Consider the following 72,089-nt stretch of genomic DNA (forward strand, 5'->3'; position numbering starts at 1 on the left):
AAGGAGAACCATTTCTATTTAACCATGCATATGTATGTATACAATACATGCATATGCATAGAAAGCATAAATAAATCCATCAAAGCGTTAAGCATTGTCCCACTACGGTGGATATATGGAGTGCTTTATAGACCGCCCTCCTTGACTATCAACTCTTTCTAATTTCACAACAGTAAATATATACACCTCTGCAATATAAAATTTCAAAAAATGCTAACTCCAATTAAGTTGCATATATTCCTTCAGTCTTCCCTATATTTGTATGGTGCTTCAGAGTGCTCAAATATCACTTCATTAAAATCATTTATTTATTTATTTTTCACAAATATAGAGATGTCAAGGTCTTGCTCTGTTGACCAGGCTGGTCTTGAACTCCTAGATCCTCCTGGATACTAACACTTTCACCTCCAGTAGTACAAGCGTGAGCCATCACGCCCGGCAGGCTTCATTTCAGAACTCTTTCCCCAGCACTCCATATATTATGAATAATTCCTTTCTTCTTCTTTGGATAGCATTTTAGTCATATCTCTATTACCTTACTTGTCACATGATAACCAGTGGCTCACCCATCCATCTCCCTTGATTGCTCATGAGCTCCTTGAGAAGAGTCTGATTTTCAGCACCTTGAACAGTGTGCGACACATACATGCTTCATACGCAGAGAAGGAAATGATTTCACTACAGTGTAATTATTCCCAGAATTCAATACCTGTATTTCTGAATTGTTCTAGATATTCTGCCAACAACCTGAGAATGTTATGTTTTTTTCCCTAAAACTTCCATCCATTACTGTGTGTCTATGGTCATAGTTAACTCAATTGTGACATCCCCTCTGGCCAAGCCCATTAATAGTTTTTTTTTTTAGGTGATTTTTAATTTTAATTTTTGATTTTGATTGTTTCTTTTTTGTGTTTTAAATCTAGCAGTGTTTGGTAAACTTCAACATCTCTATATCCCTGTATCTTTGCCCCAGCTGGTCTCTGCTTGGAATAATGTCTCAAGGTTTTAGTCACCTGGAAAAAATTTCTACTCACCCTTAAAGAATCAGCATAAATAGGCTGGGCATGGTGGCTCATGCCTGTAATCCAAGCACTTTGGGAGGCCAAAGTGGGCGGATCACCTGAGGTCAGTAGTTCCAAGACTAGCCTGCCCAACATGGTGAGACCCCGTCTCTACTAAAAATACAAAAAATAGCTGGGCATGGTGGCAGAGGCCTGTCATCTCAGCTACTTGGGAGGCTGAGGCAGGATAATTGCTTGAACCTGGGAGGCAGAGGTTGCAGTGAGCTGAGATCGTGCCATTGCACTCCATCTTGGGTGACAGACTGAGACATCATCTCAAAAATAAAAGCTTAAATAATACCTTCTCTGAGAAGCCTTTTTATTTTCCTATTCTTTCAGGAAGTGTTGAAAATTCCTCAACTTTTGAAACATTTATGCCTCTATTACTATATATCAGGCAGTGAACTGAGTGCCTAGGATAGAAAGATGAAACCGTAGATCCTGCCCTTATGGAGCTCATGGTCTAGTACGGAAAACAGCTGTATGAACAAATAACCACACTATAGGTCTTCAGAGCTCAAGTCCTATCCTAAATACTGTGAAATTAATGTTCTGTGAGGTTTTGAAAGTACTAGGGCCAGAGACAATATGGCTGCTTGGATGACTTTCCATCCAAGTTAACATTCGGCCCTCATCACAAAAGGAATACATGTGTGCCTCTTCCTTGCAACCCACCAGTGCCTAACACATCATATCACCACTTTTGAAATTAGGAAACAGGCTCAGAAGTCCAAGAGCTTGACCAAAGTAACTCAGCTGGTAGGTAGCAGAGCCAGGTCAGTATGATTCTTCTTCAATATCCTGCCAGCTACATGGGCAAGTGGCCTCAAAATCAACAAAAGTAGAGGTGGACATGCATCAATGGAGAGAGGCTCAAAAGGAGGATTTTATACACAAGAATAGAACAGAAATGTTCTGGAAGTATATCTGTGGATGTGAAGCAGGAGGGGGCACATCAGGTTTCACCCTGGCCAAGTGAATCTATAATTCCAACCTAGGCCTCGTCCCCTGAGCTCCAGACTTAGCTACCTGTCTTTCTTACTCTAATATAAAATCCACAGGGCAGGACCTTAATCTCTAGCTTGTTCACACAGATTAAAGCAGAGTCTGTCTTATAGTAAGTACTTAATAAATACATGAATGAATAAATAAACTATCAAAGAAGCTAAAGAAACATTCCACACTCTTGGGGGAAGGGATTACCATGAAACAGACCCTAGCAGTCACTTACAAATACAGTTGACCCTCATTATTTGTGTATCCCATATTTGCAAATTAGCTTACTTGCTAAAATGTCTTTGTACTCCCCAAATTAATACTTGTGGCACTTTCAAGGTGGCTCCTGGATAGACACACAGTAGTGAAAACTCTGTCACTCTTTGCACACGTCCCAAGCTAAGGTCAAATAAAGTGACCTTGGTCTGCTTGTTTCAACTCTCATACAAAGATGACCTGAGGACAGAGACAGAAGAGGACACTGCAGGGTAGTGCAAGAAGCTGTGGCTCTGGGGCCAGTTGGACGGGGTCTGAATCTTAACACTGGCACCTGTTAGTGGAGCGGCCTCAGACAAATCACTTACAATTCTGTACTTCCTTTATTCTTTTGGAAATAAAGAAAATTCAATCTACCAGGATGAGTTGTTTTTAGGAATTAAGATGATAACCTGCATGACATATGTATTTATGTACATATTTACACTGGAAACAAGGGTTTGCTATTTGGTTAATTCAGTGTTCCGGGCAACTTTATAGAATATTACTACTGCAAATAATAAGAGTTGGCTGTAATTATTTATAAAGAAATAACAGAGATGTAGACAAAACAATTATTTGGATGAGCTAGAGGCAGGCTTCAAGAAGCTTCTGAAGAAACAGAACTTCAGCAGGCACTTAAGGTGTAGAAAAGGCTTGCAAGGAGATAGAACAGCACCTACAGAGAGAGGTCCAGGTAGGGTCAGGAAACGGCATTTCAGGAAGTCTAGAGCAGTAGAAGATGAGGCCAGAACATGGTGCCACAGTGCTTCTCTGCGCCCTGTATACACCCTGTACTGCAGAACCTCACTCTCTGCATTTAATTCTTGGTTTCCTGTTCTCTCTTCCATTAAACTGTGAGCCCCTCAAGATCAAGGTCTCTAAGAAGAAACCATAGCTACAGTCCTCTAAATTTGAAAACGAGTTATTAAACACAGATACACCCAAGAAGACCGTACAAGAATAATGTTGGATTTCAATTGCAGTCATAGAAATTCACAACTGGTATACATTTGCAATCTGTCCAGGATTTTTCTCTGATGACTGCTGTAACTCTGTCATAAACCCTTTTCATTGTTTTAGACACCGACACATTTGTTAGAATGTTTGGGAAAGACATTCTAAAAGAGCAAGAAAGATCTTGATCTTTTTTGTGTAACTGATTGATTGGTTGACTGACTGAGATGGGATCTCATTATGTAGCCCAGGCTGGTCTAAAACTGCTAGATTCAAGCGATCCTCCTGCCTCAGCCTCCCAAGTGGCTGAGATTACAGGCACATGCCACCATGCTGGGCTCTAGTGTGATGTATTTATAAGGCTTAAACATATGGTTCATTATACAAGGCTGCCACCTCAGAGTAAAGATTTTTTTAAATTCACCCTAATAGACTTATTTCTCTATATGCAAGATACAATTTTACCATAGTAAAACACAAGGAAACATATTGATATACATATATGTTACAAAGAGGATAAAAAAAGCAATATAATTTTCTCCACAAAAGCTTGCAAAATCCTGGCCAAAACACAGTAAACAGGATGTTAAACTCACAGCTTACATTTCTCCACTGAGACCTACGAAAAACAATGCCAGTTTTTGTACAGTCACAAAACTAAGCACTGTGAGAATTTACAAGATTTGGTTAACTTGTATATTCTCCCCACCCTGACAGACAAGTCCCAAAGGAGCCTAGCAGTTTTACCCCAACATTTCAATCTCCTGCAACCTCCAAAATAAAACCCTCACAGTCCAATATCTGAATTTATATTTTCAAACGTCCAAAATCTTAATCAAAGAGCAGTGCATTAGCTTTGCCGCCATAGAATTCTTGGTATAATTTTACTTAGGCACATCACAGATGGTACTATTACCTAAAAACATATGGGTAGAACCAACATTACTAGAAACCAAATCGAACATATTATGCAGGTGAAAGGGAATAGGGAGTGTTGTTTTTAAACAGATTCAACGCTGTGATTCTCCACTCATAGGTTAGGTGTGATCAAATCACATAGTGCTGTCCAGCTAAGTATGTCCTATATTGTATGACAAAGTAGGGTAACCAATTATTTATTGAGGATGTGGTGGGTACACAGAGGCATGCCAGAAGCTGTAAAAGACTTCATTCTTGCCCTCAAGAAACTTCCAAGTTTGTAGATAGCCTGATAGAAGGTAGTCGAAAGCAAATACTTCAAGCACTATCCATCACAATTGCCTTAGATATTTACTCTACCCTTCTACAAGCCTGAATATTTCGAGGCCCCCTTTCCTATCTCCCATGGACTGTATGGCTCAACATTCTTTACAGCCACAGGCTTTCCTGGACTTCACGTTATTATTGAATCAACATGTCTCACTATCTGCCTCCTTCGCCAATTAAAATTCCACTTTCCATCCAACCACCACTTTGGCTTTGAAGCCACTGCCTGATACTGACACTTTGTCGATGTAGAATGACTATTCTTATACGTCTCTGTCTACTGATTAGGATCCTACTTTTAGTAGAAACAGTGCCATTGACTTCCAATCAACTAGTTTCAATAATATCCGAAATACTGGGTAATATTTGACAATACTCCCAAAACAAATAATGAGTGATGTTCTCTCAAATACACGTATAATCAAATGTGAAATTGAGAAGATGGGGGCACCTTAGACTCAGAGATTGTATTCAGGCCTTTGTAGATGCATTTATTTGACATAATTATGCATTTAAAACATAAGTTAAATTGTCATCAGCCTGAAATTTATAGAGGCTTTTGTTGGTGAGAAACCTATTTTATATATAATCGTTTACCCATAGAAATGTTTTTGATTAATGTTATCTGTTAAAGACTTCAGTTCACAATATTTCCCCTGTTAATAGTATATATGTTTTTGGAGCTGATCTGGAGAATTCGAGGACCACGTTCTAATTGCTATCTGATGCTATTCTGGGAGGACAATTCATTGGCTTTGGGTTGCTGGGGGTTGGAACTTGAAGGCACGTCTGAGTCTAGAGATCTTGCCACTGACTTTTGGAAAGTCTGTTGATTCTACCTTTGGAACTGCCTTTACATGCCTTATGGAAGGCCGGGCATGGTGGCTCACACCTGTAATCCCAGCAGCTTGGGGTTATTGATGAATAAATCAATTTGGGAAATGCTTGGTAAATTCAACAGGACCTCGCAGAGCAATGAATTTATATGGCCACGATTTTTTTTTTTTTCCAAAGAGCATTCGGAAGACTTTCTAGTACACCAGTTTGGGAACTGTTGGTGGAGGAATCAGGGTAATTAGGATTTGGACTATTCCAGGTACAGGTTGTCACCATATTCAAGGAATTTTTCTCAGTCTTTGTATATATCCGAATTAACTATAGCAAATTAACAAGCAGAAATATAAGAATTGGGCCTTGGAGGGAGGGAGAGGGCGAGAGAGGGGTAGATAGAAGTTTCCTATTTTAACTATGGTTCAATTCTAAGCATTCTATAATTTCATTGGATTTTTTAAACTAGGAATTACCAGGGTGTTTAACTTCCAAATTCATGTAGCTTTTGGTTAATGTCTTCATTATTAACTTCTAACCTTAATTGCTTCATATTTAAATTATAAGTTTTATGGTGTGGATGGTATGAATTGTTTTTCAATCTTCTGACTTGCTTAATGGGTTAATATATAATTAATGTTTCTCCCACAGTCCACATATGCTTGAGAAGAATATAGAATATCTGATTATTGGGTACAGAGGTCTATATTTGTCGATTGTATCATGTCCATTCACGGGTTATTCAAATCTATATATGGGCATTCTGTGTAACTTACTTATGGTAAGCCGGGTATGTTGAAATCTCCAAACACAATGGCAGACTTGTCAATTTCTCCCTGTGGTTTTATCAGTTTTTCCTCTGTATTTTGAGTCTATTTTGATAGGTAAATAAAATATGAAAATTGCTACATCCTAATTAGTCATTTGGCATCAAGTTGTTACTAATGCTTTGTGTTCCAAAATCCTATCTTGTTGAAACTGAAGCTCCATCACTTGTTTTTGGTTAATGTATACTGGCATATCTTTATCACTCTCTCTCCTTTATACAAACTTTCAATCTTTTCACATCCTCATATTTTCAATAAGATGGATTAAAACAGCTGGATATTGTTTTATTAGTTCCATCTGTCTAACTGGTAACTTTAGTCCATTTACATTTGTTGTGACTGATTAATGTGGACTTCCTTCTGTCACCTTTAGAACTTCTATTTCTCTCACTTTCCAATATAATTTTAATATCTCCTCCCGGGATTCCACTAAGACATATTTTAGAACTCATTCTGATCTCCCTCTCTCCTCCAACCCCACCAACTTCTGCCCTATCACTTATCCTCATGTCTGTCTGTGTAACATAAGGACTTACTTTTTGGAGATAATGGTCTAACCAATTAATCATTTCTTCTGGTGTCTAATCCACCCACTCAGTTTCTTATTTCAACAATTCCATTGTATATTTCCTTATTCCATTTTATTCTGAGACAAAGTCTCACTCTGTCACCCAGGCTGGACTGCAGGGGCACGCACCTGCTGCCTTGGCCTCCTGGGCTCAAGTGATCCTCCTACCCCAGCCTCCTGAGTAGCTGGGACTATAGGCAGGTAGGTGCCCCATACACAGCTTTTTCCTTTTTATTTATTTATTTATTTTTGTTTTGGTGGTGGTGGGGTATTTTTTGGAGAAATGAGTTCTCACCATGCTGCCCAGGCTTGTCTGCAACTCCTGGGCTCATGCCATGCTCCTGCCTCAGCCTTGCAAAAAGTGCTGGGATTACAGGTGTGAACCACCATACCCAGCTATATATTTTATTTCTGTAAGTTCTATTTCATCCATTTTCCTTTCAGGTCTTCCTCATCATTCCTGGTGGTCTTACTGCTCACTCAATTTTATGAGTCCATCTTTTTTTATATAATAAATTTATTTCACATATAACTATTTTTTCACAATTCTAATATTTGAAGTCTGTATTCTGTATCTGATAATTCCAAAACCTACAGTCTTTGGGAAACATATTATGCATTGTTTCTGATAATTCTCAAATATATTGGGTTAACTACTTGAATGCCATGATTTCACTGAATTCATAGTTGCCTGCCTTTAGTCTTTGGGAATCCTACAGGCTTAAGTTAGAGATGCTTTCCTATAAAAAGTAACTGTGTCTGCTTCTGATGAGAGCTGTGGAGACAACTAACATGAGACTACTTTACCACCGTACGTAATCCTGACATTCTCTTGGATTCTCTTGGAGAATGTCAGGATTACACAAGGTTCTCAAATTTGGCTCCCCAACCTTGCTCATTTATACACAGAAGACTAGACTGCTTAGTATAGGTGGTGACTCACTTCCTCCTACCCTGGAAAAAACAAAACAGATCTCTCATCTGAATGTGATCACAGACTAGGGAATTCTGAAGGTGAATAACTGGAGGCTGTAGGCAGCAGGGAAAGACAGGTGTCTTTCCTGACCATAGAAATAGGTCAGAAGCTGCCCTAAAGGCTGTGTGCTCCAGGATTTCACTATTTAGCTCAACTACCAGTCCCTCCCTAAGAGTGAACGGAAGCTTCTTAGAGCACCATGTTGCCTTTAAACCACAAATTCTTGCTAAAAGTCACGGTCATGGTAAAAAACCTATGGCTTTGGAAGGCTTTCTTGGTCATGTCCTAGAATTAAGGTTAAGCCTGCGTTTCATGGTAACTGAACAGGAAACCAGCCCGACCAACATCCTTCTCCCCCGTGGCTTGCTCTCAGCTCCTCTTGGTCGGGCCTTGGGCAGCCAGACGGTCTGGTTTTAATCCTTGCTCTGCCACCTGTAACCCTGGACAAGTTACCTACCTTCAGTTACCTCATCTACAAGATGCAGATATTAGTAATACCCTCTTTTTAAGTTATTAAGAGGATTGAAAGAGTTAATAAAAAGCAAAAAATAAAAAGACTTGGTAAGCATAGGCACAGAGGGAGGAAAAAGCAATAATAAAGAAATGATACTTCCATATTTTCTATAGATCATCTTTGTAACAAGAAGAAAACAAAGCAAATAAAATGAAACAAATTCTCTGAAAAAGAATTAACACAGGCAGAAGGCTCACAAAGTAATACAAAATATATCTTATGGTTTATGTAAAATTCTTAATAAAATACCTTCTTTGCTCCAAGCTGCACTCTGGCTTTGCCTTTGAGTCAGGTGGCATTTCTTTGTACGATGACTGGTTCTGTCGAGTAGGCACTGCTTCAGCCCTACAAAAAGAAGAAAACATCTCTAGAAAACCTGATTCCCACTTGGGAAGGCCTAACAAAATGGCATATGCCTCAACAGCAGCACATCAGTGTTAAAAAGTCTGGAGTCAAGGGGAAAAAGTAAAATTGGACCATTTCCAGAATCTCACCAAAAACAACAAACTGACGTTCCAAGTGGCCTACATGAGCAAATTAGAACCTTAAATAAAGGTCACTCTTAATGCCTATCCTAGCATAGATTCAGCACCAAGTACAATCTCATTTTACTGGTTTACCTTTTTCATTCTTGAAAGTAGGAGCTATGACAAAAAAAAAACCACTAAAATTTCTTTAAGAGAACCTTCTACTTACAACCTAACTTACGTAATCAAAACACTCTGTTGAGGGTGAAACTTGAGTATTATAAGAAAATAATCACCTGTTTTGTGAGAAGTTCAATACATAATGCTCCTCCACCCAATACATACCTTAAAAAGAAAAAAGGAAACATACAAAATTATCTCGAGAATTATTCTTGCTTAAACAATTTCCACATGCCATTACTAAGAAAGAATGCACACAGTAAACATGAGAAGAGAACATGCAAGCATGAACATACTTGTTAGGGATATAGGACTATGGGTAACTTAAAAACTCTGTTGGCATTACTCTCATGTAATTGCTCTGAAATTCTAGTCAATTGTTTGAAATGGCTCTTAGAACAGAATACTTTGAATTTTTATGATATCAAAAACTAAGAACTTAGCCCTAAGTATTCCAAAGAATAGGGGCAGAAGAATGCATTTCCTTAAAGTACTACCTCAGAATTCAATTCAGTAATTCCGATATTGCCTGTAACATCAGAAAACAACTTCCTTAAAAGCATAGCAAGTTGGATTTACCAAGTTGCCTGTAACATCAGAAAACAACTTCCTTAAAAGCATAGCAAGTTGGATTTACCAAGTTGCTGACCAGGTCGCATTCCCTCCTGCCCTCAATTCCATCTTTGTGTTATACTTTATCTCCAGTTCCATTTTGCTTAGTATTCATTGTGCTCAAGTTGTCACTGTGGACATCAGAGCCTATAAATATATATTGTTGCGGCTCCTTCCTCTACATCTTTCCAAGTCATACCTGCTATTCTCCAAAGTCTGTGAATCCCGATACTAACAACTTGGAAATTCAGTTTAAGGTCCTCTGCAGAAGGTCAGTTAGCTCAAGGCAATCACATTTTTCTCAGGACTCATAAGAAATACTCCAACCCCAGAAAAAGGCCCTTCTTTCTGGTATCAGGAGCCGTGGGCCACAAACACAAATCCGACAGAATTTCAGCCATTTACCTCCCACATCGTCCCTTCCCTAACGTTCTAGATAAAGCAGGAAAAAAATCATGAAAACACCACCTGCAGTCATGAATCCTCCAGTTTCCTGGCCAAGATTTCATATTCCCTTCAAGATACCTCCCAAAGAGGACGTGACAAGGGAGGGGCACACAGAGTGCTACAGGTACCGAGAAGCTTTTATTTCTTTTATATATATATATATATATATATATTTTTTGAGACGGAGTTTCTCTTGTCACCAAAGCTGGAGTGCAATGGCACAATCTTGGCCCACTGCAACCCCTGCCTCCTGGGTTCAAGTGACTCTCCCACCCCAGCCTCCCATGAAGTGGGGGTTACATTACAGGCGCCCGCCACCATGCCCGGCTAATATTCTTGTATTTTTAGTAGAGACGGGGTTTCACCATATTGGCCAGGCTGCTCTCGAACTCCTGACCTCAGGTGATCTGCCTGCCTTGGCTTCCCAAATTGCTAGGATTACAGGCGTGAGCCACCACGCCCAGCCAAAGGTTCTATTTCTTAAGTTTGATGTTGGGCATATGGACGTATGATTTAATGTTTTAAAAAAGAAAGATACCTTCCTAGTTTTTTTGTATTTTCTTTTTTTGTTTTAGGCCTGCGTGCTTTATTCGTTACCCCATATGAATCGTAAAGAAGTAGCCATTAGCAAATTCAGGCAATACATACCAGATTCATACTTCAGGAAGACAACCCAATTGACAACCACAACAATTCCTATGATAACAAAAGTGAGAGAAAATACTGACATTACGGTCATATCAAGAAAGTCATATCAAGAAAGTTCAATCATAAGATATATCCACAAGCAAAAATATACACAAAAAGCTAAGTACGAAGCTTTTAGAAAACTACTACCATTCTTAGAGTAAGTACAAGAAAGTATTCTTTTATGTCTGTTTTTTTCATCCAAATACCGCATATAGCCATAGATTTTAAACCATTACATCTTATCTAGATTTTAAACCATTACATCTTATCTAGATTCCATATTAGATTAACATTTCTTCTAGATTCCATCGTTATTCCTTTGTAACCTTTATTTTTAGTATCTTAAAAATACTTTATTAAATATAACACATACATTCAGAAAATTACATAAAATATACCTTAAGGTATAGCTTAACAAGTTATTGTAAATTATTTGCCCATGTAACCACCAACCTGATCCTGAAATATATTCCAGCCAGTATCCAAGAAGCTCAGAGATGTCCCTTTCAGGTCACACATCCCTACCTCCCACCTGGATGGACTCCTTACCCTAACCTCTAAGTGATCACCTCTTTGTTCTTGATAGTTTTACTGCCCAAGTATGAATCCAGAAATAAGTGTTTCTCCATTTTCTTTTCATTTCTGTCCCCCTAAGAAGCCTTTTTAGAAGTTTTCTTCCTAATTCTACCCCATGCCCCATGGAATTTTAACACCACAGATATATTTATGTCGGTTTATGTTATACGGCCCTTTGGAGGGCAGCAGACCAGTATAATAAGCAAGATTTTCTTTCACTCTAAGGACCAATTTTCACTCCACTGTAGGCGATATTGCCTCCACTAAGAATGTATGCCCTAACCAACATTAGTTTTCCCTGTTGTTGAACTCTATATAGAGGAAATTGTACAAAATAGGTTTTGGGGGGTCTGGCCTCTGTTGCTTAACATAGTGTTCAAGGTTCGCCCGTCTTTCCCACATAGCTGTAAGCCATTTTATGAATACCACAATTCTTCATTTTCTTGGAATGAACACTTGGGTTATTTTCCGTTTGGGGCTATTAGAAATGATGCTGCTCTAAACATTCCTGTGCCTCTTGGTGTCTATGTAACTCATTTCTTGTGGAGTATATATCCACAAGATTCCTGAACCATAGTGTATGAGTATCTTCCACTTTACCAAATTGTTTTCCATAACACTTGTACAAATATACACCCCCATTAGAAAAACAGAGAGTCCCGTAACAATTTCCTTACCTTAAAAGATAAGTTAAGCAAAATATCTCCTACGCCTTCTTTTTCTTTGAAGATCTGAAGATCACAGTGCAAAGGACTATCAGGGTCAACCCTAAGAATCACAAATAAAACCAGTTCAAACAAAAAGATAATTTTTTTTTTCAACTAACTCAAAAATGAACCAATCTGAAAGCTAAAATAGAGCACCTAGGGTAAGTTCAAGAAAGAGAAGATCTTAAGCTGCTCTATATCCCCAGGAAAAAAAGAGGTCACTATAGCTTCCAGCTCCTTTAGAATGAATGTCCAAAAGAGACCATGATAGCCTACATCTCATCTAATAAGGGGGTTTGGAGTTTGCAGTCATTCTAAAGGAAAAGTCACATGTATATAATTTTCTCAAACCATAAAAACCCTAGAAGAAAACCTAGGCAATACCATTCAGGACACAGGCATGGGCAAGGACTTCATGTCTAAAACTCCAAAAGCAATGGCAACAAAAGCCAAAATTGACAAATGGGATCTAATTAAACTAAAGAGCTTCTGCACAGCAAAGGAAACTACCATCAGAGTGAACAGGCAACCTACAAAATGGGAGAAAATTTTCGCAACCTACTCATCTGACAAAGGGCTAATATCCAGAATCTACAATGAACTCCAACAAATTTACAAGAAAAAAACAAACAACCCCATCAAAAAGTGGGCAAAGGACATGAACAGACACTTCTCAAAAGAAGACATTTATGCAGCCAAAAAACACATGAAAAAATGCTCACCATCACTGGCCATCAGAGAAATGCAAATCAAAACCACAATGAGATACCATCTCACACCAGTTAGAATGGCAATCATTAAAAAGTCAGGAAACAACAGGTGCTGGAGAGGATGTGGAGAAATAGGAACACTTTTACACTGTTGGTGGGACTGTAAACTAGTTCAACCCTTGTGGAAGTCAAAGTGGCGATTCCTCAGGGATCTAGAACTAGAAATTCCATTTGACCCAGCCATCCCATTACTGGGTATATACCCAAAGGACTATAAATCATGCTGCTATAAAGACACATGCACACGTATGTTTATTGCAGCATTATTCACAATAGCAAAGACTTGGAACCAACCCAAATGTCCAACAATGATAGACTGGATTAAGAAAATGTGGCACATATACACCATGGAATACTATGCAGCCATAAAAAATGATGAGTTCACGTCTTTTGTAGGGACATGGATGAAATTGGAAATCATCATTCTCAGTAAACTATCGCAAGAACAAAAAACCAAACACCGCATATTCTCACTCATAGGTGGGAATTGAACAATGAGAACACATGGACACAGGAAGGGGAACATCACACTTTGGGGACTGTTGTGGGGTGGGGGGAGGGGGGAGGGATAGCTTTGGGAGATATACCTAATGCTAGATGACGAGTTGGTGGGTGCAGCGCACCAGCATGGCACATGTATACATATGTAACTTACCTGCACGTTGCACACATGTACCATAGAGCCTAAAGTATAATAATAATAATAATAATAATAATAATAATAAAAATAAAAAACAAAAAAAATAAAAATAAAAAAAAAAAAAAATAAAGACAGGAGGAAAAAAAAAAAAAAAAAAAAAAAGAATTCAAAAGTTTAATACGCTTTCCTAAACTTGTATTATTAGCCAAGCGGTTCAAGGAGAACAATTTGCCATGGATGGAACTATGAAAAGTTAAATCACTAAAAAATCAGTATTTTTCCATAACTGTCCTATATATAGATTTCTAATATGACTCCCACCCCCAACTCCCCCTTTGTCTTTTGTTTTTTGTTTTAAGAGACAGGGTGTCTCGCTCTCTCACCCAGGGTGGAATATAATGGTGCAATCACAGCTCATGTGCAGCCTTGACCTCTTCAAGCTCAAAAGATCTTCCTGCCTCAGCCTCCCACCATCTATAGTAGCTCACACTACAGGTGTACTACACCGACATATTTTAAAAGTAATAACATAACTACATCTACAATAAGAGTTAATTATGTTGCTTTCAAACCTGGGGGAAAAGTCATAAAAATCAGCTTGGCAATCATTCTCTGTATAATGAAATGTATTACTCTTACTTACTTTCCAACCAATGTTATTCAAGCTTGAGCTTTTTGCTACAAGATAAAAATCATGCAAGAGTTCACTCTATCAAGAAAATGACAAAAAAAATTCGATGGACATATAAAAACATTTTCAACACTCAACATTTCAAGAAGTTAAAAAAAAAAGTCCAATTGAATGAAGCATTATGAAATTTCAGAAAAATATAAAACTAGACACAAGTCTGGTTCATTTCCTATTTCTTATCATCTGAAAAACTCTAGCCAACATGTTCAGACCACCATGGACTCCATGATAGCACAGAATTCAGTATGAGTCTATTTCAAACCTCAGCAATTTGTGAAAATACTAGAAGACACTCAAGGTGACACTAACTAAAAGAGACTTCCATTCATAAGACTACAAGCAAGAATATTACGCAGATGGTCTAGTTCACACACTGACACACTGAGAAACACGTGTACCTACATGCAACTGGTTTCAGTTTTTCAGTGTGGGGACTTCTCTAAAGATGAAAACACATCCATATCCTATCCTAACACTAAGTAGAAATGGAACTACTTTTTAGTCAGGTGAAACTAAAGGTTTTAAAGACTGCACTATACTTTGAAAAAAGAAAAAAAAATCAAGTTTACAAAGATCTTACTTCCTAGATATGTAACCATGACCTCATTTCCTATCCATAAAATATGAGAAGTTTCTCCTATCTCTAAAATATGAAGAGTACCTATTTCATACAGTGGCTATGAAGACTAAATGAGAGGATATATAAAGTATAAAGTACTTAGCATAGTATCGGTCATGCAAAAGTGTTCAATAATTTATACTTGTTTTGAAGATAAACTGGAATCGATCACAAGACATGGAAAATACAGTAACATTATTTCAAATGCTACAAACTCAGTTTTTTAAATAATCAAGATATGAGAAATTGACTAAATTTCTTTCCTCTAGGAAAAATTACTAATTAAATTAATATATAACTAAGACTGAAGGAGGGAGAGTAATCTATCTGGTTTCAACACTTGGCATCTACTTGCCTAACAATTCATTCCCTGTTTTGGAGAACCTGTGCCCAAGACAAAGTAACTGGTCCTCGGCTTTCGTGGAGTTGGTAAATAGCTCTAATACAAGGCACGAAGTAGTAAGTGTTCAGACAATCATCTGATGTTTCCCTACTCTGTCTGAGCATTTCATGTATATACACACATCATTCTCATTGATGTTTCACAGCAGTCATCCAAAAGGTATGTACTGTCTATCCATATTTGAGAGTTGAGCAAAGTGAAACCAAAAAAGGTGTGTTTGTCACCAAACTCAGTGTTCTTTCACATCCGGCTGCTTCACATAAAAGAGATGTTAAGTCAAAAGAGAAGAATTAGTTTTGATATGGTCAGAGCAGGATGGACCAAAGTCAGCTTCATGAAGGAGAAATAATTTGAGTTGTGTTTTGTAAGAGAGAATGAATGTGAATATACAGATGCCACAGAAGGAAGGTAAGCAGAGAAAACAGCATAAACAGGCTGGAAAGGGGCATATACAGGGATCAGCAGGTGGTTCCAGGATGTGAAGAGCAGATGAACAGGGTAAAAAGTGGCTATTCATAGATGAGAAAGATAACCCTGGGCAAGAGAACATATGTCCGTGGCTAGGGACGGTGGCTCATGCCTGTAATCCCAGCACTTTGGCAGGCTGAGGTAGGAGGATCGCATGAACTCAGGTGTTCCAGATCAGCATGGTCAACATAGTGAGACCCCATCTCTACTAAAAATCTAAAAAATTAGCCTGGTGTGGTGGCTCATGCCCATAGTCCAAGACACTTGGGAGGCTGAGGTAGGAGGATCGCTGGAGCCTGGGAGATCAAGGCTCCAGTGAGCTACAATTGTGCCACCACACTTTAGCCCAGGCGACAGAGCAAGACCCTGTCTCAAAACCAATAAACATGTGACTGAATCTACCCCTAAGGCAGGGATGGAGGAGGAGAGCAGCTGAGATCAGCATGTTGATGAATTGCCTGGTATTAACTATAATTACTTAAACAAAAATCCAGGCTCTGGCTATTTATACACACTTACACAATTAAATGGTTTTGCCTTTCAGTCTTCCTAATTTTCTCTAATATCGCCAAATTTTCTTTTTCAATTCCTTCATCCTCCAACTTTTTCCCACTAATCGGCTCTGCTTTCATCTCGTAGTGATGTAAGTCTTCTATATCCTGCAAAAAGAAGAAAAATGTTAGCTTATTCAACCTATTTTTCTTCAGCAGTTTCTTCTGCCAGAAGTTAAATTATTCTTGACTCAATGGGGGACAAGAAACAGAATATATCTATCCTACGGGGAGAGAGAAAATGCCCCCACCTTCCATTCAAGAGGCTCCCACCTTTTATATCCTAGATTTTATTTAAAAGCTAGACTCTGGGTAAAGCAGATTTAAAAGCTTTACAAAGTCATAACTATTATGAAATAATCCATCATTTATTTTCTTCTTTAATTTTTATTTCCTTTTTTAAAATAGAGTCTCACTCTGTCACCCAGGTGGGCGTATACAGGGGTGATCTCTGCTCACTACAAACTCTGCCTCCCAGGTTCAAGTGATTCTCGTGCCTCAGTCTCCTGAGTAGCTGGGATTTCAGACATACATCACCATGCCCAGCTAATCTGTTTACATTTTTAGTAGAGAGAGGGTTTCACCATGTTGGCCAGGCTGGTCTCAAACTTCTGATCTCAAGTGATCCACCCACCTCTGTCTCTGGAAGTGCTGGGATTACTGGCATGAGCCTCCACGCCCAGCCAAGCCATCTTTTAAATCTCCTCTTAAGAGGAACCTTTGAGACAGTTTAGCAGCGGGTGTCAAGAACCTTAACTGTTCATAGTTTGTTCCAGAAATTCGACTTCTAGAATGGTATTCCAAGAAACTAGTCTAAGATGTAAACACAAATTTAGGCATAAGGATACCTATCTCAACCTTGCAACCAAAAAAACAAACACAAAATCTGCATGTGCAAAAATAGCAAAACAGTTAACTCAATTCCACGAAATATTAACAGGCCACTGAAATACCAACACAGCATAATTTCTCCTGTATCAAAAAACTTTGAAATGAAAAACGGAATACACAAAGGAATAGAAGAATTTCAATTATGCTGAAATATGCATAGGAAAAGACCAGAAGAACTTATATTGAAATGTTAATTTCAATTAATTTTAGTTGTTATCTCTGGAGACATTTGGTGCTTTCCCCTAATTTCAGTTTATGGTTTTATGTAGTAAGCATCTATTGATGTTAATAACTAAAACGTGAGTTAGAAAAAGAATTTGATTTCAGGTGCTCGGGAGGCGGAAATAGAAGGCTCGTTTGGGCCCAGGAATTTGAGGCTGCAGTAAGCTATGATCATGCCACTGCACTCCAGCCTGGGTGACAGAAACCCTATCTCAAAAAACAATAATAATTTAAAAAGAATTTGAATAGTATCCCCCAGAACAACATCTTTATTCACATCATTCTGCTCCCTCCCTTCCCATACTATCTTGTTCTTACACACATACAAATATAAGCAGATTTTTAAAAATCCTAACTTTTTTCAATTACCTTGTTTTTCTACTTTAAATGCCAAAATCTCTAAAGGAGTAGTTTATATTCATCTTGATTTTTTTTTTCCAAGCCGGCTAATTCACTGATTTCTAGACCAGGTTACTGACTACCTTCACTCAAACTCTGCCCATGACTCCACACTTCATGGAGCTCCCTTCTCCCTGTGTGCACCTTTCAGCCCTGATATTCCATCCTATGCTTGTTTTCCTCACAATGCTCACAAATGCCTTTGGCCTGTATTTCCTCCTATATGTTCAACCTCAGTCATGTTCCCATCCACAAAACTTCTCCACCTAAGTATTAATCAGCACATCACAAACAGAATTCAACACAACTTTCTAAAGCAATATCCTGAGCACACTGTTCCCTGCTTAAGGCTTTCCTATCAATAATCACACCAAATAGAAACACACGCCTGTCTTGAATTCAAGACTTCTAACCATCTGCCTTTTCTGGCCAATCTTGCTTTCCATGACTTCAGCACATCAACTTTCCTTCTCAAAACAAAAGCATCCAATGCACCGCAACACACCATGTCCAAGGTTGCTCTGGGCCTGTTCCCACCTTATTTTAGGAGCCCAGAATATCTGCTTTTCACCTGTCCTAATCTGACATCTCCAAAGTCCAGTCTCTTACCTTTCTAGATTTCCCTCAACGTTGCGGTCCCTTGTTTATTATCTTAGAGGGGAAAATGAAAGGGTTCATGATCTTTAGTACAATGGCTGCCTGACCCATGGAAAACGTTTAATGTTTTCATGCAGTTTATTCCACCTCAGCTAAACTGCATAAAAGCATTAAAACAAACTCTCATTCTAATTGGACAATTCTAAGAAGTATTTTACTCCCAGACTCATAAAACAAGCCTACAGCCAGGCACAGTGGCACACGCCTGTAATCCCAGCACTTTGGGAGGCCGAGGTGGTGGATCACTTGAGGCCAGGAGTTCAAGACCAGCCTGGGCAACAGAGCAAGACTCAAAATCTACAAAAAATAAAAAAAAAGCATTAGCTGGACGTGGGGCACCTGCCTGTAGTCCCAGCTGCTCAGGAGGATTGCTTGAACCTGGGAGTTGAAGGTTGCAGTGAGCCGTGACCACGCTACTGCACTCCAGCCTGGGTCACAGTGAGACCCTATCTCAAACAAACAAACAAACAAAAACAAGCCTACGACACTACTTCTTTAGTTTTGAAGCACTCGAAAGTATATTTTAGATTAATAATTTCCAAACCAAGAAAATGAAAGCCTAAAGTAATTATAAGACCCCAAACAGAAAAAATCTTGTCAAACAATCAAGACCATAACATTCACATACCTTCTATTTGGTCAATGCAGAGACACAGATCTTTGTTCTGAAATTTGCATTTAAATGCAAAGCTTCAGAGCCTGAAAACATCTAAAATTATACCCAGGACTGACAACTGGCCTAGGCTCAATGTCTTTGGAATGTGCTCTACTAAATTTGCTACCGTTTGAATGTGTTCCCTCCAAAATTCAGGTGTTTCTAATGTGATGATATTAAGAGGTAGGACCTTTAAGAGGTGACTAGGCCAAGAGGGCTCCTTCCTCCTTAATGGGATTAAGGCCCTGATGAATGAGGCTTCACACATTGGACTAGCTTGCTCTCCTGCCCTTCTGCCTTCTACCATGTGAGGATGCAACAAGAAGGCCCTCAGACACCAAATGTTGGTATTTTCATCTTGGATTTCCCAGTCTCCAGAACTGTTGGAAAATAAATGTTTGTTCTTTATAAATTACCCAGTCTCTGGTATTCTGTTATAGCAGCATAAAACAGACTAAGAGAAAATTCCTGATGATTTTTCAATGAGACAGTTTCACTACTTCTGGTGAGTAGTCCCTAACATGTTCTCAAATTCTCTTTTTATGCAAACATAACATTTTTTAAACTTAGTCGTTCCTATTCCTAAAAAGAACCAAATGCAGGTTAAGGACTGATCAGTATCACACAGAAATACAACTTTGGTGCTAAAATTAAGGGCTTTTGTTATTCAGGAAATCAAATCCAAAGAATTCAGATAAAGCAATTTGCTCAAAGGTGTATCATCAGTTAAAGGTAAAGCCAGACTTCAGAAATTATATTCCATTCCAAATACAATGTGCTTTCAATTATTCCACATTAATAGTAGTTTACAAAGCAGATTTATGGAATTACTCAAATAAAAAATGACATTTATGAAATGTCATTCTTACATCAAATACCTACTTCAGCCATCTCCTCTTCTTCCTCTTCCTCTGAAGTCACTTCTTCTGTTGTCCCATTCTGAAACAGAGAAAGAATCTGCCAGGTCTACACAGGCTGAATACAGGGCGAGTCCATTAGAAGACCCATGCCATAGCTTTAGGGACAAACCCTCAAACATCTGTCAATGCAGTGCCACTACCAGAGAGCTTATTAAAATTAAATGTTCATTTTTAAATCCAAGTTTGATTTGACAAACAACAGTTATCAGCTTTTAAAAATGGAACAGAAAATAAAAGATTTAGGAATAAAGAAAAGCAGTCAAATATAAATGTAAAATACAAAAAATATAAGTCAAATATAAAGCAAAAGTGAAAAAATATTAAAACAATCTAATTTGTTTTTTAAAATTTAAAATAAGAAAATATTTTACTTTCATGGCTATGTGTGTAAAATCAATGGCTTATTTTGTTTAAAATATCACAAACTATCCATTCCTTAAAATAACTACCTGTTTAACTTTGAAAAGCCTGAACCATTACATAAATTCAATTGCCTTACATTTTAAAAGATCAGATGTGTGATTTATAGACACTTCACAAAACTAACAATTATGAAATGATTACCACCTTACTAAAAGGCAAATTTTAGTTTTCAAATCATGTTATTTACTACAAAATACCTCTCTACAAGACAGAATTTACCAACAGACACAATTTACAATGATCAAGTTTAGAAATGAATTTAATGGGGTTTGAGGAAGTGCCTTCATACCCAGTTTGGGCAAAGTTCCAAAGATAAGCTTCCTGGACTGGGCACAGTATATAAATGCATCTTTAACCATGAAGGCCAGTTCAGGTTAGAACCCAGAATATGTAGAAGATCAAGAAACTAGGATCCAGAGATCAAGTAAGACCAACAAAGGTCTCAGCAGTTTCTAAGCATCTGTTTTTAGATACTCTGATGGAATAATTCTTAAGAAAAACAAACGCATGATCACAGAGGGTGTTAGAACTCTTCTGGATTAGTGAGCAGGAGAAAGCCATGTAGATAAACATACCCATGCAGAATTAACTTATATTTCCTTTAAATCTGCATCTCTTTAGACATTCTTTGTCTTCTAAAAACTAAATGGAAAAAGGAAGCAAGCAGCAGCTTCCAAAACATAATTCACCCCTTCTTCATTTCCCTAAATTGTTATATTCCAAATCAAACTATTTTGGGTATCTAAAGAATATATACTTAGCCTAAAAGTCCCAAAGACTTTGGCTGCATCAGTGATTGAAAGAACATTTTTGAAATGCTCACTGGCCAGGCGTGGTGGCTCACGCCTGTAATCCCAGCACTTTCGGAGGCCGACATGGGCGGATCATGAGGTCAGGAGATCGAGACCATCCTGGCTAACATGGTAAAACCTTGTCTCTGCTAAAAAATGCAAAAAATTAGCCGGGTGTGGCGTCGGGCACCTGTAGTCCCAGCTACTTGGGAGGTTGAGGCAGGAGAACGGCGTGAACCTGGGAGACGGAGCTTGCAGTGAGCTGAGATCGTGCCACTGCACTCCAGCCTTGGGGACAGAGTGAGACTCCATTGCAAAAAAAAAAAAAAAAAAAAAAAAAAAAGAAATGATCATTTCAAAGCCTACCCTGAGAATCTGGGTTTTTGTTGTTTTGTTGTTTTTTGAGACGGAGTCTCGCTCTGTTGCCAGGCTGGAATGCGGTGACAGGATCTTGGCTCACTGTAATCTCCGCCTCCTGGGTTCAAGCGATTCTCCTACCTCAGCCTCCCGAGTAGCTGGGACTACAGGCATGTGCCACCACACCCAGCTAATTTTTGTATTTTTAGTAGAGACAGAGTTTCACCATGTTGGCCAGGATGGTCTTCATCTCTTGACCTCATGATCTGCCCACCTTGGCTTCCCAAAGTGCTGGGGGGAATCTGTTTTTAAAAAGCTCTCTGAGGTGATTCTGACATGCATCCATGTCTGTAACCATCAGTCCAGTTACTATCTTTCATTTTACAAGTGAGAAAGCTGAGCCCCCACCCCTCAAAAAGGGTAATTTAATCAAAACAAAAAGTGAGTTAGGGTTGTAAAATCCTAAGATGAATTTCATTTCAGGATGTGGCCTGGTCCTCTTTCCAAAACCCCACCAAAATGACAGTATTTTGTTAAAAAGAGTAAGTCTGCCGCAGCAGCAGAAAAATAACAGATACAAGGAGATTACCCTTAGTGAACCAAAACCACAGGGACATGCCGGAAGACAGAAAGCTGACGGAATCAGACTGCTGGGCTTGACAAAGCCAAAAACCCAATCCAAATAATGGAGGGACCACTTTTTTCCAGAAGAATCTAACATTCTTTATTGTACTTGTCCCAACTACAGTTGGTAAGGATCACCCTCGGATATAAGAAACCTATCTTGATGGCCTCTTACTATGAGTGTGAAAATCAGAGAGAAAAGACAGAATGTTTTTAATATAACTCAACGCAGCAGCAAAATCTTATAACAGACTCCATCTCTGCCTTTTAACTCAGGAGCTAGAAAGCTCTCCTGCCAGCACCTCCCCATCCTTGTGCCACAGGAGGAGCACGGGTCTGCAAACCAGGAGAGGGAGGTCACGGCAAAAAAGAGTGACAATTCTGAAGACACTTGTGATGGTTAATGCTGAGTGTCAAATTGATTGGATTGAAGGATTCAAAGTACTGATGCCAGCTCTGTGAGGTGTTGCCAAAGGAGATTAACATTTGAGTCAGTGGGCTTAGAGAGGCAGACCCACCCTTAATCTGAGTGGGCACCATCTAATCAGCTGCCAGTGAGGCTAGGATATAAAGCAGGCAAAAAAACGTGAAAAGACTAGACTGGCTCGGCTTCCCAGCCTGCATCTTTCTCCCATGCTGGATGCTTCCTGCCCTCGAACACCGGGCTTCAAGTTCTTCAGCTTTGAGACTAGGACTGGCTTCCTTGCTTTTCAGATTGCAGATGGCCTACTGTGGGACCTTGTGATTGTGTGAGCTTAATACTCCTTAATAAATACATATATGTGTGTGTGTATATATATACTTTAGTTCTGTCCCTTTAGAGAACTCTAATACAACACTCATATCAACAACTGATACTGATCAATGGTATACCTCATGTATAAATGAACAGATAACCATGCACCACAGAGAGTTGAAGAAAACTAGCAATCTGAGAGGAAGGTGCCAAGTCAAATAAGCACAAATGACCAGAAGCACTACTAATGAAGGAAATAATCAGAATTTAAAAACCTAATTGGAATCTTTAAGAGTAATTGAGAAGACTCTGTATCCACAAAATAAAAAACAGATTACTATGTAAAAGACAATTCTAGGAATGAAAATAAGATACCCTCCCCCCGCAAAAAACAAAACAAAACAAAACAAAACAAACAAACAAAAAAAACCACCTGTAGAAGGGCCAGAGCACAATACACTTCTCAACAAAGCATTTATGATTAGGAAAATCAAACTGTGACATTCCCTTAGAACAGAGAGAAAAAGGAAATGGAAGGGAAAAAAAAGAGAATAGTTAAGGGACATGGAAGATACAGAGATCTAACATTCATCCAGAAGATGGAGGAGAATAGAAAGAAACAAAAGAGACAAATGCTGCTGAGCCAAAGAAAAACTTGAGAATATTAAGTGGCTCTGAATGCCCCAAAGGAATACTGAAAGCTAGACACAGTGGCTCATGCCTATAATACCAACACCCTCAGGAGGCCAAGGCAGGAGAATCACTCGAGCCCAGGAGTTCAAGGCTAGCTTGGGCAACATGGTAAAAACCCATGTCTACAAAAAAAATTTTTAAAATTAGCCGTGCATGGTGGTGTGCACCTGCAGTTCCAACTACTCAGGAGACTGAGGTGGGAGGACTGCTTGTGCCCAGGAGGTAGACGCTGCAGTCAGCCATGATCACACCACTGCACTCCAGCCTGGGCAACAGAGCAAGACCCTATCTCAAAAAACAAAGAAATACTGAAAAGTAAAACCCCCACACTTTACAATTACAGAGAAAATCATACTAACTACCAGAAAGAAGTAAGAATCAGATAGGCATCAGATTTTCATTTGTAACAATAAATATCAGAAGGTAAAAGTGTAAAGAACTGGGAAGAGACTCAACTATAAACTTAAAATTCTATATCTAGCTCCATCAAGACAGGAAGCATCTCTGTGTATGTTCGCCTCCGGATTCTCCACACCAAAGTGGATATCATTCAGGGATATACTTGAGGGGCAGGGAGCAGGAGACATAATACAAGAAATAGCAATGAACAAAGACAACAGTAACACCAATAGTGAAGTCTAAACGATTGCTCATAGATCACAGGGCATATTCTCTGACTATATTGATGCACTAAAAATAACTCAAAAACCATGTGAAAATGCTTTTTAAAAAGTTTTTTTTTCCCCAGATAATTCTTGGGTAAAAGAAGAAATTGATCCTCATGCCCCAGTCATCCAACTCCTAAGTACGTGCCCCAGGGAAATGCTGGCACAAGGGTACCATGAAATACAGACAAGAATAATCATAGCAGCATTCACTGTTTCTAACAACACTGGCAACAACACAGATGTCTGCATATAGTCAAAGGGATAAATGGTATGGTGTATTCAACAATGGAGTAAATACAGCAATGCAAAAGAACTATAGCTACACCAATAAGAACAAATTTCACACACAATGTTGAACACAACAAAGGTATGAAAAATACATAAAATATAATTTTCAAAAGCTCAAAAAATAGGCAACACTAAACTGTATTGTTCAAGGATGCACACATGAGTGATAACACTAGAGAAAAGTAAGGAAAGATGAGTGTACAGAGAACAGTGATTTGGAAGCAGCCAGCAGATGGTTTCTGTAGTGCTAGCAATGTGCCTTCTTTTCACCTGGGTGCTATTTGGTCAATGCAGAGACACAGATCTTTGTTCCGAAATTTGAACTTAAATGCAAAGCTTCAGAGCCTGAAAACATCTAAAATTATACCCAGGACTGACAACTGGCCTAGGCACAATCTCTTTGGAATTTGCTCCACTAAGTTTGCTACCGTTTGAATGTGTTCCCTCCAAAATTCAGGTGTTTCTAATGTGAATAGGATGCAAAAAGTGAAAACTTTATGCATCTTTACAACAGCCTAGAAGTATGGATGAAGCAATAATTTTTTTTTTTTTTTTTTTTTTTTAAGAATCTACAGCTACTAAAACTAACTGAACAAGTGGGAAATCTGGAGACCAACACATAGAAGAAAAACGGCAGTCAAAGACTCACTCTCCAAATTGGACATTTATTTAAACCAGGGTTTCTCAGCCTCAGCAATATGTATATACTGGGCCAGACAATTTGTGGAGGGTTCTCCTGTGTGTTGTAGGATGTTTAGTAACATCCCCTCTACCCAAGAAATGCCAATAGCACCTCCCATCATGACCAGTTGTGACAACCAAAAATGTCTCCAGATTATTTCCAAACATCCCATGGGGGCAAAAATCTCCTTCAGCTGAAAATTACTGTGTAAACTAGAGCTACATCCCAGATCTTAGAAAACGATGTAAGCTTCCCAAGTCAGCCCTGCATACCACTGGTACGGAAATGAAATAAGAGCCTAGAAGGAAACAAACAAAACTATAATCTTATTTAATATAAAACTAAAAATGCAAATAAAATACTACCATATCCATTCTAACAGTGTTTATTATAGGAATACAAGGATGATTCAAAATTAGGAAAATTTCATCAGGTAATTCACAAATTATATTTCTACATAGAATTGAAGGCACAATCATGAAAAACAAAGCAGCTCTATATGCATTAAGTCCATGATCTATTCAGTGATAAACACAGGTTGCAGATATCTTACAGAAGGAAAACTGAACACCAAACACGTATTTCTCCCATCTGCTCTTTGTCCTGAGGCTCCATGGGAATTACAGTGAAGAATAAACATTGTATAAACACACACAATTACAAAAAAAAAGGAATGGGGTTACCAACAGAAGAGAATTCACCTCCAATAGACAATGACAGTAAATGGGAAATGGTTAATTAATGAAGCAAAGCAAACAGTGGAGGTTAGGGGGATACCGATGACAAGGAGGCTAATTTGTCCCATAGTACCCTGGAGAGGCACTAGACTCAGACACCAGGTACCTCGGAGAGTGGGACTGATAGGCAAGACTGAAAACAGATTAACCAAAAGCCTACATACAGAACTCATTTTCCAGGCCCTGAAACACATTGTTCTCCCACATCTCCTTAAGCAGAACCCCAGCAAACATGCATCTACCTCAGGCAAGAGAACATAGATTTCACTTCCAGAGGAATGGAGTAGTTCCTGCCATCATTTATGATTGCACAAGGAGATAAGATAGAGGAGTGGGGATAACAATTGGGAATCAGTATAAATTCCCCCTAAAAAACCTTTCCCCTAAAAGCTATCAGTTGACAAGTCTTGGCCACAAAGAACTCCCAATCCTTTTTTTTTTTTTTTTTTGAGACAGTGTCTCACTCTTTCGCCCAGACTAGAAGGCAGTGCATGCATGATCACAGCTCACTGCAGCCTCAACCTCCTGGGCTCAAGCAATCCTCCCACCTCAGCCTTCTGAGCAGCTGGGACTACAGGCGGGCATCACCACGTCCGGCTAATTTTTTATTTTTTGTAGAGATGGGGGTCTCACTATGTTGCCCAGGCTAGTCTTGAGCTCCTGGGCTCAAGTGATCCTCCCACCTCGGCCTCCCAAAGCGCTGAGATTATAGATGTGAGCTACCACACCCAGCCTCCCATTGTCTTTTAGTCCTTCTCTCAAACATGAATGAACAAAAGGGGGAATTTTAAAAGACTACAGATGATGAGCAATGTAGAATAGATATTTGGGGAAAGGCTTTTGAAAGAAAAATAAGACCAAAATAAACTAAGAAAAAATTATTAAAGAAAAAAGACATGCTAAGGAGAGGACAAAAGAGTATCAAAATAGCTCCTTAAAGACACTTGTGAATATATTACATCTATAAAACAAAAAATAGAATATGAATAAGGAATAATCAGAGAAGAAAAAGTTCTCAGAACTCAGGCTTCATCTTTGGAGTTGGTCCCCAATGAGCCACAACTCCTGTCATTCACGTCCTCAGAAGGGACCATTCCACAGTGAATCTAGGTTGGCTCTGAGACTTACTTTAACCTATAGAATGTGGTAGAAATGAAACTGCACCTGTTCTAGGTCTAAGCCTTAAGAACAACTGACAGCTTGCACTTTTGTGCTTCTGGAAGCCAAAAAGAAGAACTGACTATCCTCTTGGAGAAAGAGAAGCTACATGAAGAGGCCCAAGAGTATGAGATGCTATGTAGAAAGGCCACATGAAGAAACACCAAGGCAGCAGACCTGTGGGTGAAGAAGCCATCTCAGACATTCCACTGCAGCTGAGCATCCAGACGACCAGTCCCTGACACTGTCTAACCATGCGGTGAGAGCTGTCGAATGAGACCAGCAGAAAAACTGTCCAGCTAGCCCATTAACCCATACAATAGTGAGAGACAGACAAATTTGTGGTTTTATGCCAAACCCTTGTGGAAGTCAGTGTGGTGATTCCTCAGGGATCTAGAACTAGAAATACCATTTGACCCAGCCATCCCATTACTGGGTATATACCCAAAGGACTATAAATCATGCTGCTATAAAGACACATGCACACGTATGTTTATTGCGGCACTATTCACAATAGCAAAGACTTGGAACCAACCCAAATGTCCAACGATAGATTGGATTAAGAAAATGTGGCACATATACACCATGGAATACTATGCAACCATAAAAAATGATGAGTTCATGTCCTTTGTAAGGACATGGATGAAATTGGAAATCATCATTCTCAGTAAACTATCGCAAGAACAAAAAACCAAACACCGCATATTCTCACTCATAGGTGGGAATTGAACAACGAGAACACATGGACACAGGAAGGGGAACATCACACTCTGGGGACTGTTGTGGGGTGGGGGGAGGGATAGCTTTAGGAGATATACCTAATGCTAAATGATGAGTTAATGGGTGCAGCACACCAGCATGGCACATGTATACATACGTAACTAACCTGCACATTGCGCACATGTACCCTAAAACTTAAAGGATAATAATAATAAAATTAAAAAAAAAGTTTTGGGATAATTGGTTAAGCAACAATAAATAACCAAAACAAAACTTAAAGTTATGACTAGCCAAATAAAATTTCCCAAAAGCTTGTACACACATGCTCACAGCAGCAGTATTCACATTAATCAAAAGGTAGAAACAACTCAAATGTCCCTCAGTGGATGAATGGATAAATAAAACTTAATATAGCCCTCCAGCTGCAGTGAGCCGAGATCCTGCCACTGCACTCCAGCCTGGGCGACAAGAGTGAAACTCCGTCTCAAAAAATAAAAATAATAAAAAAAATAGCCATTCAGTGGAATATCATTCAGCCTCAAAGATGAACGAAGTACTGACACATGCTACAACAGGGATGAACCCTGAAAACATTATGTTGGTGAAATAAGCCAGACACTAAAGGGTACATACTGTCTGATCCCATCTTTATGGAATATCCGGAATAGGCAAATCCAAAGTGAGGGAAAACTGATTTTTCATTGTGGGGGCTGGGGGGAGAGGGAAGAATGGGGAGTGACTGCTTAATAAGTACAGGGTCTCCTCTGGGGGCAGTGAAAATGTTCTGGAACTAAATATCAGAGGTGGCTGCACAACATTCTACTAAATGGTACTGAATTGTACACTTTAAAATGGTAAACTTTATGTTACAAGTGCCTTACTACAATTTAACAATAATGGGAGAAGCAAGAGTAAGGAGAGCCCTCTAAGGGTCTCAAACATACTGCCCTATGAGAATCCCTTCACCTAAGCTCTACGGAGGTCACCTGCCAGCTTGTACTGAGCTAACCCTCCAGTGACTCACACCCAGGCAAAGTGGGAGATGGTCCAGGGGAGGGGCTGGGTCATCCAGGCAGCAGAGGCAGCTGTCCGTCAACCACTGATACGCCCTTCTCCTGGTCACCTGCCTCACATACCAGGTGCCACTCTGGGTCTATTTGTGGGGAAGGTGGGAGCTCTGCCACTTACAGCCCCCAGAGTTGCAGAACTAGGGAGAATTCCATTTGGTTTTGTTCAATTCTCAAATGAGAAAATCTTCACCAACCCTTTCTAATACCATTGCTTAGGGGTCAGCATGGCTGCTTCTTCATGCTTGCCGCAAACACCTGCAATTTTTCCATCCTGCTAACTTAAAGGCAAGAAGCCCTGTGTGCATAGTTTAATGACAGCAACCTACTGGGGATAAACATCATTCATGTGGCTCTATCAGAGGCTCAAGCCTGCAGTTCTCTCAGGAGGCTTGACCTGTGACCTCTCCTGTATTCACCCAGTGGCCTCCACACTCGGCCTCCAGCCCTGCACACATTCTGAGAAAACTAGCTTGACATCTGAAACATGAATGTAACAATGGTGCCCAAGCCAAAAGGAAATTAAATGACCAATAGTAAGTCAGCATTAGACTTCAGTTTCCAGAGGGCATTTTCTACAGTATTTAACTTCCACTCATTTACACAGGCCAGATCTCTGTTCTCCTAATATGGGGAGTCCACAGTTCCGGTCAATAAGATTAGTCCTAATAAGAAAAAAACTGAGTTTAGTCTCGATGGAACTGCCTAAGGCTATAGACATTAAAACAAAGTCCTACGACTTATAATTTGAAAAACAAGTTTCACCAGATGATCTATAAAGAAGATACCAATGATCCAGTTAATTTCACTAAATCTACCTGTCTACTTTTAGGAATATACACAGTAGAATATCTGGGATATTTAAACTTGTGGAAAAGGCAAAAGGATAGCAGAAAGAGCTGTTATTTAATGGTGGATTTAATGATATATGTTTATTTTAATGACACTCACAAGGCATGACCACAATCACTTTACTATAAGCCACAGCCTGTGGGATCTATGTTCCTTCCACTCCCGCCAAGGGGGGATCATGACCCATACAAGACCTAGGAGAGAAGGGGAGGCTCCCCACTCCCACTCAGGATGTGGTTGTATTATTTACTCATGGCTTATTTTGGTCGTGAATGTCTTCCTGACACCTCCCAGGGCTATGCCGACCCACCGCCCCACGACCACACACGCCAGGTCCACAGGCCTGAATGGGTGTAATCACAGCTCGTCCCTACTGTGGCTACATCTAAATAGTTTTGATTTGGCCCAAAATGTTTTTGCTTCTTTGTGGGTGATACAGTTTGGATATTTGTCCCCACCTCAATCTCATATTGAAATGCAATCCCCAATGCTGGTGGTGGGGCCTGGTGGGAGGTAGGTGTCTGGATCATGGGGCACATCTCTCATGAATGACGTGGGCCATCGTCTTGGTGATAGGTGAACTCTTGTTCTGAGTTCACAAGAGATCTGGTTGTTTAAAAGTGTGTAGCACGCCCCCTGCACAGCCCCCTGATCAATCAATCAATCTCTCTCTCTCCCCCATTCTCACCACGTGAAGTGCTAGAACAGCCTAATACAGTGTGATTCTGGCTACATGGGTTCAGACTGGCTCAGCTTAGCTTTAGAGGGTCCAAATTGGCTCGAGCCCGTTCGTCATCCAAAAACCTTTTATTTCTTATTTCTTTTATTGTGGTAAGTATACATAATGTAAAATTTACCATCTTAACCATTTTTAGGTGTAGAGTTCAGTGGCATTAAGTGCATTCACACTGTTGTGCCATCTTCACCACCATGCATCTCCAGAACTTTTCCATCTTCACAACTGCACCCATTAAACACCAGCTCCCCACTCCCTGCTCTCTCCAGCCCCGGCCACCCCCATTCTACTTCCCGTCTCTGTGACTCTACTGTGGGTGCCTCAGAGAAGTGGAATCACACAGGACTTGTCCTTTTGTGACTGGCTCTAGCAGGATGTCCTCAAGGTTCATCCATATTGTAGCCTGTGTCAGAACTTCCTTCCCTTTTCAGGGTGAATGAAATTCTATTGCATGTGAAATCCTTTTCTTTTGTACGGTGTTCGCTATGCCGGCAGCTCAGAAGAGCAAGAGGAGCCCTGACCCGCCACTGCTTTGTCTGTGGAGTGGGTTTTGAGGGCTGGGGAATGGCTGGATGACCCCCCCTCTCTTGAAGATGAACACAAATATTTCTAAAAGTGGCTAACATGCTACTGTTCACATACTTGGGACCCAATGAATGAATCAAGAGGGGGCAGACAGGCTCCAGAGGCAGAATCAGAGGCCACCTGCAAGCACATGAGCCGAAGGACAGAGGCTGATGAGACAAGAGGGTAAATGAGTGATGCCGCCACACACAGCAACAGCCTCCACCCTGACATTGCACCCGAGCAGCTCTTGGGGAGCAATGTCTCCCCACGTTAAGTCCAGCTCAGGCTCCCTGACCTGCACAGCTTGGCTGCACCCAGAGCAGACCCGGAGGGCCACCCTTGGGGCAGACCCAGAAGTGAGTCAGCACCCAGTGTCTCTTAAAAGGCCCAGTGTCTCTTCAAGGCTGAGTGCGGTGGCTAATACCTCTAACCCCAGCATTTTGGGAGGCTGAGGTGGGTGGATCACCTGAGGTCAGGAGTTCAAAACCAGCCTGGCCAGTACGGTGAAACCCCGTCTCTACAAAAATACAAAAAATAGCCGGGCATGATTGTGGGTGCCTGTAATCCCAGCTACTCGGGAGGTTGAGACAGGAGAACTGCTTGAGCCCAAGAGGCAGAGATTGCAGTGAGCTGAGATCACACCATTGCACTCCAGCCTGGGCAACAGAGCAAGACTCCATCTGAAAAAAAAAGGACCAGGACCAGACAGAGGCCTGGACCATAGGCAGCTGTTGACACTGCAGGAGCGGAACAGCTTCTATGAGCCTAGCCCAAACATCCTTCAGCTCCAACAGTTTGGGCCTTGGCTTGGTCTCAGTTGGAGAGAGATCAACTTCTCTTCTGTGAAGGTTGACTGGGGAGTTTGGGGCAGACGTGGGTGTGGCAGGTCCTGGATGCCTCTATCAGCCCAGCGGGCTTCATTCCATTCCCCATCTCCTTTCTGAACATCTGAGTTATGTGTAGCTTTCCTGAGCTGCTCATGGTATTATCTGACATAGGATTAGGAGTTATTTTTGGTCAGCCCCCTATTACCATAGTCCCTTGGGGTAAAATTCCCATGCTTACTATGACCATTGGACCTCCTATGCATCCCACAGCCCCCTGTAAACACGGAATTGCTGTGAATGACAGGAACACCCCCAAAATGAAGTCAACTGACACTTAATGTGCTTTAGAGAGAAGACAAGACATTAAAATACAATTGCTGAAAATCCAGGAGTCAATATGATTTCCATTCCAAACCCAAGCTCTCAGTACACACACAAACACACACACACACACACACACACACTCAAATTCATGAATTCTTCTCAGAAAAAAATAGTAGTTAAGGCTTAAAAAATATGAAAGCAGTCCACATAACTGGCCAAATAGAAGTTCCTTCACCCAAGTCCAATAATCATATCTTCTTTATATACTCACAGTGAGGCTTTTTTTTGGAAGGCGGCTTTTCAAATGTGTTTATTAGAATGCACGCTGACTTTGCTATAATTAAAATACAGTTACGCTGACATCCACTGCCCTCATTAGCATGCGTTTCTTCCCTGAGGTTTTGCCAAACTTTCAAAAAATCCTTTCCCAAATAGGTATTCACAGCTGACTGCCCATCAGGTCAAGGCCCCCGGGCTTTCAGAGACCCGTCCATTGTGAAACGCACTCTGGCCCCGACCCCAGCCACCATGCCCCCCAACCCTGGCTGCAGCAGTGTGTGAGCACCAGCACCCCCACGTCTTTGCCACTGCCCTGCTGGTCTGAGTACACCCGTGAGGATTGAGGGGCTCTCCCACACATACTGCCCCACCATGAGCAGACCCAGGGCAGTGGGCAAGAAATCGAACCTCTCTTCTAGGGTGGGAGGAGGAGTGTCTTCTGCGAGACACGAGTTGCCACTCAGCCCTCAACCGGCTTTACTCCTGAGTCTGAGCAGTGAGCTTAAGAGTGGCCGGAACATCCACACAACATGTCTCCCAACTGGACCAATGAAGAGCTCAGCCACCATTAGAACTGTGAGGCACCCAGCACCCCCTACTGCCTCGCTTCAGCATCTGCGAGGCCTGTACCCTGAGGTCCCTTGCTCTAGGGCCCCTCTGCTCCCTTCCCCGGGACAGCCAGAGTCCTACCTGCTCGTGGGGCCACTTCAGCCTCTCTTCTGGGGTCCTGGTCTTGGGCTTGAAGCCTCTCTGGGGGTCTCCGGGGTGCTTGGCCTCGGGAAGGAGGTTCAGCGACTTGGGCCTCGCCTCATGCCTGCAGCTGGCCTTGACAGGTGGACAGGCCACTGCAGAGCCTGCAGGCCCTGGCTCAGGCCCATGCTCGGGGCTGGCCTCACTGGTGCTGGTGATGCTGGTCATACTCAGGCTTATCTTGATCTCTGCCACGATCTGGTCGATGTCCTCCTGGTCCTCCAGGTCCCTGTCCCCGCACCTCAGGGGGTAGGCAGAAGCGCTGGTGTTCCCGTTAGCCTCCGCAGGGTAGTAGTCCTGGCAGCCCTCTTTGTTGGGACAGTAGTGACCGTCTTCTTCCTGGTCGTGGGCCTCCAGGACAGAGGGCTCATCCTCCGTGATGGGCAGTTGGCCATCAGGGTAGTCCTGGCTGCCTTTAGCCCCGTGACCATGGGGGTGCAGGCCCGTCCAGGCCGTCTACTCCACTGCATCCTGGCACCCGTCAATGTCCACTGGGTGTGCGCCGTGAGCCAGGTACTCCTCCCTGTTGCAGTCCATGCTCTCCAGGTAGCTGTCATCCTCAGGGCAGTAGCGGATGTAGTAGGGGATGCCCTCCTCCTCCTCAGCGAGGCCCTCGTCATAGTCCTCCTCCTCAGAGGTGTTGTTCACGTAGTCAGAACTGGAGTCCCCATCGGGGCTGTGGTTGTGGCACTCCTGTTCCTTAGGCGTGGGGCTCTCACTGAGTGAGGGTCTGTGCTACATTCCAGGAGGATCCGAAGGTGAACACAGCTAGGTTCCAGCTCTGGGACTCAGGAAAAGGAGGCACAGGGAGCAGGACATGTGCTGTAAGGACATTAATGCTCCCGTGCTTCATTCACTCGCTCATCCAACAACAGCGCTAAGGCTCCACTGTGTGCCAGGCACTTTTCTAGCTACTGGGGATCCAGAGGTGAACAAAGTCCTTTACATTTGAGTGGTAAGAGACTGACAATAAACAAACAAGTATATAAATAACACACCGAATGTTGAGTACTGAGGAGAAACACAAAGCAAGGTTAACAAGAGAAGGGGAAGTAACGCTAATTTATGTAGGGCTGTCAGGGAGCCGGCAATAAGTGAGGGGCCGGCCAGGTGGGCATCTGGGGGTGGCTGATGCCAAGGGGGTGGGAATAGCATGTGCAAAGGCCTGGAGGCAACAGTGGCCTGGCAAATCTGAGGACCAAGGGATAAAAGGGAAAGAGCCCACATTCAGTTGGGATCTCCGGGATGGACATGGGCCAAGATGACAGGTGGGGATGGGGTGGGGACAACCCAGGGCAGATCTGGGCAATGAGCCTGTCTGCCTGGAGCCAGGACAGCCTGGAGGGGCCATTCTTGGGAGTGAGTGGGGGAACTTGAGAAAAATCAGGCTGAGTAACATGGATGTGGAGGGAGCACTGGAAAGCCACTGAAGGCCTGGGCAGTGGTGACACACCTGGCCTGGGCCAACTTGCAGACTCAGGGGTACCCCACAGCCCAATCTGGGAAACCTCACAGCCGGCACAGAAATCATAATGCACACAGCAATGGCACCCCACCAATACGCAGGATTCCACAGAGAGAGCCTGGCTGCATGACCTTGAGGTCACCTAACTCCCGGGCCTCCCTGGTGTGTCTGGACAGGGAGAGAGGGGAGGATTGGCTTCAGGAGAGGCGAGAAAAGACAGTGCCCACGACAGCTGACTCAGCCTGTGCCAGCAGGCTGCTCTGAGACATGAGCTGGACCCAACCCAGGCGGTGGGCGGTGGGCGGCAGGCGGGTGGGGAGGAACTCTGGGAACGGAAGGAGCCAGAGAAGCCACCCTGTGGGCGCTCGGGCCAACCACCACCCAAGGGAACAATGAGCACCCCCAGCCCCTGCTGGGCACACAGGCTGCCTCCTGGTGAGCAACCGTCTCAAACTTGACCTACATCCGGGAGGCCTGCCTGGTGGTCAGTGGCTACCTTACACCCTACCTGTGCCTCCACGTTCCCAGTCCTCACGGCCACCTGGTAAGGGTGAGGAACTGAGACTGCAGGGGGAGGGCACACAGCCTGTGAGCAGTACAGCCAGGACCGCCGCCCAGGCCCAGAGCTCTCTCCACCCTGTCCGTTTCTCTAAGGACCAGGCTGCAAGGCAGGGCATGTGATCTCTGCCGAAGACATTCAAGCCACCCAGTGATGTGTGCTGGGTCTCAATTCCCACCGACTGCCAGTCCTCTCCTCCCCTGGATAGTAAAGGTTTCTCCAAGACTTCAGACCATGGTGTCCCCTGAGGCCCACACCTGTTGAGTCACCGGGACAGGTATGCGTGGCAGAGGACAGCCAGGAGCGCCGGAGAGGAGCTGAAGCCTGGAGGGGGCCTCTGCAGCCAGGCTCAACCCCCACTCCAACAGCCCTCACCGCAGCCACAGCGGCCCAATCCAAACACAGCGCAGGGTGATGCCAACCTTACCATCAACTGTTTTTCCTCTGACTTCCTCAGGTTTGTCTAGGAAAAATCAAGGTGTCTTATCCCACCTCTAAGCTTCCAGGGATGTGATCAGTGTCTTTTACAATTATCTTTCACTTTTATCCAGCATTTCTTAGCTCAGTTGGCAAACTGGATATTTATGCACCTCCATTTCACAATCCATCCCCACCAATTATTCCTGTGAAACTAACATTTTGATTTTTTTTTAAAGGTTAGAACTACTTAAGAAGGTTATGTAAACAAGTTAACTAGCAGGCCACAACTTGGGTCTGGGGTGTCAGAGAAAACATGCAAGGTAGAAGAGAACGAGGAGCTGATGGTCACCAGCTTTACCTCCTTCCAGCACACACTCCTGCTCACACACACTCACACCCCGTGGGACTCAGCCTGCAGCTTCTCCCAGCCCAAGAGCCAGACAGTGGGGAGGAGCACAGACCGCACTTCCTAACAAATGAGAGGGAAGACTTGGTGCCCCATTGCTACTGCCATCACCCAGTTCCAGCCCAGCCAGGGAGCCCACTCCAAGGGCCCCCCTGCCAGTACTGGTAGGGCCCACCGAGGGCTGCCGGCACACAGCTGCAAGCTCCAGCTTTATCTACTCATGCCCTGGACAATGCCCGGAGCCCCAGCAGGTTCCACGTGTCCTTGTCACCCCAGCTCTCCTGCCCCACAGATCCTAAGCTCAGGAGACCCTCTCCAGCGCAGCCTGGCGGGGAAGGCAGCCCCCACGGTCACCCAGGAATCAGCGCAGAGGGCAAGGCATCCTGGACTCCCCGGACTGGGAAACCCAGTTCCTGTCCCCCTGCGTAGTGGCCACACCTCTGGGAGGGGAGAAACCCCTGCCTCACCTCACTGGAGGGACCCTGACCCAGAGGCCTGAGAAAAAGCCACCTGCAGGCTCCTGGCAACTGCCAACTGCACCTTAGGGAAACTTGTCCCACTTCAACCTACAAAGCTCTCAGGTCATTACTTCTAAAACCACTGTCCTTTCTCAAAGAGGAAGGAAAATAGAAAAAAAAAAACAACAACAAACAAACAAAAACAGAAAGAGGCACAGGAGGTTGAAGACGCCAGAAGCAGTTTAGCCCAAAAACAAAGTGCCAGACGCAAGATGCCAAGTTTGGGGCGCTTCATCCACCGCATGCCCGTTTAGGAGCTGACTGCACTCAACTACAGATTCACGTCTGCTGCCCGCCAGGTCGTATCTGAAGAGATCTGAAGAAATAAGCCTTCCTTCTGCCAGTAAATACTAAGACTAGCAGGCCCCTCTAAGGCTCTGCTCTCCACTGGGGTACCGCAGGACAGGCCTCTCAGCGGGCGTTCCCCGCACCCTCCCTCCGCGTCGGCCCCGGGGAAAAGAAGTTCGCCCCTCGCCTGGGCTTACCAAGGCCCGCCGCCCGGTCCATGGAGCCCTGCTTGGGGACCGGGGGCCTCGATGTTCTCCTTCACCATCTGCGGCCAGATCTCCCTCCAGCAGCCTTGCCAGGCAGCGCCTGGCGTGGAGAAGGGGCCCTGCCGAGGGGCAGGTCCGCGCCGTGCCCCCAACCTGGCGCCTGCAGCCCAGGGGCAACAAGCTGTGGGGTTTTTAATTGAGAAGTTTTTCCCTCTGGGCCTTATTATACAGGGAAAGGGAAGGGGCGAAGATCCGGGCTCGGGTTCTCCCGGGGCAGCGAACCCAGAGAAGAACCCAGAGGCGACCCCAAACTCAGTAGTTGCCCGGCACGGGGACTTGATGCCGGCGCCAAGCGGGGCAGCGGAACGCACCAGCTGCCCCGCCAGCCCGGCGAGACCCGAGCGGGCCGCCCCGCCAGACAGCGCCACTTGCCCGCGCCAAGAGTGGCCCCTCGCCCCGGTGAGCCCCTCCCGGGATGCGAAAGCCATCGCCTGGTCCCCGCCGCACCCGCCCGCCCGTCGTGGGAGGAGGATGGGCCGGTCCGAGAGGCGTAGGGCCGCGGGCTGCACCCCTAGATCCCAGCGGCGGCCTCCCCGCAGCCCCGCCGAGTCCGGGGGGCAGCGCTCGGGAGCTCTTGGCCCGCAGCTTCCGCGCCGCCCCCCACGCGTCCGGGTCCCCGCGGCGCCGCTGGTGGCCCCAGGCTGCCGCCGTCAGCGAGTCAGGCAGCCAAGGTTCCCCAGCTTACCTGGCCAGGGCGCGGGGCTGCCCCGGTGCGCCACCGTCCTCGCCGCGCCGCCGCCCGCTCCGTCCGGGAGGCTGAGCTCCTGCAGAGCCCGCGCCTAGCCGCACCCTGCGACTGCTAATTAGCCCGACAGCTGAATAGCCGCAGGGATGTACCGCCAGCGGAGTACGGAAAGCCCGCAGGGCCGCGCTACATGGCGCACGCGCACTGAGCTGCATACCTATGTAACAAACGTACACGTACTGCACATGTATCCCAGAACTTAAAGCATGCCAATTTTTTTTTTTTTTTAAACCTGATTCCATTATTAGGAACAATTGGAATAGTTCAGTCACAACCCATATGCTGGCTTCTGGTGTCTCAACTTTTCCTGACAAAACTTGTAAAGCAATACTATGTCAGTCCTTATATGCTTATCCATCTCCAATCTGGAAAGACAAGGCTTATATGTTTCCTTTTTAGTCCCGTAATTTCTCTTTATGACACAAATCCAGTTGGCAGTATTAAAGACGGGGCTGATTCTCCTTTACTTATCTGGAATATGCTACCATTCCAGATAAGTAATAGTAAAATGGCCATTTCCTCTTGCTAATCAAATGTCGTTTTTGAACACAAAGCCACTGGGTTTGGAGTATAAAACATAAACATAAAATGTATCATACACTATCTGTGAGGTTTTCATAAACTCACATGATCCTTTTATATTTTTCTTTTATATAAAACAAAATATTTTACATTAAAAATTATTGAGATAATTAAATGAGAAAATGCTTGCCAATGTTATTAAAATATAAAATTTTCTTATTTATTCAAAGAAAATTGTCACTTTTGGTTTGTGCTAAAAAATAACGGTAACACTAGAAGCCTGCTTTAAAATATTTTAAGTGTGCAATACCATATTACTTCTCATTTACTCTTTGCATTTCTAGACAGCCAAGCTTATTTTTTTTCTCAATTCAGTTTAAAATCAGAGGGAACAAAATTTAAAACGTGACATAATATCAAGGTTAACATGCTAGCTATGTAATAACTGTAAAATTTGGCCACAAATGCATTTGCTTTGAGAAAAATAATCATGTGAAATTCCTAAATATTTGGGCCATATGGACGATGATATCAGAAGAATAATATATTCTCTGTATGTCAAAGGAGGAGGAGAATAAAAACCATAGTCATTAGGTTAGTACAAAAACAATTACAGTATTCGTCATTGCCAAAAATTGCAATTGCTTTTGCAGCAACGTAATAATAAAAGTATGGTTGAGTTTCGGTAGAATTCTGGCAAAGGATGAGCATCCTTAATCTGAAATCCAAAACTCTCCCAAATTCGAAATTTTTTGGATGCCCATATGATGCTGCAAGTGCAAAATTCTACACCTGACCTCATGCAATGTATCATAGCCAAAGCACAGGTACACAACACACAGTTTATTCAGTGTTTTCAAGAGAAAATTAAAAGTAACATGAGGCTACATGTAAATAAATTTTGTGTTTAGACTTGGGTCCCATCCCAAGATCTCTCATTATGTATATGCAAATATTCCAAAATTCAAAAAAATCCACAATTTTGGATTTTTCAGGTCCCATGCATTTTGATTAAGAGATACTCAACCTGTCCCTGTTTGGAAACAGTTCCCTCTAGATAGATTACACTGGCCTAACAGAGACAAAAGGTAGTATCTGTTGCTGGACTTGAGAAAGAATAAATATTTACACACAAAAGTGAGGGCAAAAGCAGACTACAAAAACATTCTTATTGAAATTAAATAAAATTATGCCCTTTTCTCTATGTAGCTCTTTGGCCAGTTTGAACAATGAATACCAAGAGCCAATGACTGAATTCTAATTATATATTTGGTGATTATGCTCAGATAGACTTGAAGAGAGCAATTTCATAAGCATCATTTTGGCATTTGATTTTCTAATAACAGAGCATCTTCAAAATATTTTTATTCTTCACAATTCCCAGAATTTTTTTTTTTTTTTGGTAAATCTTGCATATGGCTCCAACGTGCAAGTTATTTGTAACACTACCAATAACTTTTCTATTCTTTTGGAAGAGAAAATATTCCATACATGATTATGTATATACATACACACTACACTACATATATAGTTTATATATTCCAATTCTGCCCTATCAATCTATAAATGTATGCATTAAGAAAATATGTAGTTACTAGGACTGTAAGCTATATTTATATCAGATAAAATAGATAAATAATTCTATTAGTTTTATTTTTCAAATATATCTGTGTATTAGGCCGTTTCCTCACAGCTGATAAAGACATACCTGAGACTGGACAATTTACAAAAGAAAGAGGTTTAGTTGAACTCACAGTTCCACGTGGCTGGGAAGGCCTCACAATCATGGCAAAAGGCAAGGAGGAGTAAGTCACATTTTACGTGGCTGGCAGCAGACAAAGAGAGCTTATGCAGAGAAACCCCCAGTTTTAAAAACCATCACATCTCGTTGATGAGATGAGAACATGTGGGAATTGTGGGAGTTACAATTCAAGATGAGATTTGGGTGGAGACACAGCTAAACCATATCAATCCATTTCCTGAAATTTGCTCTTTGATAAAAAGTTAACAGTCAGATTACCTGAGTCAAAAAAAGCTATAAACCGGCATTTTAGCTTAGCTAATTATAAAAGTATAGGTTAATTTAAGAAAAGCTGAGGGTTTTAAAAGAATATTTAGTTTTATGCATAGAAAAAAGGTATAAAAGTAAAAACCTGCTGCTCATTTGGATATTAAAGGTATAAGTGTTTAGTATAAATGTTATATGTTCTAATTGGCTAGTAATTTATGTACTTTTATTTATATCTTTTTGTATATTAATTTTTCCCAAAACATACTGAAAGTTTTTGTTTTAATACTTTTCTATTGATTTTCACAATTTTCAACTTCTTCAATCCAAATTTATCAATTAGTAATGATGTTGCTTTTTTCTTTTTAAGTTTTTACCTATTGTGTTTTCTGCCATATTAATCAGTATTTTAAAAAATCACTAATGGCTGTAATAGGCGACACACACAATTTGTTTGTTAATGAGAATGCATCAAGTTTCTCACCATTAAGGGTAATGTTTATCTGTCTTCATATAGCCATATATGTTTTATATATGTGTGCATGTGTTGCATATGTGTGTGTAGTTATGTGATGACATACCATATTCTTTATTAAACTCATTGAAATTAAGAAATGTTAATATTTTCAGATGCATTTTGGTATCTTTGGAGATAATACTGTAATACTTCTTCAGTAATATGATATGATGAAAAATATTTACAAAACTATCCTCACATTGTTGCCAATAATCTCTCGTGGTCATCGACTATCTTTTTTTTTGAGACAGAGGCTCGCTGTGTCACCCAAGGCTGGAGTGCAGTGGCGTGATCTTGGCTCACTGCAAGCTCTGCTTCCTGGGTTCATGCTATTCCCCTGCCTCAGCCTCCCGAGTAGCTGGGACTACAGGCACCCGCCACCACGCCCAGCTAATTTTTTTGTATTTTTAGTAGAGACAGGGTTTCACCATATTAGCCAGGATGGTCTCGATCTCCTGACCTCGTGATCCACCCGCCTCGGCCTCCTAAAGTGCTGGGATTACAGACGTGAGCCACTGCGCCTGGCTGGACTATCATTTTTAATAGCATGCTCAATTCAATTTGCTAGTATTTTATTTGGTGCTTTTGGGCATACATTTTCAGGTTTTTAACTGGAATGCAATGTCATGCTGACTTCATAAACATAATTCCAAGATTACCTTTCTCTGCAAATATTCTGAAACATTGTAATTATCAAGGGAATTATCTGTTCCTGAAGTTTGGATAAATATTACTCAAAATACTGATGAACCCTGGTATCTATTACTGGAATAGGGGAAGTGATGAGAATAAAAAGGTGAGACCTTTTGTATCTTGGTGATATTCTCTTTTTATTTATTTTGTCTTTATTCAGTAATCTGCTTTGATATCCTGAATCAGTATTTCCTTAGGTGGAGAGAGTTTTCTTATATGGAATATTAGATTCTTTCTCCAATTTTACTTTTAGAACTATAGTTACCATTCTGTATTTAGATCTCCACAACTTATTCATCCTGCCTAACTGAAACTTTGTACAGTTTGACACATATCTCTTCATTTTTTCTTAGCTCCTCATTTATTCTCTTTTTCTATTTTCTAGAAACACTGACTTTTACTTGGGGTATACCTTTTTATTCCCCCATATATATCCTTTTCTTTCTTATCTCTTATTGTCTCTTTGCCCCTTTCCCTTGGATCCTAACGAAGACTTCTACATTTTCATTGACATCATTTAGTATTCTATAGCTTTAATTCTTTTCTTCATTGGTTCCAATGCAGCCTCTAGTGTTCCTTTAATATTTTAAGTTTCCTTACAATGCTACCTTCACTCAGCTCTCTTTTTCTTGCCCTGTAATAAGTCAGAAAAAATATTTGCTGTAGTTTATATTTTATATCATGTTTTCCATTTTAAAATATTTTACACTGTTACATATTTTAAAATATCTTACTTTTAAATATTTTAATATATTTTAACACAATAAAATATTTTATCTGAAAGATACATTATATTTCTTGTAATTATTTATTCACAGATAAACCTTTTATCTGATGTTTTGTTTTCTTATTATATTGTTAAACATTTCTGAAATTATCACGTACTACATATATATGTATATACCTATCATTAAATAAGGCAGGATCTACCCATTTTTTTGATACCCCATAAACAGAGTATACAAGTGTATCTTGGTTCCCTCTCTATCCATCTGTCTCAGCTCATTTTATGCTGCCATAACAGAATACCACAGACTGGGTAATTTATTTAAAAAACAGAAATTTATTGGCTCATATTTCTGGAAATTCAGAAGACAGAGCATGGCACCAGCATGTAGAGAGGGCTTTCTTATTTCTTCATCTTATTTCTTCATATTATGGAACGCAAAATATGAAAAGATGAAAAGTGACAATGTACAAACCATGTATGTATGTGTATATGTACCTAAAGGTCCCACTTCTCACCACTGTAGCATTGGTGACTGATATAAGTTTCTAATACATGAACTTTGGCAGACACATTCAAACTATAACCCCATCTGATTATTCGTAGAGTTCTCAACAGATCTCAGGCAGAAGGCTTTTTAATAGATCCAGCCCCTTATCAATTGTAGATAATTAGAAGTGATACACATCTTTACCAGGCTTAATGCCTTCCTTCTGCCAAGCTTACATTCCTAAACATAAAGCACATCCTCATTCACTTGAGTTTTTCATCTATATTGAGCTTCTTGGAATTCTAGGCCTCAAATCAATGCAGAATAAAAGGAGATGATAGTAAATTTGAAGAATTAAATGATCATGACCATTTTTAAGTCAGGTCTTTTGCAATGGCCCTGGTCAATAATGGCCAAGACAAATGGAGACGAATTATAAATAGAGTGAATACATTAAAATGTCATCTACTCTTCTTTCTCCAGAAGGCTTCACTGTTCTATGTGGGCCTCTCATCTGCCTTTTTATTAATTAACCTTTCTACTGAAGTCTGGATGATCTCCAACCAGTATTACTAGTTTGTGGTATTGTAGAAATATATTTTTGTGTTTTAATGAGTCAACAAAGCATTTGTAAGAAATCATCATAAAAAATCTATTAAGCATTCATTTTGCATCAAACATTTATTGCATAAAATAAGTAGATACAATGAAAATTCTTCTTGATGGTGGAAAGGTATCACTAAAAAATCATTATCATCTTGGGTTGCAATACAGCAGTAAACACAGAGATTTTGATATACGTAGGATCTATATTGCTGAGCTTAGCTATGCTCTCTGTATTTTGTTTCTTTGCCCTTCTTGTCAAGTTGTCAGCAATCACTTCACACTACTGAAAATATAACTGCCTTTAGCAGTTCCCTCCCTGCTTCTAACCTTATACTTTGAAGCAGAAGCAGAAAATTACTTTGGCTGAGAGTCAGAGCTAAGCTGAATCTTGTATTAAGTAGAGGTCAAAAGTCTCTGAAAATGTACTGGGGGCTTTTTTTATGGATGAAATGGTATAAAACTTTTGTTTTATTGATCTGCGCTTCCTACTTTTTATACTTACAACCATTGTCCATAATTTTATATATTGCTTCAGATGTCTTGTATTCCACACCAATGGAAGGTACTGCGTCTTATTCATCCTTCACCTCCAAGTTCCTACCAAAGTGCCTGACATGATAGGTACTTAGTGAAAATTGAATGGAATCAACTTAGTGATTATTCTCCCTTGGATATCTCACATGCATCTGAAACTTAGTATGTGGGAAACTGAGCTCATTTTCCTTTTTCCATGCTCAATGTTGTCTTTTCCCTCCTGTGTTTCCTATTTTGATGAACAGCCCATATTCTCAACCAATTACCTGGGCCAAGAGCCTTGGAGCCAGCCTTTCTCTTTTCTCCTCACTACTCACAACTAATTGATAACCAACTCTTGTCTAACCCCCCTGTCCCCCGACCCCCCCCAAAAAAACAGCAGATTAATCCACGACCTCCTCTCCACTCTCACTGCACTGCCTTGGTCATGACCCTCACAATTCTTCATCTGGAATGTAATATCTCCTAATAGTCCTATCAATTCCAATTCACTTTCCAGATTCCTGACAAAAATAATTTTTCTGAAGAGAAATCTGATCATTAAATTTAGTTGATTGATCGCAAAATTAAGTTCTGCATGTTAGAGATGAGAGTCTGGGAAAAAGAAGGCAGCAAGAATTCACAAAGAAGAATAACAGAGATCGGAAAACTATCCACAGAGACAGCTTCAGAGATTTTCAGGGGTTGTGCAGATTTATTGAATCTTCCAATTAATACTGATCAACACAAGTATGTGAGGAAACGATCAAGGCCAGGGTACAAACCACAAGAAAGGGAAGGCAAAAAAGTCTCCAGAATTCACATAGGGTCATAAGTAATTTGTGTTTCCACTAGCCAGGGTAGAAAATCCTCGGATCAGTTAGAGTACTCAGAAGGGTATTGTCTCACTAATGTGGAAGAAATTCTATCTAGACTGAAAGGTGCTCTGGTTCTACCAAGCAAAGCTTAAAAGCAAACTTCAACACAAGCAAATGATTCCTAAGTAATTTAACTGCATCCCAGAAGAAAGCTTAACTATTCAGCACAAAATAAGGTAAAATTCACTATGTCCAGCATTTGATAAGAATATATCAGGCATACAAATAAGCAGAAAAATATGATACATATTGAAGAGAAAAAAATCAATCAAGAGAAACAGACCCATAATGACACAGTTGCTAAAATTAGTAGATAATGACATTAAAACAGGTATCTATGTTTGAAAAGGTAGAGGAAAGCATCAAATGAGAGACATGGAAGAGACAGCAAAATGTGAAATCAACTTCTAGGGATTAATCAAACAAACATGGGAACAATGTCTTAGATGAAAACTATACTGGATGAAATCAAAAGCAGATTATCAATTGTAGTAAAAAAAAAACAGTGAATGTAATTGTTTAACAATAGAAAGTATCTGAAATGAAAAATAAAAATGGGAAGAGAACATCAGTGGGATAACTTCAGTGGCCTATTATAAGGGTAACTGGATTCCCCAAAGGATATGAGAGAAAAAAGTTTTCAGGAAATAATGTATGAAAGAATAATTACTGAAAACAATTAAATTTAATGAATTGAGCTCTCCTCAGCCTAATGAGTGTCAAAAGTCTCTTCTTTTCTTGGACTTTCTGCTGACCTGAACATTGCTTTGAGACAAGTCTACATGAAAAAAAAATGAGGCAAAGGTAAAGAAAAGGAAACCTTCTCTTGGTCAATTGGATGAGATGGCTGAAAAGAATGCCAAATCCTCACCACAAGTGGTGGAGTGAATGGTCACCTTGGTCCGGAGTGAGAAGACTGTGAGCCTCAGGATGGTTCTAACACAGGATTACCCACTCACCTGGCTGCCGTCCCTGTAATTCAGACCCATCTTTAGAGCTTTTCCTCGGATCCACAAGTCAGCTTCCTGTTTTCTCTTATACTCCTCCTGTCTCAGATCTTCTTAGTCTCTCTCTAAGCTCTACAGAAGCGTCTTCTTTGTTGTTTCCTCATATACTTTATATCTACCTATGAATTACCATCCCCTGAATGTTACGGCTTCTATGAAAGATAATGCAATAATGTTTGTAATCTAGTTATTTCTTAGGGACCACCACCACTCACTCTTGTCTGTGTTTAGCACAAAGAGCAAGGGGCAGAGTACTCATCAACTCAGGGGGAGGAGGAGTCAGTAGAGAAAGCATTCGTGAAAAAAGGTTTACATCTCAGCAATTTCTAGGCACAAAAGACTTATGAAATTCTAATATTTTATTTTGACACAGTTCTTTTTTAGTATTTTGTTAGATACAGATTTTGAAAAATCATTTTATAATAATTATAGTATTTGCCAATCTGTTTAAACCACGTAAATTCTATGTATAAATAGGTGGAGAGGTAGTCATAATATTGAGGGGCACGTTGCATAGTATCTTGCATCATAGCTCACTATCTTTTACATAATATGCTTTAGTATGTTCAGTAAAAATTTTTAGTAAAGGGCTCAGAAATTATGATAGAGTAATACCAGTCACAGAATCAAGAAAGGCATCTAGTTTTATCTACAAAAGATTTTAGAAATAATCTTGTAACATATCCACTAAACTGAATGATGAACATTAGACCACTTTTTATTCCATTATAATCTTATTTTCTCTCATAACGCTATCCATTAAAGAACAGATTCTATTGTAAAAGCTTCTAAAAAAAGTATCAAATCTTCCTTTGTTCCATTCCAGCTGTGTTTCTCACCTGTTCTGTGCTTGCTAAAAGTAAAATGAGAAAATAAAATGACTATCTAAAGTGGTTTTACAAAAGACTGTATCATAGATCCTGTGAAATCCTTCCTGATTTAAATCCTTTGAGTGGCTGCATATCTTGAAATGGCAAATGAATTGGCCACAGAATGTGCACACTGTTAAAGGTTTGTTCATGGAGTCTTTTTTTATTTTTTATTTTATTTATTTATTTATTTTTTGAGACACAGTCTCGCTCTGTCGCCCAGTCTGGAGTGCAGTGTTGTGATCTCGGCTCACTGCAAGCTCCGCCTCCCGGGTTCACACCATTCTCCTGCCTCAGCCTCCCAAGTAGCTGGGACTACAGGTGCCCACCACCACACCCAGCTAATTTTTTGTATTTTTAGTAGAGACGGGGTTTCACCACGTTAGCCAGGATGGCCTTGATCTCCTGACCTCATGATCTGCCCGCCTCAGCCTCCCAAAGTGCTGGGATTACAGGCTTGAGCCACTGCACCCAGCCATGGAGTTTTATCACAGTGATCTGTGGGCATAACATAATCTATACAGTGTTCATTTTTCTCTGAGTTGGTCTAGGCATTCTTTTTCTTTTTTTTTATTTGAGACGGAGTCTCGCTCTGTTGCCCAGGCTGGAGTGCAGTGGCGTGATCTCGGCTCACTGAAAGCTCTGCCTCCAGGGTTCACACCATTCACCTGCCTCAGCCTCCCGAGTAGCTGGGATTACAGGTGCCCGCCACCACGCCCGGCTAATTTTTTGTATTTTTTTTTTTTTCAGGAGAGACGGGGTTTCACCATGTTAGCCAGGATGGTCTCTATCTCCTGACCTCGTGATTCACCCACCTTGGCCTCCCAAAGAGCTGGGATTACAGGCTTGAGCCACTGCACCCGGCCCATCTGGGCATTATTAAACCATTTATTCAAACACTGTCTTTTCAGTTCTACCTTATAATTTTTATTTCTAAAGCGAAGTGAGCACAGACCAGGTACCTGTACCTGGGTAGTGGTTTTCTAGGATATAGTAAAATGCAGGAGACATTGAATAGCAAATGGGTGCAGATGAATTGAAAACTCTTCCCCCCCACATCGAAGCCTGGTTGAAGGTTGGCATTTGAACAGAAAACATCTTTATAGACATGAATGGGAAAAGTTAATGCTCAGAGTCCAGAAGTAAAATGCAACCACTCCTACTCACTGCTTCTAGAAATCACTTTATAAGTGATCCTGAGGAATTCTTTCTCTCTCTCTCTCTCTCACTCTCCCTCCTCCCTCATATCTTCCCTCTCTTAATTCTGGCTGAAACTGGCACCTAAGTCAAATGTAGCTAAGCAAACAGACTAGAGTCTCAGTATGAGACAGATAGATATGTATGCACAATACACATATATACTTACATGTATATATATATACATACATATATATGTATTATTTTTCTCCTAATTCTACCCACAAAAGAAGCACTAATACTTTAAGAGCCATAAGCGAATTTTGTGCCCAGATGGTTTTTAATACCTGTCCCTCCTGAAAGGAACAAGAGCCTCTTGGAGCAATGTCTGGTTCCAGGGCTGGGACAAAGAAGGTGCATGATGAAACTGGAACACCTTTTTGTGCCAGAAAGAAAGGGAGTGCTCAAGAAAACAACAGGGACATGTCAAAAAGAAATAGGCCATAGCTTCAAGGGATTCCCACTGACCAAATCCAGGGACAATTTGAGTACCAAAATAAATGAGGATTGCAATGGATTCTAACAATTACATAAAATAGGATGATTAAATAAAGTAGGAAAGTATTCGCTTATTATAATAAGCAAACAAACAGATACATGCATACATAAATGGATAAATAGGCAGAAGAGAAAAGAGAACATTTCTTTAAATTAGTATGCCAGCTGATACATGTGAAAGGAAGAGTCATGGAGTGGCCGGGTGGAGGGAGGTGGGGCGGGGAATACCATTTGCAACTATGGTGGTAAAGAATAATTTAGGCAAGAAGTATCAGGAGAATACTTATCTTTGGGAAGAGCTGGATGAGAAGCAGGCTGCTTGCATGTTCTCAAAGTATCTTCTGAGACTGCTATTCATTACAAGGAGAAAAGTACTAACTAAACAGTGAAGAATGCAAATGACACTTTGACCTTTTGCTGCAAAGTAACCTCACCAATAAGAGGCATGTAGATGTCTTGCATTTGGGGACTATGGTACCCCAAGAAGGACACCACATCACTGCTGCATTATTCCATTTGCAGCTGTATAACCGAGTCTAATCATGAGAACACATCAATCAAGCTCAAATGAAGAAACATTCTGTAAAATTACTAGCCTGAATTTTTCAAAACTCCCAATGCCTTGATAAAGAAAGGCAGAGAAATGCTGATAGAATAAAGAAGGTGAAAGAGATATAAAAACTAAATGCAGTATGTGATTCTAGACATGGAATACGGACTACATAGTTTAGATGAAAATATTACTTCAGTGTTAAATTTCTTGAATTTTATTATCTTCAGATGCTTATTTGAGGATATTTAATTCAGTCTGGAGAGTTTTATTGCAGTTTATCTTTCTTCCTAGTTGGTTTGGGGGGAAGAATTTCTTCAGCTGAAATGTTTTGACTCATATTTTCTGTTTTCTACGGTAGCTTTTATATTGCAGTTTTTGTAGTTATGTTTTTTATTCTGTTCCCAGGTATCATAGAAATGGAGCTCCTAGTTCCAGAGCATCCTTTTCTATAAATAGAGTAAAATGCAGTTTATTTAATAAGAGATGTTGGTACTTTGGGCAGAAAGGGAGTGGTAGGCACGTGGCACTTCTCTTTCGTCTGGACATATTCCTTAATTTTACCTCCTTTTTTTCCTTTCTGTGCCATGACTCCTGATCAATCAAATAGACAACTGAAATTATTTGCAGATCTGAAATGTTTTATCATTTCTGTTACCAGATTTGTAGCTCTTCAAAGCATGTTTAACCTGTGCACATAGTCTAATTTTCACTGCTGGTATTGACAGAAAAAAATATTTCAAAAATGGAAGCTGAGGTTTGTAATATAGTGTAGGTATATAATGGCAATGGCACTATTTCTGCTTTTCCTGTGCTTTGGGTCTACCTGAACAGTAGTGTGCACTTGCTGTGAATGGTAGAGCCTACCTACATTAGATTGATGATTTATTGTTGAAGTCAAAAAAACTAGTGAAATTTTACTGAGTAGACTCTTGATCAGCAGGGTAGCAGATGTCTCCCAGAATATTTTCCTTCTCAAATTTACAGGGCTTCTACCTTTCATAGAAAACCATCCTCACCTGTGACTCATGTGACTTATCTTTGGGTATTGCCTCCTCTTGGCAATCTTTGGGACCACCTCAAAGCAGAATTAATCCTACCCTGCTTAGTGTTCCCTCGACTCTTCTTCCGTTACATGGTAGTCCACTGGTGTCTCAAAAGGTCTGTACATTATCAGACTGTGAGCTCCCTGCTCCCTCAACCAGATAGAGATTGAAGAGGACACCATCTCTTTCAACTAAATTGGGTGAGGCCATTACAAATGGCCAATATTTGTAGGCCACTACATATGGGCTACTACTCACTTGTGTTTTAGCCCAGCCCTTGAGTTTGTAAAGTGCGTTGGGTTAAATTTGTAGTTAGACAATTTAGCCGAGTGAAGCTTAAATGTTCTGTGTAGAGCAGTGGGAGAAATATGTTCTTGTTATTTTTGCTGTTCCTGAAACAAAAGAAACAGAAAAGGGAGAAAAGAGGTGAAGAATAAATAAGAAAGAGAAGTAGAAATGCAGTCTGCAACAGATGATGGCAGACTGAAGCTAGAATCCAGAACAGGCCAAGGAACTTTATGATTTTAAGGAGGATGGATAACACACAACTTGAGGTGTTGGCAGTGCTACAGTGGTCAGTTGTATACATTTTTCTGGCCCTCAAAAACTTGAGTAAGTTCAGTTAAAACACACATAGCATGAGTAAGAATTTTGATTTTATGAACACTAAGGAAAATGCTGTGTTTGTTACATGATAGGCCAAAATAATTAGAAAAAGAACCCTACACAGAACAGTTGCATAATTTTGAAACGAAGTTAAATCAGAGGAAGTGGGGGGGGTGGTAGGAGGAGAATGACCACAAAATTATAAGCCTACAGATAATTTGGAAAAATCCTGAGGAGGATTTTTAAGAAAGTGTTCAGTGAAAGCTTGGAGCAATCTCATCCAGTGTTTAAGAAAAAAGGATTTCCTTGCTGATTTCTATGATGTGTTTTTATTCATACACAGGTACAGCACCTATGTAGCACGTAATAGGCTATTTACTTAGATAGCAGGTGAGCCCAAATATAATACCTGTACTTTAGCTGTTATCTTTAGAAATAAACTTCTAATAGGATCTATTTTGGCACTGCAATGGAAACTATCAAAATTGGAAAACTACTAAGTAAGTGTTCAACAATAGAGAAATGACTAAACAAATTACAGTATATTTGCTCTATTTTGTGCATGTCACAATCATAAGATTGAAATCCATCTATATAAGCTGACATGTTAAGTTCCCTTACACATAATGCCATGTGACAAAAAAATATGTTGCCCTACTATACAACTGCCCTACTTATGCAAATGTTCAGAAAACTATGTATTAACAACAATTGCCCCCATTTGAAGGATTTGATTGGAGGGAAAAAAAGCAGATCTTCGTTTTCCTCTTCCTATCCTTTTATGTTACACAAAATTTTGTCATGAGAATTTATATATATGCACACAATACTAATATATTTATATTAATAGTTATCTTATTAACATATTACTATATTTATATATTAATATATTTATACCAGTACTTATATAATTAATATATTATTAATATATTTATATTTATATAATTAATATATTAGTAATATAATTATTGTTACATTAATATTTTAACATATTAATACATACATTAATACATGTACATTATAAAACAGAACATGTGTTTTTGGAGCATGGTTAGTTGAGCTAATTCAAAATGCTTTCTGTTACAATTAACATGGTGGAGAATTATAAAACTTGTGCATAGTGCTGGGAGTTCACAGAAAAGAAATGGAGATGGCAACCCATAGATATTGTGAAAAAATGGAAAGAGGTGAGAACCATATAAGGTAAACTTTGTTGGACTTATGACTCAAAATTGGCTCTCAAAAATATAGGTTTGGAAGTCTCCTTTTATTCAACTTTACTGCAGAATTTCAGAAGGTGACATCCACTAATTCTACTTGCACAGTTCGACAAGTTTTGATAAAAGCATAGTTACATAGGCCCTACCACATTCAACCCTTAAAACAATCCCAGCCAGAAACTCCTCTGGTGCCCCTACATAGTCAATTCCTTTCTACCACGCCCAGCTTCTGTGCCCAGGCTGGAGTGCAGTGGCACGATCTCAGCTCACTGCAACCTCCGCCTCCAAGGTTCCAGCGATTCTCCTGCCTCAGCCTCCCAAGTAGCTGGGACTACAGGTGCCCACCACCACGCCTGGCTAATTGTTGTATTTTTAGTAGAGACAGGGTTTCACCATGTTGGCCAGGCTGGTTTTGAACCCCTGACTGGGAATCTTTAAATGAATTTTTGTCCTTGTAGTTTTGTGTTTTCTAGAATTTCATATAAAGGAAATCATACATGAAGTAGTAAGTCAAAATCTAACATTTTTATTAGCATAATGCACTTTAAAGTAAGTCTTGTCTTTATATGCATTAGTACTTCATTACTTGTTTTTTTTGGTTAAATAGTATTTCATTGCATGGATATGCCCCAATGAGTTTATTTATTTACCAATTAATGGACCCTACAGTTGTTTTCAGTTTGGGGTTGTTCCATAGAAAATTGCTATAAACATTCATGTACAGATACTGTATAGACTTACATTTTTATTTTCCTTGGTAAAAACCTGGAAATGGAATTCCTCAGTCATACAATAAGTGCATGTATGAATTTATAACATAAAGTGCTAATCTGCTTTCCAAAGTGGCTATAGTAATTTACATTCTCATCAAAAACATATGAGCGTTGGGTTGTTCATCCTTACCAGAACATGGTTTTGTTATCTTATCTTTATTTTTATTTTAAATGTTCCAATAAATAGTGATATTTCCTTAAGATTTTAATTTGCATTCCCCTAATGATTAATAATGTTGATCATCTTTTTGTTTGTCATCACTATCATTGTTTTTTGGTGAAGTGTCTTTTCAAATATTTTACCTAATTTTTTTAACCAAATTGTTTGGCTTCTTGAGTTGTAAGAATTCTTTGTATATTCTGGATACAAATTCCTTATCTGATATACGATTTGCAAATATTTTCTCCCATTCTGTGGATTATCTTTTAATTTTCTTAATGGTGATTTTTAACAGCAGGAGTTCTTAACTTTTATAAAGTCCAATTTTTCTATTTTTAATTTTTATTATTTATCCCATTTTCTTGCCTTATCTAAGAAATCTTTTCCTAACCATGTTCATAAAGATTTTCTCAAATATTTTCTTCTAGAAGTTCTAGAGTTTGACATGTTACATTCAGGTCTCTGATCTATTTCAACTTAATATTTCTTATAACAAGAAAGGTGAAGATCAAGACTCATCTTTTTTCATATGATCACCAAGTTAATCAAGCATCATTTGTAAAAAACTCTCTTCTTACACCACTGAGAATCAATCATTGTAGAATACTAGCTGACTATATATGTGCAGATCCATGTTTAGACACTATATTCTGTTCCAAATTATTCTGTACATTTCTATACTTTATCTCAACGCAACCTTATCTTACTATAGCTTTATAGTGTGACTTTAAGTCAAACCATATGAATCCTCTACATTTGTTCTTTTAAAATATTGTTTTAGTTATTCTCAAGGTTTGCATTTTCATATAAGTTTTCAAATCAGCTTGTCAATTCAACAAAAATACCCGATGGGATTTTGATAGGGACTGAATTGAATTTATAAATTAATTTTGGGTAGAATTGAGATTTAAATACTATTCAGTCTTTTATTCCATAAACATAGTGTATCTCTCCATTGCTTTATTTTTATGTTGATTTTTTATCAATGATCTTTAATTTCCAGCACACAAACCTTGCTTATATTTTACTAGATCTATTCTGAATAATTTCATGTTTTTGATATATTGCAAATGGTATTATGTTTTTTAATTTCAATTTTCAGTTATTTTTAGCTCATCTACAAGGGTGTGATTATACATATATAAACATATATATAATATAAACATATATTATATATATATGCTGACATGGCATTCTCTGACCATAGAACTTTCACGTTTAAATCAGTTTAGCATTTTTGTAGCCTTTTTGAGATTTTCTAAATAGCTAATTATAACATCTGTTAATAAAGACAGTTTTGTTTGTCCCAGTTTGCATGCCTCTATCTCTTTTTCTTCCCTTATTATTTTCACTAAGACCTCAGCCTAATGTTGAATAGAAATGGTGAGAAAAGACATCCTTACCTAGTTCTCAACCTTAGGGGGTACTCATCAGTCTTTCAAAATTTAGTATTATATTCACTGTAGGTTTTGTCAACTTGAAAGTGTTCCTTATCTTTCTGATTTGCTAAGATCTTTATAACTGTAATTAACAAATGTTGAATTTTATCAAGTGCATTTCTGCATGTATTGAGATCCTCCAGGTGCTTGGATGTCAGTGCTCCTGTTGCAGGGCCGGGCAATAAGATCTGTATGTGCTTTCAAGCAAAAAGCTGAATCTAAGCTGCCTACATAGGCCCAGGAATAAATGCAGCACCCTCAGTTGACAGGGACTAGAAAATTCCTCCTCTCCAGTTGGAGACATGACAAGGAATCTTGGTTCTGCTCTGATTCTGGACACCAAGCAGATAATCAAACCTCAAGCAGATTTTGAACTCTAATCTGAAATACAATGATAATAATAGAGTTCCTGATTTCAGACATTAACATCAAAGTTGTTTTTGAGTTCATTATAGAATCAAAGGCTAAAGGTTCTGAAGAGACATTTCTGCCATACAGGCCACATGATATCTTTAGTTGAGAATAATGGAAGCTAACTCTCCTAAACTCTTCTTACTGTATTGAAATTTAAGTAGAATATATGACAGAGTATATATTTTTTTCATTCATTCAACAAATATTTATTGAATGTGTCTGTTAGGGGTCCAAGCATTTTTCAGACTCTGATATGATGAAAGGAAAACATGAAAAACCATGTCTTGTTCCAAGGGGAGATTATTATTCTTATTTCCATGATACTGCAGCCAAATGTGTTCATCTTATTAGAGTACATGTTGACTGAGTATAACATGATAGCCTCTCTTAGGATATACAGTAGTTTTATATCCTAAAATGTTTGTGAGACCTTTTCTAAATAATCACTAACAATCTAAAATATGTACATATATGATTATATATATATATCTCTTCACTTCGTTATTATTTTCAATAATAACATAAAAACTGGCTTTGTTCTTGGAAGTTACTTTGCTTTGTAACGTTTCTGCATTTATTTATCCTCTATACACCTCTTACTAGATAGAATTATGCTGAGTTGCTACAAATGAAATAAGCCAACTTCTATACATTATTTGTTTTGTCAAATAACACCATGTTCAGTCGTTGCAATGTATCTATTCTTCTGGGGTTATTTTAAGATACATACTTCAGTTTATATTGATAGCACCATACTAATCATTTCATAAAAATATATGAAATTTAATTGCTGATATTCAATATTAGACATATTTTATGCTATTTTATCCACCAAAGTAAAGCCTCCTCCTAGTGCAGATCTGAGTAACCACCATTCCCCTCTGCTATCAAATATTTCCAAATTAATTACAGTTATTTCAATGTTTTTGCCCCATTTTGATTTGTTCAACTATTTAATTTCAAATTAAACTCATTTTACCTAAGTTACAAACTAAGTGGATGTCTAGATTTGTTGTTTCCAGATTTATTTCAGACATTAAGAAAGCTACATTTGGTCTTTAATATACTTAACAGAACAAAACTCAAGTTGTTGTTTTGCTAATTATTCTCTATATAGATTAAAACATTAATCCCTGTTAAAATCATGCTATTTAGTACTAAGTTTTGTTGGATGAAGGGAGGATCAAACTGGGGCATGTCATTTTTTTGACATCAGAGTTAACTGAGTGAGTGGCTCTGAATCGCTCATTAGGTGTAACTTTCCTCTAACACTGTTACATGCGAGCTTCCGGTAGGAGTGCCTTCTCATGGAGAGGGTGGTTATTCATCAGTCAAGAGGATTTAAGTGTGTATAATCACCAGCTAGCACATTCAGTACGCAACAGGCTTCCTTCTGCCTTCGTGTGTAATAGTGGTCTTTAAAGCTGGAGCTTTTGCTGAATGTTGTTGATATATTACAACAATATCCAGAAAATGCAACTCTATTTCCTCACTAATCCAAAGCGGACAATGGAATATTTCTAAATTAATAAGAACACTGAAAACCACAAACATTTAATTCCAAAATCTTGTTGCTGACATTGGGATACATGTAAAAATTTAATCCAAATTCAACTTAGATACTTCCAACAGTTTTTGTTTGGTTGCTGTGGAGTTTTATAGGAAATTCAGATAGCTATAGGTTTCCTGTATAAGTTCTCTTCAATAATTTGATTCTTGCCAATAATAAATCTGTCCATCATGGTAAGTGATGCTTTTGTTATTCACATTGCCTTATGTTTATTTCACACAAAAGTCTATTTGTATATCTCCACTGAAGTCCTTGGTAATTTTTGATTGTCCATTAAATTGTGTTTTAAAATTGGCATTGAGTTTCAAATCATACTGTCTAAACTGCCAGTGGTAAGACACTCACTGTTTATTTTAAAGCCATGATAAGTATAATTCACTTTTCTGCTAAATGGACTCAGTTCCAAGTAGAATTACAAAGGATACCAAAATGTCTTTGAAATAAACTTTGTAGTAGAGAACAAAGTAAACAATCTTTGATAAGAATCAAGAAATTTACATTATCCTCCTGGCCAAGCAACCACCTGCCTATAATTTTGTAAAACAAAGTTGGCTTCATTGATGTCTCTCTCCTTGTCAGTAAAGTAAGAGAGAAATAATTGAATTCATTATTCTCCCTATCAGTAAATAGTTTATTACTTTTAAAACCTAATTTCCTTAAACTTTGAAACTATGACTTTATGATTATTGTCTTTAATTATTGGTAATACTTTGAATAATTTAAAAATGCTAGGCAAGGCATGTCCACTGTACTCATTTTATGCCTCAAAAATATTCACAGTTGATGGATTAGTCGTATTTAGGAAAACATGCATAGCTTTAAGCATAAAAATGCAATGTCAATTTGAGGGTTTTTTGTTGCTGTTTCTCATCATAAGTTCACCTGTAAGATCTTACTTTCAATGTAGCATATATCATTGACTTTACTTATGTCTGTTATTTTTCATTTTTCACTGAGTATACAATATATCTAATTCTTCAGTGTCATTATTGTTTATTATGTCAGGTAGCAATGCTGAACATTTAGGGTTTGGAATTTTTCAAAGCCTATAGCATTTTGAAGTCAATGCCGTAGGCTTTCAGGATAACAAATGAAACAGCAAAAGGACTCATTTTCCATTTGATGTCTTATAAATATAATTATATAAGGAAATTCCCTTTATCCATTATAGGATTCTGCCCTCAGAAATGTCTCTGTTTCCAGAGATTTTCAGAGCAAATGGCCTGCAAATGAAAATCTCACTTAATACAAACATGCTTCCAAATGTTTTAGACATGTTACCAATTTTAGTTCAAATTTAATATTTTAATAATTGTGTTATGAATACTAGTACTAAAGCATCAATTATACATCAGTATTAGGGTCTATGCTGGAAATACAGTGCATATATAGGCCAGATATTCTTGAAAAACCACATAATAGTAGAGCTTATGCTTGAATAGTTTAAGACCTTCTGGGAAAAATCAACCTGATAAATTAAAATTTGCATACATTTATGAAAGTCTCTAAGGAGATTTTGCCCATTAATAGACTTTAAAAAAAGACAGCATACCTCTTGTATGAATAATAATTGGTGATGTACAGTGACATTTTTCTTTTAGGGTTTTCTTTTTTAAGTTTTTTTAAAATTGTACTTTATGTTCTGGGATACATGTGCAGAACGTGGAGGTTTGTTACATAAGTATACGTGTACCATGGTGGTGTGCTGCATCTATTAACCCATCCTCTAAGTTTCCTCCCCTTGCCCTGATGTGTGTTGTTCCCCTCCCTGTGTCCATGTGTTCTTATTGTTCAACTCCCACTTATGAGTGAGAACATGCAGTGTCTGGTTTTCTGTTTCTGTGTTAGTTTGCTGAGGATGATGGCTTCCAGCTTCATCCATGTCCCTGCAAAGGACATGATCTCATTCCTTTTTATGGCTTCATAGTATTCCATGGTGTATATGTACCACATTTTCTTTATCCGGTCTATCATTGATGGGCATTTGGGTTGTTGGTTCCATGACTTTGCTATTGTAAATAGTACTGCAATAAACATACATGTGCATGTGTCTTTACAGCAGAATGACTTATATTCCTTTGGGTATATACCCAGTAATGGGATTGCTGGGTCAAATGGTATTTCTGGTTCCTAGATCCTTGAGGAATTGCCATACTGTCTTCCACAATGGTTGAACTGATTTATATACCCCACCAACAGTGTAAAAGTATTCCTATTTCTCCACAACCTTGCCAGCAACTATTGTTTCTTGACTTTTTAATAATTGCAATTCTGACTGGTGTGAGATAGTATCTCACTGTGGTTTTGATTTGCATTTCTCTAATGATCAGTGATGTTGAGCTTTTTTTCATGTGTTTGTTGGCTGTGTAAATATCTTCTCTTGAGAACTGTCTTTCAGTGAATTTTTATTTACCTTCCTTTAATTTCCAAAAACTTTTCAAGATTACTTCCCTGATTGTTTTGTTGATATGTTGCTTTACTGAGAGTAATATATATGTTTAGAGATATTTTTGTATGCACGTAATATTTCTTTCGATACTTAGACCATTTATAATTTTATGATTTACTGATATTGACTCCCTCTAGCTCAACTGTGGTTATAGCCAATTAGAGTAATTCCAATCTCTTCCCATCAACATTCATCAACTACCTAAGGGTTATCTCATCTCAGCCTCCTTCACTTTTCCTGATGCTTGTTTTTCAAAGTTGATACCACTAGTTTGTTACCAGTTTTACTTTTATTTTTTTCAACCTCCAGTTCCCTGGTTTTTTGTTTGTTTTTGCTAATATTTCCACATATAATTAAATCAAGGTCTATTTTTATTAAAACCATAACTTCTAAATTGAGGTAAAGGATAACAGGAATGATTTCAGAATAATTAACTGGAATTAATATCTACAAACAATATCCATCATCTGAATTCATAGCTTCTTAGGCGTTCTATCATCTTAAAAAGTAACTGATTTGATAAACATCTACAAAAAATCCTGCATTATACTTAATGGTGTGGAACTGGAAGTGTTTTTGCTAGGTTTAGAAGCAAGTCTAGGATGCCCTCTCTTATAACTCCTATCCCACATTTTATTGGAAGAAATAGCTGATGTAATATGTGAAAAAGAAGGAAAATGTTTATAGATTGCAAAGGAATGAAATAAAATGTCTTCCTTTGTAGATGACATGGCTTGCCATGGAGAAAATTCCAAAGAAATGTTAAAAAATAAAAATACCACCAAGATCAATAAGGTCAATAGAATACAAAGTTAATATATAAAATAAATTTCTTTCCTATATTCCATAAACAAACATTTCAGAATTTTAAAAAAGAATGATGCAATCACAATAGCACCAAAAAACTTTCTCGTTAGCACCAAAAAATGAATTACTTATGTATAAATATATAGAGAGTCTATATGTAGAAATCTACAAAACGTGATAAAAGACTAAAAGAAGATCTAAATAAATGGAGAAATATTCCGTATTCGTGGACTGGAAGACTCAATATTGTTTGATGTCAACTAAATATATAGATTCAAAATAAAAGCAATAAAAAAATTGTATTTAATAGCTCTTAGCAAATTGATTCTAAAGTCTATGTTGAAAAGAAAAAGACCTAAAATAGGCAAGATAATACTGAAGAGAAACAAAGTTTGAAGACTCATGCTACCTGGTTTTAGTATTTAGTATAAAGCTACCATAATCAAGACAGCATGGTATTGGTTAAAATAAAATACACAGATCAGTGGAAGAGAAGAGACAGTCTAGAAGGAGCACACACAAATATAGTCAGCTATCTTTGAAAAAGCTGAAAAGACAACTCAATGGAGAAAGAATTGTATTTTCAACAAATGATGCTGAAGCAGATACACATCTGTAGGAAAAAAAAAGAACTTAGCAGCAAACCTTATACATGTTGCAATAATCAACTCAGAACAGATCACAGATCTAACTGTACAATATAAAGCTATAAAAATTCTAGAATAAAATCCATGAGAAAAATCCACATGAACATGGGTTTGGTTATGCTTTTAGCTTTAATACCAAAAGCACAATTTGTGGAAGAAAAGTTTGATGTTGGACTTTATTCAAACTAAAAGTGCCTGTTCTGTGAAAGACAAGTTAAGAAAATGGAAACACAAGCCACAAACTGGGAAAAAATGTTTGCATAGCAAAAATCTGATAAAGGACTGTTATTCAGCATATACAAACACTTCTTAAAAGTCAACACTAAAATAACAAACATCCTAATTTAAAAATGGGCAAAAGATCTGAACAGACATCTTACCCAGGATGATATACAGATAACAAATAAGCACATGAAAATACACTCTAATAATCTGTCATTAAGGAATTGCAAATTAAAACAACAACCAGATATGCACTTATCAGAATGGCTAATATCCAAAAAACCGAAAATACCAATTGCTGATGATATGGAACAACAGGAAATCTCATTCCTTGCTGATAGTAATGTAAAATGATACAGTCACTTTGGAAAACACAGCGTGGCAGTTTCTAACAAAGGTAAACATAGTATTATCATTTGACCCAGCAGTCATGCTTCTGGGTATTTACTGAATGTTTTTTAAACACATGACCACACAAAAACCTGCAGGTAAATGTTTATAGTGGCTATATTCATAATAGCCAAATTTGGAATCAACCAAAATGTTCTTAATTAGGCATATAAACACACTATTATACTTTGATGCAATGGAATATTATTCAACAATAAAAAGTAAGGAGCTATCAAACCATGTAAGCACTTGGCTAAGTATTAAAGTACATATTGTTAAGTGAAATAAACCAGGCTGGGCCGGGTGCTCATGCCTGTAATCCCAGCACTTTGAGAGGCCAGGTCGGTTGGATCACGAGGTCAGGAGTTCGAGACCAGCCTGGCCAACATGGTGAAACCCCATCTCTACTAAAGATACCAAAAATTAGCTGGGCATGGTGGCGTGTGCCTGTAATCCCAGCTACTCTGGAGGCTGAGGCAGAAGAATCGCTTGAACCTGGGAAGTGGAGGTTGCAGTGAGCTGAGATCACGCCATTGCACTCCAGCCTGGGCAAAAAGAGCAAAACTCCATCACACACATACACACACACACAAATAAAATAAAATAAAAATTATTTAGAGGTCAAGGGCATCTGTGGATAGAATGCAGAATGTGACAAAAGGATCTAACTACATTACAAGCTCTCCGAGGGTGGGGAGGATGGGAGTGCTGAAGTAAGGAAGTGCTAAAGCAAAGCAAAGCAAAACAAAACAAAACAAACAAAAATGCCCCAAAATGCTCAGTGATGAGGATATGTCAGGGACAAAGAAACCAACTGAAGGAGTTCTCAACAAAAGCTATAGCAATTTGAGCAACAGAAAAAAATACAGTAGTATTGGATTATAACTCAAAGTATAAATAACTATGAATTCATACAAACAATAAATGATGTGTAAATAAATAAATGGGAAAAACGGATAAATATTCTGGTCAGAAGAAGTCCAAATAGCTTATGTGGATACTCTGCCCTCAGTGAGATAGGGCATAACTCCTTGTTTTTTAAGTATGGGCTGTGCATAAGGACCTCTTTCCAAAGACTGCCATATGTGAGAGTTAATATTGAGTGTCAACTTGATTGAATTGAAGGATGCAGGGTGTTGATTCCTATGTGTGTCTGTGGGGTGTTACCAAAGGAGATCAGCATTTGAGTCAGTGGGCCGGGGAAGGTGGACCCGCCCTTAATCTGGTGGGCACAGTCTAATCAACTGCCAGCAAATGTAAAGCAGGCAGGGAAACATGAAAGGAGAGATGGGCCTAGCATCCCAGCCTACATCATTCTCCCGGGCTGGATGCTTCCTGGCCTCGAACACTGGACTCCAAGTTCTTCAGGTTGGGGACTCAGACTGGCTCTCCTTGCTCCTCAGCTTACAGACAGCCTGTTGAGGGACCTTGTGGTCATGTAAGCTAATACTTAATAAACTCCCCTTTATATATATGTATAGCTATCCTATTAGTTGTGTCCCTCTAAGAGAACCCTGATGAATACACCATATGAAAACTGAAAAAAAAAAATCGAGTAACTTCGCAGTGGAGAAATTTGACAAACACTACCCCAGCCAAGTAATCAAAGTGAAAATCAACAGCGATATGCCTTGTTGATAATATGTCATTGAAATGGTGTGATGAAATGGCACTTCTCCACTGTGGTCTTCTCCAGAACACATGACGTCAGCCTAATCATGGGAGAAACATCAATCAAATCCCAGTTGAGGGTGATTCTACAAAATACCTATCAAGGACTTCTCAGAACTATCACGGTCATCAATAACATGAAGACTGGCAAAACTGTCACAGCCAAGAGGAGCCTATAGAGACATGACAAACAAATGGAATATATTATTGTGGTTGGGATCCTGGAACAGAAAGAGGATACTAGAGAAAAACTAAGGAAATCTGAATAAAGTGTGGGCTTTAGTTAATAATATATCAATATTGATTCATTAATTGTAAAAAATGTACCATATTAATGAGAAATGTTAATAATAGGAGAAATTTGATGTGGGCTGTATAGAAGTCTCTGTACTGTCTTAGTAATTTTTTGGTAAATCTAAAACTATTTTAAAATTGGAAGCTTATTAAAAATAAATTTAAAATGTGATTGATAATTAAAGTAGTATAATTATGCAGCTGATGTTATAATTAAACTAGTAAGAAGAATATAATTAGATTCATGTGTACTGATATGGAAGAAAGCCAAAGATACATTATGCTAAAAAAAACAAATTGCAAAAACATCGATTGCTGTGACGCACTTTATGCAAAAATGTGAACACATATGCATACACACAAATAGTTGAAGAGTACACACTAAAGTATGGTTACTTTAAAGACAGCAGTAACATTGATGTGGTGGTAGAAAATGGGGTGAATGTGGACATAGGCCTTTTTTTCTATACATTTCTCTTATTTGAATATTTTATAACAAACATGTATTTGTAGATACATGTAAGTTATTTATGATTTAAAATGCTTTTCTTAGATGTATTTTAACTTCTTTTTGCTACCAAGCCTGCCTTAATCCATTATTCCCTTTCATTAATGTAACATCAAGTGTCTTCTCCAATGCTTCTTTTTGCTAGGCACGTAAACAAGAATAAGTTTCTCCCAGGTTAAAGAGGAAAATAACAAAACAAAATAAAACAAAAAGCTACCTTATGCCTTTCAGTTACCCTGTATTTTTTTTCTGCCAAATTTCCTGAAGGTGTTGTCTATGGTCATTATTTCTAGTTCCCTATGTAGTTTTCTCTGTCAGTTCACCACAGGCTGTCTTCTGCCTTTACCTCTCTACTCAGTCCAGTGTATGGCAACCTTCCTGACAGTGTGGTGGAGAGGGTAAAGCTCTGGGCAGATTTGGGCTCTGTGTCTGAGAATTTGCATATTTTATTTTACTTTCCTAATCTCAATTTCCTTATGTCTAAAATGAGGACAGTATCCTTCTTGCTAACTTCTAGTATAGAAACTGATACATAACATATTTTAAAAAATATTGATCAGATGATCTAAAAAGCAATCTCATCATAGCATCATGGCAAAGATGTAATCCCTCATCATCTTTCCTCTAGATTCTTGTGGTTGTCTACTAGTGTTATAGATGAACTAACCTCCCTAAAGAGTCTCAGTGTGTCTGCCCTCACAACTCTTCAAATCTCTGTCAACACAATATCCAGAGTGTGCCCACTGAAGCCTAAAATTGTGCATGTCTCCTCTCCTCAGAACCTTCCAGAGCTTACTATTGCACAAGAATGTGTTTGTGTAGTGTTTGTATGGCATGTGTATATGTGTGTGTGAGAGAGAATGTGTATTTGTGGAGGTAATCCTAGGAATCAACAACACTGGAGTGGAAAAGTATGGCATGGAAGAAACGAAGCCAATAAAGTTTTGTTATCAAGCAGTGTACTGCTGTGGGCACCAGGTGCCTAGGCTCAGTAGGAAACTCAGAAGGATAGGGTGAATATGACCCAGAGGAGTTCCAACCAAGGTTCCAAGAAGCTGAGAATTTGGTCCACATTATCTGGCAGTTATTGGTTGATGGCTGCCTTGGGGAAGGATGTGGAAAGAATGCATTAGTTTCTAACATGCCCAATCTACTTTATCTTTAAGCCCGGCAAACTGCAGCAGCCAAAGACAGTGCTCAGTTGAAGAGTTGTCAATAGGGAGCATACCCAAGAATGGTGAAAGCCAAAGAGATATGGATGGGTTGCTGACAGCATCTACTAAAATGTCTTTTTTTTCAAATATCTAATGTATTTGTATTTCCTTTCTAACCCTATGCATCATGTAAGGTTCTTTAGGAAACAGAAGGCATAGTCAAAGGGGATAATTAAAGAGAATTTCACAAAATGACTATTTATAAATATGTAAGCAGTTTTCAAGAATTTCACAAGTTAGAAGAAGCTAGATGGACTAAAGCTATTTCCATTGTCTAAAGGAGCAAGGGTAAGGAACAGACAATTGAACCTATTAGATGTGGCCTTAAGTAACAGAAATCAGGCACTGCCAAGCTATGCCTCAGCAGGGAAGGATCCTGAGAAATCACACTCAGATTGATCTCTCCTCCAACCTCTGATCTGCTCTGTCTTTTGTTGGTCAAAGCAATACCAAGCCAGAGTATAGAAAGTGAAGCAGTACTTAGGAGTCAGTGGCCAGAGCTCAAACCTCACTGAAGTATGAGAAGTGGAACCAGAGGAGCAGGTGGAGAATATTCAGCATGACTAGGGCAATGTAAGTTGCAAGAGAGCCTGATTTTTGTCCCCCTGTTTCCTGCACTATCCCCTACAAATAGAACAGTGCATCATACATAGTCAGTACTAAATAGGTATTTGTTGAATGTTTCAGTCCATTCACAATACTTTTGCTATTCATTGTAAATTATTCCAGGATTGCACTTCATTTAACTTTTGCCTTCCGAAAATACGAATTGATATCTCAATATTGTGAATGAATACCCTTAAAATGTTTAAGTGCTTCATCATAGGGGAGTGTCACAGCTTCTAATAATCACCATGTAAAGACTGGTTTTTTAAAAAAGTCATCTTCTCTTGTAACTCAATATTTTCATTTCCTCTTCTCAATGAAGCAATAAAAATGGTTTTCCTGAGTTGCCAGATAAAGTCCTTATTCAAAAACTGTTTGACTTCCATGAACCCAAAATAATTCCATTTGATAAAGTATATTTTATTAGTATTTACCATCACTTTTAAGGAAAGGCATATGTAGGAGATTGCCTAGTGTTGATATTGGATGACCATATATCAGAAAAATATATATTAAATTACACTTGATCATTTCTATATTTCTAACTTGAGAGAATATTTCTGTCAGTCAGTGATTCAGGATCCTGTATTTAATTAGCTGTTAAACATTTATCACAATTTTTGATTTTGTCATTTTTTATTATAATAGTTTTAACAAACATGATTCATTGAAAATAATATTCTCATCCCATGTTAAAGATAGTTTTCTACTTTTATTTTTTCTACTCAACTCTTTTTACCTTATATTCATCAAAGAAAAGTAGAAGTAAATGTATCCCCCCAAAATTCATTTCTACCTGGGCTCTGTGAATGTGACTTTATTTGAAAATAAGATATTTTCAAATATAATAAAGTTAAGATGAATTTACACTGGATTGCTAAAGATCTGAAATCCAGTATGACTGATGTTCTTATAAGAAGAGGGAAATTTAGAGACGGACACAGGCACATAGAAGAGATGCGTGTATAGGTGGAGACAGAGGTTGGAGTTAGGTTGCCACTGGCAAGAGTACCAAAGATTGACGGCAACCACCAAAAACTAGGGAAGAAGCATGAGCTCGATTTTCCCTCAGAGCCCTCAGAAGAAGCCAATCCTATTCACACCTTCATTTCAAATGTTCAGACTCCAGAACCACAAGAGAATGAATATATCTGTTGTTTGAAGTCACCAGGTTTGTGGTGATTTGTTACAGCAGTCCAAGGAAATATATACAGAATAAAATACAGTACCAGATCTGTTCTCATCCACTGACAAACATTTTTTGGAATATTAATTCTGGAAATGAAGAGTTGATTGCCGCTTTTTTTTTTTTTTTTTTTTTTGAGATGGAGTCTCGCTCTTGTCGCCTAGGCTGGAGTGCAATGGCACAATCTTGGCTCACCGCAACCTCTGCCTCCTGGGTTCAAGTGATTCTCCTGCCTCAGCCTGCCGAGTAGCTGGGATTACATGCATGCTCCACCATGCCTGGCTAATTTTTGTATTTTTAGTAGAGATGGGGTTTCACCATGTTGGCCAGGCTGGTCTTGAACTCCTGACCTCCGGCGATCCACCCCGCTTCGGCCTCCTAAAGTGCTGGGATTACAGGTGTGAGCCACCGTACCCAGCCAATTGCCACTTTTGGAGTATCAAGAGTTGGCCTTTATTAGCAAATATTTCTATCTGCCAGTTTGGGTTGAGCAAAATTAGAACTGACAACGGACCAGATGCTTCTATTACCAGTATTTCAACCTCCAGAGGATCTGGATAACAGTTTTCAAGTAACTCTCATAGTAGCCTAAGCTTACTTAAACTCTAAAATGAAAGAATAGAAGTAGACTCAGGATGCCAAAAAGTCATATATTTATCTGATTTAAACTCATCAAACTGAAATTTAAAATAAAAATTATCTTGAAAATCTGCTACATAGCAAACACTGTGTTAGGTTCTGGGAATACAACACTGAATAAGACAATTTCCCTGACTTCAAGGAATTTGAAGTATGACTGTAATATACAATGAAATATACAATGAAAAGGGAAACAGGAGGCTACAGAAATAAAATGAGGCATATCATGTTCAGCTATATGCTGAAGGCATTTGCAAGTCATTGAGGAGTTTGAAGTTGGGAAGCAACAGGATAAAATTTGTTGTTTAGAAAACAGCACAGGGTAGAGTGGAGGGCAGTTTGGGCAGATGCAAGCCTGGAATGACTGGGAGATGAGCTAGGCCATTATAGCTAACATTTTAAGAAAAAGTTGAGGTGGCTTCACATAGAGAGTTAGCAATGAAAAAATGAAAGTGAAAAAACGGACGGAATAAAAGGATGTTTAAATGGTTAATCAGCAAAGTTTAGGGATTTAATTGGGGTAGAGATGGGAAGCAAAGAGAGTGGGAAGGGAAAGGCAGATTCCAGTTAGTGGAAGTTAGTGGCATCATGGTGCAGTTTTCTCTAGGCAGGAGGCCCAAGATGAAGGGCAGAGTCCAGATACACAATGGAGAGGCAGGTACAATGGGTGACATTCAAGGAAACAGATTTTCTGTTATTTACATTCAAGTTATTTTTATACACACCCACTCACAAACACTTTTTTATTCTATCAAATGAATTTTAGCCTACTTCTTTCTATTTATGAACACATTTGATGGATTTGGCTCACTATTTAACTAAACTAAGTTCAGTCAACTTTCAAAAATAGCAAAAACAGGCCAAAGTGGGAGGATCACTTGAGGCCAGGAGTTTGAGACCAGCCTAGGCAATATAGTGAGACCCCTGTTTCTACAAAAACAAAACAACAACAACAACAAAAAGTATCCATGCCTGGTGGCATGCATTTGTAATCCCAAATTACAAAGGCTGAGGACAGATGATGGCTCGAGCTCAAGTGTTCAAGGCTGCAGTGAGCTATGCTGTCACCACTGCAATGCAGCCTGGGTGACAGAGACCCTGTCTCAAAAAAAAAAAAAAGTTTTTGGTATTACACAGCTAGATATTTTCAAAACATAATTAAAAAATAAAAGAAATAATTTGAGGTAATTGTAAAAGACATAATTTTAAGTAAAATTTAAAAATCTACATGAATATTCCTTGCTCTCATTAGATGGTGAATATTTAACTGAACTTTGTAGGTGATGGCAAAGACAGGCTAATAATAAACATGATGACTTGAAGTAGTAACTCAATTTATTATTTTAAGGTATATTAAGTATGATAAATTTATTTAAACTAAAAGAAAAAGTCATATTTAATTTCTTGGAAATACTAAACAAATAAAAAGTACAAACATTATTCCAGAAATAAAACTGCAACCCTTTAATGATCTGACCTGAGGCCTCAACCTGGCTCTCAGTTCTAAAGTCTTTTCATTCTAAGTGTTTGCTCTAACACTGGATCCCTGTGTGTTTCACTCCAAATCCAGATCCCAGGGTGCAAGGATAAGACAAATCGCATATAATCAAAAGGGAAAAACCAGTAACTATGACTAAATTAGAGAAACAACTGGCACGCAAGAGCATGAGTCAGAACTACTAGTTTTCTAGAAGGCTTTTTTTTTCTTAAATGCAAAAATTGAAGTATGGACAGGTGTATTCTGTGTCCTGTGAAGCTGTGGGGCAATTTTAAAGGCCATCCTTTCAGTAGCATCAACATTGGTAACCTACATGTAACCACATGCTCTGCACAATGAATACTTCAAATTTTCCAAGATGAGTCTGCAGAAAACAGGAAATGGATTCTTCACTCTGCAATTTTTTATTTCTAAGGTTACATTCTTTTAACTTTTCAGACTGTTACTACAGTCTATATCACATACTGAGTGTTTCCTAGAAAACTCATAAAGTTGTGATCATCTGAATTCCTTTTCCATTTTTCTGCACACGGGTATGAATCATACTTCTCTAAGCAAATATGTTCCTTAATGTATTACTTTTCTTACTTTGAAAACTCTAAAACTACCTACTTTAATTTATAATATCACAGAACTTTACTCTGTGTTTATTATACATTTACCTCCATTCTATCATTTTTATTCTACATACAATCCTCATCAGATTGTCACTGTCTTTCTTATCATCTGTGTGGGTATTAGTCACGAGACTGGAAACTTATTGGGGTAAAAAATATCCCAATATTCGTAATTATATTGGCTAGCTTCCAGCATCGTACATGACATAGGTGTTTTATCTATTGTTTGAAATTGACAGCCTTATAAAACCATAAAATCACTCATTGGCTTGGCACTCTACATGGCAATATTTAACAATGACTATGAAGAGCAAGACACAATACAAAGTGTGTATTCAATCTTATAGAGAGCATTTGGGGACATCTATGTTGTTGCAGAATTTAGAGTTCTATTTATTTGGATTTGAGAATGATAATGTGACATGCATGCCATTTTAAAGTCACACTGGTTCCAGCACTGGGCGGTACCACGTTTTGCCTCCCATGTTTCCAGATCAGGTATTGCCACCAAATGAGTTCAAGCTGTGTCAAGTTTTGTTTTGTAATACAATATTTAAAAATCTTCTAGTTTTAAGAGCTGGTATTTTGGTTTTACTGTTGTTGTTGCTGTTGTTTCAGGATTTTAAACTGTGGAACACACTGTCAGACAAACAGTGATCCGAAGAAGGAAGAGATAGGCATTTCAGGAAAATGACATAAAGCGTAAGAAAACAGAGATGAGGGGAAAAAAAAGAGATACTTTAGAAAAGACCTGTAACCCAGAGCGCTGGGAGTATAGATCTTGGGAAGGGGTCAAGTGCATTACAGCTGGAGCAAGGCATCAAGGTTGAATTATAGGAGATGTATGTTTTGCTCCTGTTTTCTTCCCTGCTTTATTGAGATATAATTGACAAATAAAAGTTGTATATGTTTAAGGTATACAACATAATGAGTTAATATGTTTATGTGTTGTGAAGTGATTACCACAATCAAGCTAATTAAAATGCCCATCACCTCACATAGTTACTGGTTTTCTGTGTGTGGTGAGAACACTTGAGATCTACTCTCGGCAAATTTCAATTATACAACACAGGGTCATTAACTAGAGTCACCATGCGTACATTACATCACTCGAACCTATTAATCTTATAACTGGAAGTTTATATCCTTAGGTCAATTTCTCCTCATTTTCCCAACTTCCTAGCCCCTGGCAAACATCATTCTACTCTCTGTCTCTGTGAATTCGACTTCTTTAGATTCCACATATAAGTGAGACCATACAGGATTTGTCTTTCTGTGTCTACTTTATTTCACCAAGCATAATATTCTCCAGGTTCATCCATGTTGTCACAAGTGGCAAGATTTCCTCTGTTTCATAGCTAATATTGTACTGTGTATATACCACATTTTCTTCATCCATTCATCTGTTGGCAGATGCTTTAGTCTGTTTCCATATCTTGGCTATTATGAATAATACTGCGGTGAACATGGGAGTGCAGGCATCTCTTCAAGATACTGATATATTTTCCTTTGCATATATACCAACAAGTGAGATTGCTGGATCATAAGGCAGTTCACTTTTTATTTACTTATTTATTTTTAAGGAACCTCCAATGGTTTTCCATAATGACCATACCCAATTAAATTCTCATCAATAGTGTACAAAGATTCCTCTGTCTCCACACCCTTGCCAATGCTTGTTATTTCTTGTCTCTTTTTAAATAATAGGCATCCTAACGTGTGAAATGACAAATCCTTATGATTTTGATTTGAATTTCCATGATGGCTTGTGATGTTAAGCGTTTTTTCACATACCTATTGGCCATTTTTATGTTTTCTTTAGAAAAATATCAGTCTTGTGCACATGTGCCCTAGAACTTAAAGTGTAATAATAAAAAAAATAAAATAGAGAAAAATGTAATTCCAGTCCTTTGCCCATTTTTAACCAGGTTTTTCTTTTGCTATTGAGTTGTAGTTTCATATATAATTTGGATATTAACCCCTTAACAGACATCTGGTTTGCAAATATTTTCTTTCACTCCCTGGGTTGCCTTTTCATTTGGTTGACTTTTTTTTTTTTTTTGCCTCTTCCAGAGCAATTAAATACACTGTTAGCTATGCTAGCCCTTATTTATTCATGACTCCCTATCTCTAGACAGAAAACTCTGAGGAACAACTGTTCCCTATATCCTCCCACTTACTAGATGTGCATATTGTATAGACACTTCAAATTCAATTTGTCTAACCATATTCATCCATTAATTTAATAAGCCATTATTAGCCAATGTATAAGACATTGGAGGTTCAATGGTGAAAGTCATACCAATTGCATTTTTGGTGCAATTTCTTCAATAATGTCAGACATTACAAAATTACAAACTGAGGCATACTCTGATGGAAGGAATGAATGTCCTCCTCAGAGAGTATACATGAAGGTAGCTTTTCCACATCTGGTAGGGCTGATGTTCTCTGAGGAAGTGAAAGCTGATCTGGGATATGAGAGTGAAAAGGAAAGGAAGGAAGGCTACCAGAATGGGAACAAGCATGTGCAAAACCCCTGTGGTAAGGCAGAGTGGAAGGAATCAGAGAAAGTGAAAGAAACCCGTGTGGAAAGAAAGCCAAGGAACCACTGCTTGTATATGAAACCATCACTGTTAGCCCTCTAGAAGCCTTCTGTCTGCTCTTCCAGTCACAGCCCCCTTTCTTCCACTGAAGGAATAGTAACTACACTGTTCAAATGTTTATGGCAATAATTACTTATTATATTTAGTTACCACTCTTAAGAATTTCCTTTTAAGTTTATATAAATGGAACCATAAAGCATATAGTCTTCGTGTATGATTTTACCTACAGTACATTTTGTTTTCCAATTTGTCTATGTTCTTGAGTCACATATTTCATTCATTTTGGATGCTCGATAGGATTCTTTGTTTGAATAAACAATAATTCATGAACCTAATGCTTTGATGATGAACAGTTTTGATGTTTCTGTGTTTCTAGTGATCACAAATCATATATGATGAAACATCTAGGCACACATATGCACGTCATTTCTCTAGAATAAACAGCAAGAAGTATATATATATATATAAGAACATGAACATATGCAAACACAAGTTCATGCATAATACTAATATAAAATTATGTACTATTCTATCTCCTTTCACACATTTTCTGTTTTTGTCTCTCTTTTCATTATTGATGTTTTCTTCTTCCCTTTCTTGCATTTAATGATCTCTCTGCGTCTTATCCATTGAATTCTTAATTTAGGCTATTTCACGTATTACATTTAGTTCTAGAATTTCTATTACTTTCTTTTCT

The 72,089-nt window shown here is 39.1% G+C and overlaps 1 protein-coding gene across 1 annotated transcript; it reads right to left on the minus strand.

The window, feature by feature from the left end:
- Positions 1-8,473: 8,473 nt before the first annotated feature.
- LOC129014724 (ubiquitin-conjugating enzyme E2 Q2-like) lies at positions 8,474-37,434 on the minus strand. Its single transcript, XM_054452403.2, has 7 exons — positions 33,012-37,434; positions 19,755-19,811; positions 16,017-16,156; positions 11,877-11,967; positions 10,582-10,629; positions 8,991-9,039; positions 8,474-8,572 (listed from the first exon to the last, which is right to left on the minus strand). Exons 1-5 carry the CDS (start codon positions 33,237-33,239, stop codon positions 10,594-10,596), a joined length of 552 nt encoding a protein of 183 aa, XP_054308378.2. The 5' UTR covers positions 33,240-37,434; the 3' UTR covers positions 8,474-8,572; positions 8,991-9,039; positions 10,582-10,593.
- Positions 37,435-72,089: the final 34,655 nt, after the last annotated feature.

This window comes from Pongo pygmaeus, chromosome 16 (assembly GCF_028885625.2).
Source record: "Pongo pygmaeus isolate AG05252 chromosome 16, NHGRI_mPonPyg2-v2.0_pri, whole genome shotgun sequence".
Taxonomy (NCBI): domain Eukaryota; kingdom Metazoa; phylum Chordata; class Mammalia; order Primates; family Hominidae; genus Pongo; species Pongo pygmaeus.

What these genes read in the sequence shown, in the direction of transcription:
- LOC129014724 (XM_054452403.2), bottom strand. Translation starts at nt 33,239, where the DNA reads ATGACCAGCATCACCAGCACCAGTGAGGCCAGCCCCGAGCATGGGCCT. An exon ending in AGGCAAAACCATTTAATTGT is followed by an intron (nt 11,968 to 16,016) that starts GTAAGTGTGTAT and finishes TGTGATTCTTAG; the next exon opens with GGTTGACCCTGATAGTCCTT. An exon ending in TGCTTAACTTATCTTTTAAG is followed by an intron (nt 10,630 to 11,876) that starts GTAAGGAAATTG and finishes TTGTTATCATAG; the next exon opens with GAATTGTTGTGGTTGTCAAT.